The following is a 72,089-nucleotide window of genomic DNA, read 5'->3' on the forward strand; positions in this document are numbered from 1 at the left end:
CACTATGAGACAACTCAGCATAAAGTTCATCTTTGAGAACATCATTTGCAGGTATGGCTATCCAATCGAGTTGGTCAGCACACACTTCATGAATGATGTGTTCCAAACTAGGTCTAATAGTATAAAAAATCAAGAGTACTAAATTCCTAAATTAAAATAAATATCCAACAATTTTATTTTATAAAACATTGCATCCAACATAGAAAAACACAAAAAGTTCTCTAGTATAACATGCAAAAGTATTCACAGGTACAAAATTATACCAAAATAGTACATTTGATACCTAACAAAAAAAAATAGTATTTGAGACACTCTATTGTGCTTAGAACCAACCCTGATGACCAAGTTCATGGTGATTCACCAAGTTGAAAGACGATCAGTATCCCTAGTGAAATGGTCAAGCCAAGTCCACCACTAATAAAATTCTCAAGTCATTTTGTAGAGTTGTCCTAGTTAGGAGTCTAGAAGACCACAATCACAGAGGATCTTCTTGACTCTTGCAGAGCCAGTTAGAATCCTTGTTGGATATCACTAGATTTAATTTGACAAACAGTTTCTCCTTCAGGGTGTTAAAGCTACCACCCATCCCTTTGGATAGATCATTCTAGTGCCAAGCAATGTGCAATATGATAGATTCTTTGAGGAGAAGGGCTACTCTATATCTCGAGAGTACCTCATCAACAAAACCCTATATCTCAACATCTAACCCTTTTCCAAATTTTCTTTCGAGTATATTGAGCTAAATAAGAGTGCAAGTAATACTCCCAAGAATAGGTTTCCAAGTTAGTATTAGCTTATGAATATAAAGTTCCAATTGATTGGCTTTCTTTCTTCCAAAAGAACTCAAGCAGCAACTCCAAGAAATCAGTAGGTAGCAAGGGCCAAGTGCATTGCAAGCTCAATAGGCATCTGTACATAGACGGGAGAGGTACCTTCTCTAGGTGTTGGTGGCCTTGGAAGATTGGCTTGGGTCCTCTTTTCTCTCTTTGATGGACTAACCTAGGTCATCGGGTCTAGCTTTAGAGAACAAACCTACTAACTAAGCCTCTCTCCAAGTCGATAAAATTCATTTTCAAGTCCTTGTCATCAACATCTACACCTCTCCTCATCCATAGAATCTAGACTCGTTACCTCCTCTAAAGACTCTAGCTTGCCCAAAGCCTTAGAAACTCATGGCCCCTCCTCCTACTAAAGAAAGCTCCACCATTCCTTTTCCTCTAGCCAAAGAAATGGTGCATGAGGACACTACACAATAACCTCACATTCATGTTGGAGATTATCCCAAGTGATGAGGATCCTAATGATGAAAGGACATGCAGGCATGGTTGAGAAAAAGGAAGTGGAAAAGGCAGTAGCAAAATTCTTGGCCTAGTAGTACAGGGATGTAGAAGACCCCAACAAGAAAGGGATAGTAATTGGGAAAAGGGGTAACAAAGAAGTTTGAGAAGGTTGCTAAAGATTAGCTAGTCATGACAACACACAGATCCCTAAGGCAAAAATGTAGACATAGAGGAGTTTGGTGCTAGGGACTCCAAGAAGGTAGTGGTGGATGAATAGTTGCCATTGACGACTGTGCTTGACCTAAAATGAAAAAAGATTGTTATTGATCTACCAATCCCAGTACATGGGTTGTACTCAAACAACCTTACGAGGCTATAGAGCTTGGTACCCAAGAAGTTGAGACCACTCTAAGTAGCCAAAAATTTTTGAGGGCTATTGTTACCCCAATCCACCCAAAGATGTGATCCTATTATCAACATCTCAGAGAGTCACAATGGGTGAAGGCATCAATCAATTGTTTTGATTCGATGATGATGGTGCCAGATTAGAGATGAATCCCTAACCGCCCGCTACTTGCACTCTACATCATGTGGGCAAACATTGGGTACCTCCTCAAGCTCTCACACACAACAAGTGGAATTTGACCAGCAGCTTGAAGATTTTTATGATTTGATACTTCTGGAGCAATGGCTCTGAGTATCCCATTGTGGAGAGGCAAAGGTGGGACGAGTGGATTAGGATCGGTAGGATCAATCTATTACAAGGCATTGTAGTAGATAGGAAACTGGTCACATCCAGATACATGGCACAAATCATTAAGTACTAGAACAATGACGGGAATGATGTCCTATCCATTCAAAATGGGCTCAGCTTTAAAAGCCCACTATGGCAAAGTTTGAGTAGCCACCTCAAAAAGTTGTTCTACTAGAAGAGACACCTGGACACCCATCTCAACAAACTATTGAGTATGAGTCTCCACTTTAGCTCGTGACTCGATTGTACGTGGGCCCGAAGGGTCAAGGTATAGCTTGAAGGGTCTGAGTCCCCACTTCAGGTCATGACTTAGTTGTACCTTGGCCCAAAGTGTTGCCATGTCATTGGCTTGGCTTGATCCTCTATCGAGTCATCATCGTTAGGCTCCTTTTTCCTAGGTAGATTTGTAATTTTTTCCAAAGTATAAGGGAAGTAATTAATATTCTCCTCCTTGTTCGTGGCACCATTAATATGACAAACTTGAAAGAACTCTTAAGATGGCTATAAGGATCTTCATCATCTGCACCCTTGAAATCCTGGAACCTCACTTTAATAGGTTGTTCATTACCTCGGGACTCTTTGTCACATTGGAGCTCACCTCACTCCAACCCTAGGACCAATAAGTATAGGAGTTTTAGTTGTGGTCATCCTCTTCTAGCTTGGGGTTTGACACGACTTTTTGGTCATGGCCATCTTTTTCTAAAGCTCGAGTAGGAATCACTATTTGGGTGTCCACTTAGACCATGTTGGAAACTCTGACTATGAACTTGGGTGTCCACTTACACCATGTTGGAAACTATGACTATGAACATGCCAAAAAGCCGAAAAGTCACAAGTGGTTTCTTGGTCTCCAATAATCTTCAAATGGACTCGTCGTCCACCAACTAGTGCTAGTCTCTCAATGCACCTAGCCTGGGTCACACATTTCCATCTGTGGGCTTCATTCATGCTCTACTTGTGTTGCACTCGTCGCCTTCCACCAACTGATGCTAGTCTCATCTATGCTTCTAGCCCTATTGGCACATTCCATCCATGGATTTGTTCCTACTCTACCTCTATTGCACAAGTAGGTATTCTTTATCATAGTTTTGGCTCCAAGGCTTGCGTGCACTTAAGACTTGATGCATGGTCCATAGGATGACTCTTGCACTCATGGCTAGGTTGATGGACTAACTCATCGGGTGACTCAAAATCCTAGCTTTTTTTAATGAATGCTTAGAATTCCCATGTGACCATATCAAGGACACTCCTATGAGAATCCCTTTGAAACATCTCAAGAAAGATTAGGGATTGGATCGCTCCTAATGTCAGTGCGGTATTTAGATGCCACCTTGCTGTGTACATGGCTAGGCCTTCTCCATCCTCAACTCCTCCACTACTGGGTGTGTGTTATGTGAGAGGGGGGAGAAGAGTGAGAAAGAGGGGGATTTGGGGCACGGGGGGTGGACTATAGAGGAGGGAAGGGGTTGGTGGAATGAAGGGGGAAGAAAGGGAGAGTGGCAATGAGGGGGGAGGGGATTAGACAAAGAAGAGCAAGGAGAGTGGAGTGGGAACTGCCAAGATAGGGGAGTGGAGTGGAGAAAGAGGAGGAGGGGACTGGACTCCAGAGGAGGAAAGAGGCTGGTGGATCCTCAATAGATTGAAGATGGATGAGAGGGGGAGTGGAAATGAGAGTGGAGCAGAGTATAGAAAGAAGGGAGGGGAGTAGAGAAAGAAGGGGGAGGGGATTGGAGTGGGCACTATTGAGAAGAGGGGGGAGGGAAATGACAAAAATAGAGATAGAAGGGGAGGGGGGATGGTGGGCGAAAAAGGGGAGGGGGGATGGTGGGCGAAAAAGGGAAGTGGGAAGAGGAACTAGAAGAGGGTTTAAGATGTTATGGGATAGGTAGAAAAAAGAGAAGGGGAGGTAGGAAAAATGAAAGGGCAAGGAGTTAGGGTGAGAAGAGTGATTTTACAAAATATGGACAATTGATAATATTATTTTTAATGTCAATATCATTCAATTTTCTCTAACTATGGTGCATATGTGGCCACCATTAATTTCTTCTAACTTGTGGTACATACATGGGAATGCCATGTAGTTTTTTTAAAAAAGAGAAGTATTTTATCCTCTTCCACATTGTTTTTTAATCCTTTGTTTGAAATATGATTTGGAGCAAGATCATGGTGGAACTTATATTCTAATAAGGTTTCTATTAAGATAATCATGCATGCTAAAATTGGAAGTATTAATGTTCTTCTTTCCCTTGGGTAATTTCTTTATGGTGATTATTTGAGGTTTCTTCCTGTCACACAAGCTTATGTAGACCCGCTTTTTCTTGAGTTGGTGCTCATGTCCTCGATAGCCCTACCAAAATATATTCACTTTTTCTATTGTTTCCAAGTTTTGAGGGCTTAATCACCTACAATTATGGTTAGTTTGTCATCGTAGCAGAGTAACCACAGTTGTAGCATAATGCATCAACGTGCAAGGGTGGGAGAGAAGGATTTTAAAAGTAGAATGAGGTTTGGAGTTAAGGAAAGAGTAGATCTAAAGAGGGAGAGAAGTGAGAGAGAGTGCGAGAGTGAAAGGATGGAAAGGAAGATGGGGGGAGGATGGGAGATTTCAAGGTTAGAGCGTGCTATTACACATTGATAGTGTTGAGGAAGCATGGACACACAAAGATCCAACACGTGAACACAAAAGTGAAATGAACTCTAAAGTTAGGAGATTCTTTGCATTAAAAGATATTTATACATGTTATTGAGTTTTAGTATGTGCACACAAACTGTATGATGTCTCTTCACAAAGTCTTAGTCACTACACAAAGTTTATGTTGAAGGTCTCCACATAAAGTGTATGACACTTCAAAAAGTATAGGATTTTGATATTTCTATCACTATTTTGTCCTTTCTCTCTCTATTTCATGGTTTAAATTTTTTCTAGAGAGTATTTTATATATTCCTATCCTATTAGACCCATCAAACCCACCTATAAGCTCAAGCTATTACAAGTGGAGCTATGTCACTACTCCACATACACAGTGATCTCATATTGGCTGCATTTGACTGTGTTTTTACACTTGGTGCCACAAAAGGTTAATGTATGTTTACTCTTGGAGCTCCATAACTCCTCAAATAGTCGTTTCATTTATCTTTATAAAAATTACTATTACAACAGCATCAACCAATGGGGTTTGAGTAACAGGCGCATGAAAGGATTACATATTTATGTAATCGTGCAAATTTTTGCATGATTTACTATCATAAATAACCCTTTCATGAAATCATGCATGCAATGATGAAAAACCTTTTCATGTAACAAATGATAAACCATCTTTTTGCCACTGGTACTTTGCCTCTTACCGCCGTTGGTACATTCTCAATATACTACCGGTAAGCTGCTGATTTGTCGCCAGCAATAGAACTGGTACTATCGATAAAAATTAGAGTGCCAATAATATTTTAGGCATGATTTTCCCCAGTGGTATGAGACTTGATACCACTAGTATCATGCCTAGTACCACAGGAAAATGTACATTTACCATCATAGTATGCCTTTTACCAATGGTAATTTTCTATTTAGTATTGACGATAGAAGTACCTCTATGAAAATATAAGATGCCATTGGTTCATTTCAAATTCTTTTGATTTTAGAGGTAATTTTCCTCTCCTATCTTAAGCCCCATACAAGGGCTTGGCCTTGAGAGTAGTCCCTAGCCCATATGCTTCCAAGGCACAAGAACTAGATGTGACCTCTTCAAGTGCGGGTGCCTAGGCTCTCTCCAAGAGGGAGGTAGTTTTTTATAGGTTTTTTATTTGTAGAGAGAGTTTCATTTTTTCTTTGCATGTTTCCAATTATAAAAAGAAAACACACATAAAATATTGATCATATTGCATGCTTGATTGCAATCAATGTGCATGATGCATTGTGTATCATGTGGCATGCAATCTGTATCATGTTGTATGCATGCATTCAACATCATGTCGCATGCATTGGTTGTTACATTTATATGTGTTAAAATTTTCTTGTATCTTATGCAAATTTGAAGAATTACATGTGTTAACATTTGCTTGAATTTATGCATGCTGAATATCTTATGCACATGCATCCTTTCCTTGAACCCTCACATAGCACCATTAGAGATGTATGGAGATGCATGATGCATCGTGTATCATATGGCATGCAATCCGTATCAAGTTGCATGCATGCATTTAACATCATGTCACATGCATTGCATGCTACATTTGTATGTGTTAAAATTTGCTTGTGTCTTATGCAAATTTGTAGAATTGTATGTATTAAAATTTGCTTGAATTTATGAATGTTGAGTACCTCAAAATACCTTGTGCACACACATTGTTTTCTTTAACCTTCACACAATACCATTAGAGATGAGCCACCACATGATGATAAACCAAAAGAGAAAGAAAGAGACCTTTAATATGAGACAAGTGTGGCCGTACAATCCATGCACGTTATGAGCAAATACAAATAATTACCACTACACCTCTTTAATTCTTGCCTAACATTATGCAGTAAACCTAATAGTGAACAGTCCTAGGGTTCACAGTGGAATGATATCAAAAGCTTGGTGGTTTCACTTCAAAGAATCTTAGTGTAGCACTTGCATTTAAAAGAAGAGGCTTTTTATATAACTTCAAGAAAAATTTAATAGAATTACAATAATAGGAAGTTTTTCATTGAACTTTACAAAAAATCTATTAGTTTATAAGTAAAGAGGGGTGGTTCTATTGAGAAGATAATTTTAAGTAAGGGTTTTTTTAATACCCCTTGAATACACATGATACATAGGGTTTCTTAGTAGTGCACCCCAAGGTCGAAAGATCAGTGTTATAGAGGATGTATCAAGCATGTGGCAATAGAGGCAGAGGCGGCGGTAGAGGCAGATCACTCTCAAGGTAAGGGAAGCCAAAGAAGGTGAAGGTGCCTAACCTCTAATGCTTGTCTATTGAGCGACATGGCAAATGGAAAATCAATGACTACAAGCACCTAAATATCAAAGAACAAGCACAATATTTACATCGACATGTATCCAAAAAGCCTTATCATAGGGATGTCCCTCTATACTTTTCAAGATGTTATTTTGACACTTTCCGAAACAAATCCTCATAGATTTCACACAAATGCCACAATAACACAAGATATGATCTCAGATACATTGATCAGAGTGAGAAATGTGTAAGGCCTTGCATGGATGTCACAATAACACAAGAGATGCTCTCTTTTTTCACTTTGTGAAAGAAATCCTCATATATTTCTCTTCAAATAGCAACAAATGTGTAAGTCCTTGCCCAGATGTCACAACACCACAAGAGATTCTCTCGAATGCATTAGTCAGATGAAAGACAATGTAGTAGTAGTTGCATGAAAATGAACTGCAGGAATGACAGATGAAGTGGCACAAAACTTGGTCACGGATCAAGTTGCATAGTTCGTGAGCTTAATCGAATTAAACACATGGTTAAGGCAAGATGCATGGGCTAAAGAGCCACATTGCAAGGGACCCAACCATATGATACAAATTAGACAATATATCACCATGATGGCACCAAACTTGTTCACGGACCAAGTTGCATAGTTTGTGAGCTTAATCGAATTAAACACATGGTTAAGGCAAGAATATATGGGCTAAAGAGCCACATTGCAAGGGGCACAACCACATGACACAGATAAGATAATATGTCACCACCCTACAAACTAACCATGCCAGATGTAGTGGCTTCCCAAAGGTAGCACCTTTAGTTCAGTTTGTTAGGCAATTTTTTATGCATCTACCAGATTCGATGTCACGCCTTGAGGGCATAGATTTCATCTTACCTTCTTATTATGATCCATGTGGTGATTTCTCAGCTTCTTTGTATATGGATTTTGGGATTGTCAATTTCATGCCCCCACAATAGCTTTAAGATCTTGTAAATTGCTTGGCATTTTCTTCCGTTACCCTTGACATTTGCTTCAACAACCTGACTGAGTTTCTGTGACAGTCTTGAACACTTGAAATCTGTCAAGTAGAACAGTCCCCTCTCTCAACACAAAACAAGGTTCATCTTGAAGACAACAAGAAAGAATTTAGCAAAGGTTTGGATTTGTCATCTCAGCCATAAGATGACCTTTGTAGCTTAAGCCTGTATTCCATAGATACAAAATAATGCATTTTGCAGTGTCAACATCACTATAGAGAGGCCTTTCCATCCATGCAGATAGAACGTGATAATATCTTTACATTTCTTCTATGATAACAATTTAATACCCCTTTCATCAGACTGTTGCCGAAAATAAGGATAACCAGGTGATGGCACCTTCACTCCTATGGGGAGAATAATCTACAAGGCTGTGCCTGATTAACTCCAACCTTCTCCCTATTAGAAAGGATGCATCCTAAAAATCAAAGGTAAAGCAATTAGTTTACTTCCACTCATTGACTCAAAAGACGGCACATGGAACAGCCTAAGCAAAACTCTTCACCATTGGGTGCATGGTACACACTTAAAGGGCATGATTGAGGTCCCCTACATTGCCGAGGGACAAAATCTGGATTCACATCTGGTCTTGTCAAATGGCAGCCACTGCAGAAGTGGATTCGACCAAAGCAAAAATAAGTCGCCACGGAACAACAATATCTGCACTTGAATTCAACATACTGTTTGCCATGACCTTTACTACAAGTCCTGAGATCACCCATAGCAGCACTGCAACCCCCACAAACTAACTCAAGGGGATTATGTGAAATTCTGTCACCATCTGCTTGCAATCTGTCCAGAAAGTTAAACCCCTTAGTGACAATGTGCAAGAATACACTATCATTAAAACACAGAGGCTAACAAAAACCTACCCCAAATCTGCAGCACAATCACGATTTCCACCAAAATAGGGATTCTGGCACTTGCAACATGTGTAATACTGATACTTGCGCAACGCAAAAGCTTCAAGCTCTCCATGTTCCATGGATGACTGTATCTTTTCCATCCTCAGCCTTTTTAATGCTTTTAGTTTTACCTGACTCCAAAAGTTGTATGAAACATAGGATTCACATTCATATAAAAATATTATGCAACTTCACAGAACGAAATTTTTCATAATTCACAAAACATTTACCAAGTTCAGTAACTCCAATGGTTTCCGCAAATCGTGCATCAAGCTTTCATGTTCCATGCGTACAGTACACTCTGGGCAATTAAGGTAACCGAAACTTATCTCTGGACCAGGAAAACCTTCCTTTATCTTCTTCTTTGCACAGTCAAAATGGACAATATGCCCACACCTGAGTTGTATTGATGGTGCACTGCGGAGAGGCTCAACCATACAAATCGAGCACCAATCGTCTGCAGATGGAAGCGAGTGTCCCTTTTGTAACAAGACATTTTCATGACAACCTTCCTGGAGAATAAAACATATTTTACAACTGACATTTTACACAAAAATCAAATCATCAAAACAAACATCAAATATCTGATAGTTCACTCTAGTCTGATTTATGTACACTTATATGCATATATGGGTTAGTATGTGTGTGATATGCTCTCTCTCTCTCTCTCTCTCATGACCTCCCTTCTAGAGGCCTCCAGTATCTGCTGCTATAGCAGAAAAGACTTGGCATTGGATTTGATGTGATATCATGAGGATGATGTATGTATTACTGATCATTTTACGACTATGTAGCATTTAGCATCTAGCATGGGTGATGATACTCATTTAATCGGTCTTCCACAAGACTTTAATAAACTCTCTCTCTCTCTCTCTCTCACGTCTCTCCCGTCTCTCCCATCAGCCTCGGTCTTCAGCTGCTTCTTACTTTTTCACCACCCCAGGCTGAGCTGAGCCCTTGGCTCAGCCCTGGGGGTTAGTATTAGCAAAGGGCCTTAAACTCATCAAGGCCATGGAAACCCTGAAGAGGCTTTCTTATTCTGATGTAGCAGCCTCAGCATCGACACCCAACCCCTATGCATTGCACTATAAGAGGAGGATTGCCTCTGACCCCCAGGAACAGATATATTTCTTACACCAGGAAGTCAGGGAGCTCCGACTAATGGTCGTAGCTCTAACTACTAAAGTGAAGGAGCTGGAGTGAAATGGGAAACAAGACATCATTTCAGAAGTCATACAAAAATGCAGCACATCTCCACCTGCACCTGCACTTGTCTCCACGGTCAAAGAGATGATCACCAGTGAAGTTAGCTCAGCCAAGAAGGAAATTATCACTATGGCTAGCACCAAGCTCGACAAAGCAGATTCTTATGCTAAGGTAAAAGAACAGGAAGCTATAGTGAGCAATAGGAAAACACTACGCATTGGGGGTTTGCCAGAGGACTGCCTTGGCTGCCTCGAAGAAGAGGAATACTTTTTTTAAGAAGAAGAGGGCATCACTTGTCTCAAAAAAGCTATACCACAAGTTGAATGGAATACCAAAGACATCAATGGTGTCACTCGCAAGGGAAAACAGCTTCAAGTACATTTTAATGAGAGGGCAGGACAAACAAAGATTCTCCGACAGACAAATAAGCTGAAGGGTACCCGAGTTTGGATATCAGAGAAGCTTGCTTCAGCTCAGCTCAGCTCAAGCAACGAAACACAGAACTAGCTAGAGTGAAAGATGCACACAAAGCTGGAAAATGGGCTGTCTACCGAGATGGAGTAGCATTAATCAGGGATTTTAAAACCAAACCTAAAGACCCTCAGTCTTAAACTGATGTAATGAAGGCCACTTTTCTATAGTTTTTCTAAGAAAAATCTAGGAATAGGCTGCTATAATAACTTAGAGCTGAGTTGCCATGGGCACTCCTCTAATTTCTGGTCATATCCAGATATTGTAAGCTCCCTTTTGGATGTCAGTTTGGTCGCATAGCCCCGCGAGGGCTTCTGTCGATGTTAATATCTCTCTCTCTCTCTCTCTCTCTCTCTCTCTCTCTAACACACACACACAAACACAATGTGCAACCACATAGCAAGATTATAAACCTTTATGGACCACAAGCAGCGCATTTCAAGCATCTCACCAAAACATTTGAAGGCCTGTAAACCTCAAGAATGCATTTTTTCATGACCCTTCGGTGCAGATCCAACGGACGGTCATCCACTCCACAAAGACTGTGTGTGTGCGCATGCGCGTGCGTGAGTGTGTGTACACACACACACACACACATTTATTTATTTATGTATACATATATACATGTGTATGCACATGTACGTGTACGTGTGTATGAACATGTACATGTATGTGAGTGTGTTGGTCAGGACGCCCACCAGATGTAGGTAACAGTATGCTTTTGGAGAGCATACACTGGAGTAAGCTCTTCACTATGCCTCTTAAAATAAGAGCCCAGAAAGTCATATTTTCTTGCCTGTAAAGGTGTCAAATATCTGCAGGACGTGATCAGAAATGATGGTACTGTCATGGCTTTTCCACTGGCAAATCTAAGATATGCTTTGGGAATGCACTCTCGGCCGATTTGGCATCAGATAAGGGATTTACTTCAGCCTTTCATACCACTTCCTCGACTTCAAGAGGAAAACCACCTAGCGGATTGGGAGCTAACAAGGCCAGAAACAGGTTGCAAGAATCTCCCTATGATGAATTTGACTGCTGCGATTTCTGCTCCCCTCTCCTTGGATACAAAATCATACATGCCAGCTCTGGAGGTTGAATAAACCTTATCAAGGGTGGCAATAAATGCATGCGTAACATATGGAGGAAAGGACTTCCCATCAAGCGAAGAGTTTTTCTATGGAGATGTTTGGTTAGAGTGCTACCGATGGGGACAAGCCTTGTCAAATGATGTATTGCTCCTGCACATTGCTTGCGTTGTTCCTGTCCTCAAGAGACAATTTCACATCTTCTGTGGACCTGCTCAGCTACTCGGACACTCATCGAGACGCTCTCGGCAAGCTTGCGTCTCCAATTTCCCTCACATAGATTTGCAAAGTATTTCTGGCTTTTTGGGACTTACCACAAGTCACATGTTGACTATGGTGTTTTCTTCTCATGGATCAGATTTACTGCATACTGGACCATTTGGCATGAAGGAACACTTGATCGTCCTCTCATGCCCATTTGGATTCATATGCCTTCTTTAGGCATTCGCTGCATACCAATCTATATGATGCCTATCATATAGGTGACATCTCTCAGCATATTTTAGAGGTGTTTTCACTGCTTTTAGCTCCCGCATTATTGTTGGTAGTGATTGTACATAGTATTATTTAAATCAGTGATTTCACCAAAAAAATTGTGTACACACACGCACACGCGTGTATATATGCATACATATGTATGTACGTACATATGTATGCATGTATGTGTATAGACAAAGTTGATGCAAGGATCGAAAACACACACAACGACAAGAATCACTTACGATACCAACAAAGTCTACATACATGCTTACATACATATGTATTGATCTATGTAAGCATGTATGTAAGCATATGCATGTGTACATACACACACACACACACACACACACACACATATATATACACCTTTCTAAGACTATAATATATCCAATCGTACAAATTTAGATTCTTTGTTGTTCTAGAGTTCAAAATCTACAAAGGGGGCAGACTCCACTTGCCCTAGGTGCTTGTCTACAGGAGTCGGTTCATCATTGCTTATGGAATTGCAGACATGCGAGAGTCATTTGGATGAGGGTTGATCGGATTCTCATCACTTTTATTCCCTCTCCTTTCTTCATGACTTGGGAATCAACGGCTTGGCTCTCTTTGTCAGGACCTCAGATTTTCTATGAATAGCAGGATGCTTCCTGGGCCATCTCCATTCGTCGACACCTAGTTGAGTCTTCCTCTCTATAGGATGTGCCTATCTCCCGGTATAGACCATTACATGCTGATGTGGATTCTTCCTAGGAAATACTGGCTAGTATTACTGCTTGACAAATCTGGAGGGCCAGATGCACAAAGGCCGAGGCCTTAGATGGATCACAGGTCCACCCTTCTCGGGCTGATACTATTCATACTATGGTGGCTAGTTGGGCGAGCATGCTCGGGTCCTCCCAGGCAGCCTCTGCCAAAAGGGTTATATTCCTTACGGAATGGAGGGACTACATCAAGGTTGAGGTAGCATTTTCAGCCTCAACCTTGGTTTCTCTCCAGCTCATTTGAGTTTTTATTTCCTCTCTAGAGTGGTTTTATTTTTTCATACTTAATAGAAGTCTCTTTTATGGAAAGAGAAAATCTACAAAGACAATAAAAGAGAAAATGAAAGAGAAGGCAAAAGAGGTAACAAATTTTTTTAAAAAACAAAAGGAAGACATACTTAGCAAGCAAAGCAACACTTATGTCATCATCAATGCCCAAGCATAAGCAAGCTATATTGGGCATCTAAAGATCCGTAGAGTCTCTTGGGCAAACCTAGTGCTTACTAAAATACGTTAAATAAACAAAAGAGAAAGAAAACAAGAGATAAAGAAGAAATGAAGAAGGTGACTAAGCAAAAATAAACAAACAAAAACAGGAACAAAATCGCCCAAAAAACAGCATGGATGCACCACCCGAGATGATCCCACGAGATGAGATCGACCGTATCAGACGGTTGGACCTCCTCCAGCTCCATACGTCTAGGGCTTGGGGGGGAGAGGAGTTCTCCACCAAGATCCAGTTCTACCATGATACCTTCCTAGGGTCTCAGAGCATGGTCTCATCACCAGACCTCAGTACCTTGAGGATAGGAGTCTCGTATGCATTGAGAATCGCCATCGAGCAGCTGCGAGTCTTGTCACATCAGCTGAGGATTGAGGTAGGGAGAGCTTTAGGCATACCCAAAGAGCAGAGGATCTGCACACTATGCCGGATGGAGGAGGTCGAGACAGAGGAGCACTTTCTATGTGTCTACCCAATCTATTATGAGATCCGAGGGTGATATCACTGCCTCTTTCAGGAGGGGCATGGCTTTGGCCCACTTACACGGCTGATCCATTTTTTCGATCAGGTTTGTGTTGGGCTTTATCTGATTGAGATGTGACAACAGAGAGATATACTGATGCATTAGGCTAGAGAGTAGCAAGGGTCGATGCCACAAGCCATCGAGATCTACAAAGCACAGACAAGTGCCTCGCTCTTAGATGGACTCATTTCTCCCTTCATTTCTAGAGGAAAACTCCCTATCAAGAGGTTCTTGAAGGAGAGATGAAGGTAATTCTAAGCGTGGATTATCGTACTCAAGATGTATGTAACTCTCATCTAAATTATCCTCTTCAGGAGGAGGTGATGGTGTTCTCTCCCTATCTCCTTTTGGTAGTGAAGGAAAAAGGACAAGTTCATTATAAATCAGCTCTTCTTCCTTCTCTTTTGGCTCTGAAAACAAATGTGAAGAACCGAACTTCTCGAGAATGCAAATGTGTGCAATGCATGCAGAATTTGATGCCAATTGGCCTCCAATGGGGGAAGAGCGCCCTCATGAGAGTATTTGTTTCTCTTTTCGACCTACATGCAAGGTGTAAGAGAGATGGCGGATGAATGCAAAATGAATAGAGGATGCTATGTGAGATTCACAATGAAGAGTGATACCCTTTCATTAATGTACCTTGAGATCACTCAAGGTCCATCTTCCCATTTACACCTACCCTTAGCCTATGACCCATGCATCTACCGTTCAATGCACCTTACTGCACCATTCCCTTTCTATTGCCCCTAGGACCTATACACATGTGTGAACATTAATAGAATAAGTGTCACATGTCCAAATTCGATGCTATTTGAAGCAGTGGCTCCAGCTCAACTAAATCCTATCTACTCAGATGATCCACCACCATAACAATTCAGTCGGTGTTCATCATAAATATGTGACCTCCACTCAAGAGATAGGCCCTCTGACATTCTATCCGTGGCTGCCACTCCTTTTGAGGCTCTGGCCTTCTCTCAAATCTCCCGATCAGCTTGTGCAGCATGATGCTTTTTCCCCTTTAGCTAATTATGGAGACGGATTTTGTTCCTTCCTTCATTGCATCCCCTTGTTATGCAATATTGGAAAGAGGGTCTCCTTCTCCTTCTGTCCCTTCCAAGAAAGAGACGACCCCATTTCAAGAAAGGATTCTGTTTTCAGTCACACTCCCCTTCCTAAGATGAAGATCCAGAACAACTGTGTGGTTACAATGATTGAGAGAGTCGCAATGGGAGTGGAGGCTCTTATTTTAAAAACAAAGACACACAAAAATTTATTACAAATCATTTTGGGGGACATTCCGGGCAGAGGACCCAACTCAAACACACACAAAAATATGGAAATGTAGATCTCTCAGAATAAGAGATGCTCCCCATACTGTTATTCGATACATGTGCTCATTCATGCTTTCCTAGCGATTTGTCATGAAGCTCTCGGCATGAATGACACGTCCCAGCACTCCTGAAACCTCTGTTCTGCAAGCAACACAAGAACACACACAACGTGAGAAACTGAGCAGGCTGCTCACCATCCAACCGTGACATCTACGGGATGTAATCCCGAATCAGAAGATGTCCCCTCCGAGCCACGAGCTGAGCTACTGGCACGAACTCCCAACCATATCCTAACCAGCCTGGTGTCCCATACCACCAGGTGGCGTTGTGAAGCCTGGGATCTGCTACTGGGCCTTGGGCTATGCTATGATGCAGGCGCGCGTCCGCGACTCAATCCAAGATCAGACCTAGCACCTGGGAACGAAACTTGCTCCCATCGGCTCTCTAAGAACTGAACCTCTGGGCCCCTTTTATAGACTCGGGCCCCAAGCGCTAAAAATAGCGAAGACCTCTAACTGGTTCGTACCCTTGCCACTCAACCCGAGAATCAAGCCTGCCTAACTGTAAGCCTCCCCAGGCTACCTGAGCTAGTCTTGTATACACAATACACGTCAAGATACCAATCCGTGCACATGACATACTTCCCCTCCTCTAAGAACTCACTCCTGAGTTCGCTAAAAAACTCGGGAATGTCCACTGGAGGTTCTGTAATGTCTCCCATGTTGCATCCTCCTCAACACGATCCTTCCACTTGATCTTGTATTCCGTGATAGTTCTATTATGAATCTGTCTTTCACGAAATTCAAGAATACACTCAGGTTCGTGTGGAATAAAAGTCAAATCTGTAACTTCTATTATTTCGTGAGGAGAAACAAGTTGATCGTCCGCACCCAATACTTCTTTCAGTCTACTGACATGAAAGACTGGATCTACTTTAACATCAGGAGGCAATTCTAGTCGATATGCAACTGGTCCAATTCTTTTAATAACCTTGAATGGACCGCAGTATCTGGGCGATAATTTCGGAACCAAACCAGTACTTAGGCTCTTGGATTCCTTGGAAATTCGCAAATATACCATCGTTCCTTCAGAGAACTCTCTAGGTGAACGATGTCTATTAGCATAAAATCTGTCCCGATCTTGGGCACTTCTAATAGACTCCTTGGCAAACTGCAACATTTCTTGCATGTCTTGCAAGAAGGTCTTTGCAGCATCATTTTGGATTCCCTTTAACCCAACCATAACTGGTGACTTAGGTTGAAATCCATACATAAGCATAAAAGGACTGTAACTAGTACTCGAATGCTTTGCACTGTTATAAGCAAATTCTATCATAGGTAGATATTCTTCCCATGAAGACTGTCTCTTAGAAACATATGCCCGAAGCATATCTTCAACCAATTGGTTGACCTTCTCTGTACTACCATCTAATTATGCATGATCTGAGGAACTCATACTTAGAGTAGTTTCTAACTTCTCAAAAACAAGTGTCCAAAAGTTCCTTGTAAACTTTGAGTCCCTATCACTGACTATGTCAGATGGCAAACCATACAGCTTAAACAAGTGGTCCACAAACTCGTGAGCCAACTGAACAGCTGAAATAGTTGTTCTAGTAGGTAAGAATCTAGCCATTTTTGTCAGACGGTCGATTATGACCCAAATGGAGTAATGACCCTTGCGCGTTCGAGGCAAACCAGTAATAAAATCCATGGAAATACTTTCCCATTTAGTACCTGGAATTTGCAATGGCTGTAATAAACCCGCGCTTCTAAGGCGTTCTGCCTTAGTGACCTGACAAACCCGGCAACCTACTACATAGTTTTCAATAAATGCACGCATCTTAGGCCAATAAAAGGTATGCTTCACAAGAGACAAAGTCCGATGTATACCCGGATGTCCAGCACTAGGAGTATCATGACACTTCCAGAGAATCTTGGATCTAAGTTCCAGAACATCTGGCACACAAATCTTTCCATTCCGAAATAGCAAGCCGTTCCTAATCATCCACTGACCTCCCGCCGCCTGTACCGTTGGTGGCACAATCCCTGAGTCCTGGTCAACCATGGAGCTCCCATCCTGGACTCTCTGCTAATAAGAACTAAAATGACTATCAGTTGCGCAAAGCTCCCTCAGGGATTGAAATAGGTCTGAGGATATTTCCGTAAATGACATAGCATTTACAAACTTCACTCGACTTAAGGCATCCGCCACACTATTTAACGAGCCCTTTCGATAACGTATTTCAAAATCAAAATCTTGCATTAATTCTGCCCATCTAGCTTTCCATCCCCTCAATTTAGACCCATCACACACATACTTAATTGACTAATGATCAGTCAATACAAGAAACTTCGAACCATACAAGTAGTGTCTCCAAACCTTAAGGGCATACACTACAGCATAGAGTTCCTTTTCTAGTGTGGGCCAATAAATTTGGGTGTCATCTAGCTTCTTACTCTCGAAAGCTACAGGTCTGCCCTCATGGAATAGAGCTGCCCCAATCGCAAAATCACTCGCATCGGCCTCTAAAACATAAGGCCGAGTAGGATCAGGTAATGCAAGAATGGGTGCTTCCTTGATAGAAAACTTCAAGGTTTCAAAAGCCTTGTTCAATGCATCATTCCAAGAGATCGGGTGGGTAGACTTGCGTCCACGACCTTTCAATATGTTTGTCAAGGGTGTTGTGATGTGTGAATAATCACGCACAGACTTCCGTAGAAATACCGTAAATCCTAGGAAAGAACGAAGTTGTTTCACAATCTGAGGGATAGGCCATTCTAAAATCTTATGGATACGATCCAGATCAATGCTAATACCTTTAGAAGAAATCTTGTGTCCTAAGTAAATGATCTCCTTCATAAAGAAGTCACATTTACTCATCTTGGCATAGAGCTTATGCTGTCTTAGAATAACTAAGACAATCCGGAGGTGTCCTAAGATGTCATCTAAGAACACTACAACGAATTTGCCCAGAAAATCTCGGAACAAATCGCTCATCATTTGCTGGAAGGTGGCAAGAGCATTGGTCAAACCAAAAGGTAATACAAGAAACTCGTAGTGGCCATACCTAGTTTGGAATGCGGTTCTATCTATGTGTTTAGCATAGATACGGATTTGGTGATAACCCGTACGCAAATCAATCTTAGTGAAATACTTCGCTCCGCCGGCCAAACGGTCTATCAGATCATCGGAACGAGGTAGAGGGTATCGATTCTTAATTGTTACTTTATTCAATCGTCTATAATCTATACACATCGGCCAAACGGTCTATCAGATCATCGGAACGAGGTAGAGGGTATCGATTCTTAATTGTTACTTTATTCAATCGTCTATAATCTATACACATTCTCCATGTAGAATCTTTCTTCTTCCTTAAGAGGATAGGTGCTCCCCAAGGTGATTTGCTTGGGCGAATATAGTCCATATTCAAGTAATCCTGTAGCTGTGAAGCTAACTCATCCTCCTCAAGCTGGCTCATCCTATAAGGTGGAACACTAATAGGTTGAGCCCCAAGTACTAAGTCTATGGGATGATCTACTGCCCGTTCTGGAGGTAAACCTTCCGGCAGTTGAGCAGGGAATACATCCTTGAAACCATCTAACAACGTTCTCAATTCACGGTGTTCAAACACACTTAAATCATTCTTGTTATTTACAGAGACAACAAATGAAGAAAGCGGAATCAAAACACACTGATAGACAACATCATAATGAGAAGTGTTTAATATATTCCGAAGCTGCATCGCAGATACAATAGGTCCCTGAGAAGAGGGAATATTATCACACTGAATACAAAATTGGGTGTCCTTATCCAAAAAAGAAAGAGTATGTTCCTTCCATCCAATCCGAATATCATGGGTTTTAAACCACTCTATTCCGATTAACAAGTCCACATGCTCCAAGTGCATGACATAGCACGTAAGAGCCGCTGTGTATTCTTGAATCCGGATAGAAAGTGCTTCAATCTTGCGATCCCAAAGCTGCTTCCCAGCTAGAAGCTGCACCTCATAGGTGTGATCGCTAGGCATCGTGAACAGCCCCATCTTCTGCACAAGTTTGTAATTGACAAAGTTGTGAGAGCTGCCCGGGTCAAAGAGAATGTGAACTCTTTGGTCCCTAACTTCTCCATAAACTCGGAAAAGATCATGGGAACCAATAACGAAGTATTAAAAGTGCAATTACAAGAAAGTGGGCAGGTAATAACATTTACAGAAATACCTGTCATCGAAACTTGGTTCGCGCCCTTGGCTTTGGTATCCGGACCCACCTGGAGCTTCAGTCCCAGCGCTTGCTTTTGGTTCTTGCGCTTAGGACAATCATTCTTAGTGTGACCCCGCTCCTCGCAAAAGAAGCAACATCCTTCCTTCTTTAGCTTCAAGGTACGAAGGAAACGGGCACGACCATTCTTCGTCTGAGTCAAGTGTTTCTTGGAGGCATTGTCTATAGACTTCGTCTCCCCGGTACCAATGGTAGACTAGAAGAACTTCCGTTTGTTCTTCCTACTCATGTCCGAAACTGTGGTTCCCTTTGCACTGGCCATGGTATCATCATAAATACATGCGTAATTCATGGCCTCTTGCAACGTGGTACGCTTGTTGTTCTTAATCTGCAACTTGTAGGAGTCAGGAAAACCATCCACAAAGAAACCTAACAAGGTCACTGGATCCATCTTTGTAGCTCTGGTCTGCAAATCCTGAAACCTCTGAAGGTAAACCTCAAAAGTCAAGTTCAGCTTGGACATATCGAGGGCTTTGAGCTTGCCTACGATATCATAATCTTCCTCCTTCTTCATAAACTCTTTCCTGAAGACCCCTTCGAAATTCTATCCATGTTGCAGGCTTGGGTTGGAGTTCCTTCCACCACAACAAAGCCTTTCCTGCAGCTGCAAGCTGTATTTTCTTGTCATCTGGGTACAGGTGAAACTAGAAGTGTACTTGCCACTTGTGCAACCAAGTGTCAACAACCTCCTTGGTACGAGACTTCTGATCTCTAGGAAAAGGATCTGGAGTGATGTTCGGACCTAACACTGAAGCCATGGCATCCAGCCTAAACAGTGCTAGTCAGAAGTGTGAGGGTAGTCTGAATCCCTTGGAGTTGCTGTGTCAACCCCGTTTGATTCACATTAAATTGCTCAAACTTTCCATCAAGAGCAGTGGTGAATTCACGGAAGGCTTTCTTCGTAATCAGATCGTCGTAGAGACCCTGGTCATCCTCCGCAGGGTAGTCCAAATCTTGGTCACCCATCGCAAACTCAGGATTTACAGAATCAGCCATGTCTGAAATCTGATCTGAAAAGAGTAGTGAACTGAGAGAAGTGACAGGTGGAATCGAAGCTTGAAGGAGAGTGGAGCAGAGGAAAAAACCGTCCCAAGAGGAGGTGACGAAAGAAGAGAAGCTGTCCGAAAAGAAGGTACTGTAAGTTGACGATCAGCTTGAGTGGATTCCCCCTGCTGGTTCCGTTGCAAGCTGTACTGTACGGAAATCTGCTGCAGCTGTAGCCGTACCTAGGTGACGAAATTCTGATAGGGGTGTGGAGGGGTCTTCTTGCGCACACTAGCATAAGCTGTGGCTGAGCTTATGATCTCGCCAGGCTATAAAGGAGACGGTGCAGCTATTTTAGAAAGCTATGCTTTCTAAAAAAGCCCACCCTCCCAACTTGGAGGGTCAATGCTTTTTTTAGCATGCCTACCCTCCCAAACTTGGAGGGTTGGTGCTTTTCTCGCATCGGCCTCCCCGAACAGCAGCCTGGCCGCATCCTGCTCCAGCCTATAGCGCACCCCCCTGCTTGGCCGAATCGCGCTCCAGCCTATGGCGCACCACTCAGCCTCACCTACCTGCGTCACCTAACCTCTGCGCAGCCTTGACCCAAACACGGGATCCCTTCGCCTACCAAACAGCCCCTCTCACGCCTCTCCTCCAATCCTCTCCACTCTCTCCTAGCTACACCTCATACCCTCTCTCACCTAACCCTTCAGCAATCTCGAATTCCTCCTCCTCTCTTCTTCCTACCTTTTCCCTAAATCTTGACCACTTCCCTAAACCGATGAACCAAACAAAAACTTGCAGCACAAATTTCGAAATTAGGGCATACCTGGAGGAACAAATCGTCCAAAATTTTCGCATCAGAAGTTCCTACCTCAGGAGCTGGCTCTGATACCAACTGACACGTCCCAGCACTCCTGAAACCTCTGTTCTGCAAGCAACACAAGAACACACACAACGTGAGAAACTGAGCAGGCTGCTCACCACCCAACCATGACATCTACTGGATGTAATCCCGAATCAGAAGATGTCCCCTCCGAGCCACGAGCTGAGCTACTGGCACGAACTCCCAACCAGATCCTAACCAGCCTAGTGTCCCATACCACCAGGTGGCGCTATAAAGCCTGGGATTTGCTACTGGGCCTTGGGCTACGCTATGATGCAGGCACGTGTCCGCGACTCAATCCAGGATCAGACCTAGCACCTGGGAACGAAACTTGCTCCCATCGGCTCTCTGAGAACTGAACCTTTGGGCCCCTTTTATAGACTCGGGCCCCAAGCGCCAAAAATAGCGAAGACCTCTAACTGGTTCGTATCCTTGCCACTCAACCCGAGAATCAAGCCTGCCTAACTGTAAGCCTCCCCAGGCTACCTGAGCTAGTCTTGTGTACACAGTACACGTCAGATACCAATCCGTGCACATGACAATGAATGCCCCTAAAAATGATGTCGTTGTGGCCCATGGGAATACTTGCTACGATCATTTAGCCCTGGTCAGGTCAACTGACTCGAACTGGTCAGCAACATATGCTGACCAAGGGCAGCCCAGATGGCCCTTGATTGGGCTGCTAGAAGGTCCTCAAAAGGCACTGGATCTTGCCCAAGCACTCTGAGATATGCTGGGAATACCTCATAGTGCAGCTACATGTCACTGCCACCTGTGCCTAGCATTGGTGCATGTGATAGCGGGTAGGTCAGCTATGAAGGATTTCCACGCTGCTGAACCTTTCTGCCACGAGCATGCACCCATTGAATACGCCTAAGCATTGCTACCTAATCGACAGATACAAATTTGGGGATTTTTAAAAATCTCGATCCAGCTACATTTATCCTTCTTGGCTAATGTGAATCCAGACGTCCTGTTGATTGTGAATGTCTTGCTGGACGACCATGTCCAGATCATAGATCTGCTGTTGTACCTTCCTTTCGAGTTGATACTCTTACTGTGAGCATACTTTGCTTAGTAGCTCGATTGCATATGTAGCAAAATTAAAGCTAGCAACAAGCCAGAGATTGGGGTTTTTCTAAAATCAAGAAAAATCCATTGATTTGAAAATCTTACATTAACCCAAGTTTGGGGCTTTTTTAATTTCACACAAATTTGACAAACATTGAAGCTCCTATCATCACATTGAAGCTAGAAACTGGGGTTTTTTAACCCAATTTGAACTTTCTTAAGGACTTCTCACGGTTTTGAGAGTCAAGTCGAGTCGGTTGACCCAACCTGCAGGTCAGTCAACCAGTTGGCCATTTCCAGGCCTATAAAAGGGGCCTTTGCTGCCCCTTATTTCCCATTCGATTCCAGCCCTCCCAGCCTCAACTCCAGCCCATGGTGCCGCACCAGTCCAGGTCTACAGGAAGCCATACAGCAGCCTCCAATAGATCATGATTGAAGGGGGCCATCTCCACGCATCATCTCAGCAGGGTTTGGAAAGCATCAAGGTTGACGTTTGGGCAGACTGTTGCAGCAGCATAGCTCATTCTCCTCCAGTCATAGTTAGGGGAGTTTTCAGCTCAGTTTTGTATGCCATTTGGCACTCATGTACAGACAGTAGTTAGGGAATTTATGCCAGCATCATAAATAAAGCAGTGTGCACTAGTTAGGCAGATCTCTTGTGTCTTTTATGCTCGAGTTCTCGTTCTTCACTCACCTATTTCTGCACAGCAAGTCCCCGCATGTTACACCCACTTTGTGTGAGTAAAAGATGGGTCAACGAGGTATTGTGTGGATGGAGGTATTGACAAAGAGGAGGCACCATCTAGCAAAAACAATAGCGGCAGCAGCTGATCATGGTGGCATGTTCAAAAGAAGGAAGGCGGCACTTTCTCACAAAAGAGGCAGCAGACGCGGGCACATAGGCTGGACCTCCACAAATCAAACAAGAGATTTGCAGAGCTTGCATGGAAGGCGAGCCACACCGAGCACCATTCTCGACGGAGGCCACAGATCGGGCCACAGAGCCACTGGAGGTTGCTCATTCAGATATCTATGGGCCCATTGCCTACAAGATCAGCATGTTCAGAAGAAGAAAGGCAGCGCTTTCTCACGAAAGAAGCAGCGACGGACACATCGGATGGACCTCCACAACCGTCAGACGAGATTTGCAGAGCTTGCATGGAAGGCAAGCCACACCAGGCACCATTCTCGACGGAGGCCCACAGAGCCACTGGAGTTGGTTCATTCAGATATCTATGGGCCCATGCCTACAAGATCACTTTCAGGGTCAGAGTACCTTTATTACAATAGAATGACTTGGACTTGGACGGGCCCTTGAGAATTCAAGGAAAGGAAGGCAAGGTAGAGAAAGAAACATGAAAGAGATTCAAAACTTTCAGAACGGATCAAGTGGGAGAATTCAATTCAGATGAATTTAATCCTTACTGGAAAAAGAATGGCATCAAACGGCAGTTGACACATCTTACCAAAACGGGATGGCTGAGCAGACGAATCAAGCAACAGTAGAGATCAGTTTGAGCATGCTGAGACGCAAGAAAGAAAAGGTGTTAGAACTTTCTCCGGTTCGAAAAGGGGAAGTGATCATCTCCGGTTCGAAAAGGGGAAGTGATCACGAATAAGATGATGAAGCTAGGCTTTGCAGGCAGGAAGAAACAGGAAGCGGTTCCCTTGCCGATGGAGGATTCATGAAGGCCACCGGCTCCGCTGTGCCCCATAGGACGAGAACTATCCTTGCTGTACAGACTGCTACTGTTAGAAATGAGGAGGGAATGAATCACTCAATCCTCCACCCAAGATCTCTCCAACTCTTACACACTCAACTTAGATAGATGATCACAGATGCAACAAACACACGCTCAGAAATAACAGCAAGTATAGACGGAGAGAGAGAGAGTATATTCATCCACTGGATGGTGTGCAGAAAATGGCTCCAAGGGAGCAATACAAATCACAGCAGGGTGCTGGAGAAAACTGATGAACTCTCTCTCACAAAACTGTCCCAGATCTGAGTGCTGAACACTGCCTTGGAGAAGGGCTTTCTGTAATGCACTGGATGCTGGGCTGAATGCAGAAGTGGGCCTTTTGTAGGCTCTGCCCAGGCCCCTTCAAATGACCGACCAGCAGGGTCGGTTACCCTGTCTCGTGGCCGAACATAGGGCCCCATAAACCGACCAGGGTTGGCCCTGGTCGGTGGCCCTGGTTGGGCCGACTTGGCCAGTCACAGGCCCCTATATAAGGGTGCCCTGGGCGGCCAGTCTGTGCTGCTGCTGGTGCCTCCATGTGAGGCCTAGAGCCCCCTTAAACCTGCTGTTGCAGACTGCAACCAGCCCTCTGATGCCTGCCTAGGTCTCTCCCCGACCCTACTACCTCTCACTGCCCCTTGTCCCCTCAAATCGGGGGCTCACAGGTGGGCACAGTGAGATTCTAACACCCCCCTTCAATGTCACAACTGTGGACCAATCCCCATACGTCTGATGAGGTGCTCCATCTGTTCTTGAGGGAGTGCCTTTGTGAAGAGGTCGGACAAGTTGTCCGCAGTCGGGCAGTACATGAGCTCGATCACGTCGTCGATGATGAGCTCTCGAACAAAGTGGTAATGAACTTCAATGTGCTTGGTCCGTGCATGGAACACTAGATTCTTGGCAATGGCTATGCAACTCTAATTGTCGCACATCAGCACTGTTGCGACGTCCTGACTCACGAGTCACGTCCATGTCCTCCAGAATCCACCTCAACCACAGTGTCTCACAAGCTGCTGTACATGCGGCTTTGTACTCTGCCTCGGTAGATGAAAGGGCCACTGTGGGTTGCTTCTTACTCAGCCAAGAGATGGCACCAGATGCAAGTAAGAAGCAATACCCTGTTGTTGATCTTCTAGTGTCAGCATCACCCGCCCAATCACTGTCAAAAAACCCGCCTAGTTCGATGCCTTTGGTGTAGGTGATCCAATAGGTGCAAGTACCCTTTAGATACCTTAGCACCCGTAAACCTGCATCCCAATGACTCTTCCTGGGAGAAGCGGAGAATTGGCATAATAGCCCAACTGCATATCAAATATCAGGTCGAGTATTGCTAAGGTAAAGCAAGCTTCCTACCAATCGTCGGTACAAAGGAGTATCGACCGGCTAAGATGTGTCGTGAACACTTAGCTTGAGTCCGACCTCCATGGGAGTTACTGCTGTCCTGCAATCCTCCATCTGAAATCTCTTCAGAAGTTCTCTGTAGTATTTCTCCTGTGAAATGAAGATCCTATCTTTGGCCTGCTTCAATTTTATCCCAAGAAAGTAGTGTAATAACCCAAGGTCAGTCATCTCAAACTCAGTCATGAGTAGCTCCTTGACCTGGGAAATCTTCTTGACATGGTCACCTGTCAAGATAAGATCATCAACATAGAGGATGAGTACCAATCGCAACCCCTTCTCAATGAACAAGTAGAGGTTTGCCTCATAAGGGCTCCGACTTCGCCCTATCTTCTGAAAGAATACATCTATCCTTTGGTACCAAGCTCTGGGTCTTGTTTCAGCCCGTATAACGCCTTCTTCAACCTGCAAACCTTTAATGGGGACCCTGGATCTTGAAAGCCATGTGGCTGCTCTACGTACACCTCCTCCTCCAGGGTTCCATTAAGGAATGCGGACTTCACGTCCATTTGAAAAATAGGCCAATGGAATTGGGCAGTAAGGGCAATCACTGTCCGGATAGTAACCATGTGAGCTGTGGAGCAAAAGTTTCATCAAAATCCATGCCTTCAGTCTGAGCAAAACCTTTGACTACTAATCTTGCTTTGTACTTATCCAAGCTGCCGTCCGATTTGAATTTAAGTTTGTATACCCACTTAGTGCCGATGACTTTCTAACTTTCCGTCGCACGGGCCTGGCCACTAAGTCCCAGGTATTGTTCTTCAGGATAGCATCCATCTCTGCCTGCATGGCAGCCTGCCATTCTGGATTGTCCTTCGCCTCCTCCAAGGACCTTGGCTCTTCAAGCTGAGCCACCAACGCAAAGTTCACAGATGGGGTCTTAAGACGTTGGGACCGACGCAATCCAAAACTATCGGTGACCCGAGAGTCTTCCAATGTTCTTAGGTACCATTGGGACAACCTCTTCTGCTTCTCAGTGGGAGGAGGAACTGGAACTGCTTCTGGAACATCCTGCTCTTCCTCAGTACCTTGTGGAATATCAGCTTTCAATTTCGCCACCTCTTGGATGGTCAACCTGGGGCGGGGTGGGTTTGGGGATTGAACAATCTCCTCCTCCTCAACCTGAGGCTCCTCCTGGGGTTCAGATTCCTTTTCCTCGAAGATGACATCCCGACTGATAAGGATCTGCTTCTTTAATGGGTCGAAGAGTCAATAGGCCTTTGATTTTTCGCTATATCCAACAAAGATACATTTTCTACTCCGGGAATCAAGCTTGGTCCTCTCTTCCATGTGCACATGCACCCATGCATTAGAACCAAAAATGCGAAGATGAGTGATAAAGGGCTTCTTACCATAAAATGCCTCATATGGAGTCTTGTCCTTGACGGCCTTCGTCTTGGTCTTGTTGAGGATGTGTACTGCTGTATTAACAGCTTCACTCCAATAGGCTTTAGAAAGGTTCCTCCCTCGTACCATAGCAAGCCCTGTCTCCATGGTGGTTCTGTGCTTCCTCTCGGCTACCCCGTTCTGCTGAGATGCACGTGCTGTGGTGAGTTGTCGCTTGATCCCATACTTGCGACAAAATGTGTTGAACTCATCGGAGGTGAATTCTCCCCCCTCTTTGTACGGAACATCTTGACATTCTCCCCTGTCTCCTTTTCAACTCTGGCCTTCCAGTCCTTGAATTTCTCGAAAGCCTGTGACTTTTTAGCCAAGCAATACACCCAGGTCATTCTACTGAAATCATCCACAAAGAGAAGTGAGTACTTGGATCCTGCCCATGATGCTGTAGACATTGGGCCACAGATGTCGGCATGAACCAACTCAAGTGGTTTGCTGGCCCGAAACGAGGCCTCTTGTGAGAACTTGTCCCTGTGCTGCTTGCCTTCTAGACAAGCCCTACAAACACCATCATTGCCTCTAATGGGTGGAAGTCCATCCACCATCTTCGACTTTGACATTTCAGCCAAGGTTCCATAGCTGACATGACCGAAGCGCTCATGCCAAAGTTTGGACTTTACGTTGTCTCCATGAACCAACATTGCACTGAGGCGGTACAATCCGTTTTCTTCGACTCCTTGGGCCACCATCTGTCCATTTTCTTTGGATGTCACGGTGACCTTGCCATCCTCAAAGATAACTGACAAGTTGTTCTTGTCCATCTGAACAGTAAGTTTTTGCAAAGGTTGGATACATAAAGTACTCTAGAGATATCCTTCTCCTCTCCCGCGGTCGTAATGAAAGAAATGCTACCAATGCCCTTCACAGGACATGTCCAGCTATCCCCCACAGAAACTTTGGAATCCGGGTGTGTACTTTCCATGGTTTTGAATTAAGTCTTTCTGTTAGACATGTGCTTTGAAGCTCCACTGTCAACATACCAACCCTCTTTTCCTTCACTGACTGTATATGCTGAACAATGTTCACTGATTAAAAACAACTGTCCTGTCGTCACATTGGCAGAATCAGTCTTAGGCTCTTCTTTGATCCTCGCTTCTCTCTTCCGCTTCTGATCCGCCTTCTTCTTTTGGCATTCTTTGGCGGAATGGCCAAGCTTTTCACAGTAAAAGCACTTCATTTTCTTCTTTCGGTCTGCGTCCTCTGACTTCTTGAATTCCTTTGACTTGCCTTTTCTAGGCTTGTCTTTGGCCACTAATGCCTTTTCGTCGGTTTGCGTAAAGAGTTTCTCTCGAGCCTCCTCCTGAAACAGTAGTGGGCCAAGCTCCTCAAAGGTGAGTGGCTTAGTCCGTTGACCCGCAGTGACCGTAGTCACAAAACTTTTGAAACTCCGTGGCAACTTGTGGAGTGTGAGCAATGCCAATTGACTCGAGTCCACCTTCTGACCAACCACTGCGAGCTGGTCCCGCACGACTTTCACCTTTGTCAGATGTTCATGCACAGTATCACCCTCGTTCATATCAAGATTATTAAGTTGATGCTGAAGAGTAATGATACGGGCTGTATCGTCGGTTTCATACAGCTCCTTCAGTATGGCCCACGCCTCTAAAGATGTCTCTGCCAACTGGATATGAGCCGATTAGCATTGCCAAGGCTTGAGCATCCCTCTCCTCCCATGCATTGAGTTCATCCGCATCTGCTTCAAATAGAACATCAACTCTTTTGTCCACAATGTCCTCCAGCTTCACCTCGGTCCCAATCACTATCTTCCACAGCTTCCGTGCCACCAGATGGCTTCGGATCTTGACTTTCCAGATTGGATAGTTCGTCCCATCGAGCTTTCCAGCTTCATCAAAATTGGGAATGAATGAAGAAGGAAGATGACTGGAGGAGGAGGAAGGACGAGCAGTGGGTGTAGAGGCTTCTGAACGCTGATCCATCTCGGTGAATAGTAAACTCAAAAACTGAAGCAAAAAAAATGTACTGACCTCCCATGCTAGCCTGAGCTGAAAACGGAATCGCCTTTCTGCCAAGGGACTCCTTCCTTCAGAGAGTGCTTTGATGAAGAAGAGTTGAGAGCCTATGGCTCTGATACCATGTTAGAAATGAGGTGGGAATGAATCACTCAATCCTCCACCCAAGATCTCTCCAACTCTTACACACTCAACTTAGATAGATGATCACAGATGCAACAAACACACACTCAGAAATAACAGCAAGTATAGACGGAGAGAGTATATATTCATCCACCGGATGGTGGGCAGAAAATGGCTCCAACGGAGCAATACAAATCACAGCAGGGTGCTGGAGAAAACTGATGAACTCTCTCTCACAAAACTGTCCCAGATCTGAATGCTTAACACTGCCTTGGAGAAGGGCTTTCTGTAATGCACTGGATGCTGGGCTGAATGCAGAAGTGGGCCTTTTATAGGCTCTGCCCAGGCCCCTTCATATGACCGACCAGCAGGGTCGGTTACCCTGTCTGGTGGCCGACCATAGGGCCCCATAAACCGACCAGGGTTGGCCCTGGTCAGTGGCCCTGGTTGGGCCGACTTGGCGAGCCACAGGCCCCTATATAAGGGTGCCCTGGGCGGCCAGTCTGTGCTGCTGCTGGTGCCTCCATGTGAGGCCTAGAGCCCCCTTATACCTGCTGTTGCAGGCTGTGACCAGCCCTCTGATGCCTGCCTAGGTCTCTCCCCAGCCCTACTACCTCTCACTGCCCCTTGTCCCCTCAAATCGGGGGCTCACAGGTGGGCACAGTGAGATTCTAACAGCTACGTGGAGGTCTGGCAGAGCACAGAAGGCTGCAGCAGTGTCTGCAGGCTGGAAGATAGTAGTAAGCCCCGTGCTGCAGCAGCAGACGCCTACTATTCATAGGCCTGGAGCAACAACAGTAGGGGCAGAAAACAGGTCGACAGACCTGCTGCTGGTTCAGGGTCGACACAGATCAGGTCAGCCTGATCTGGTCGGTGGATTCCACTGACCAGATCAGCCTGGTAAGGGCAGATGAATGCCTATATAAAGGGGACATTGCAGAGCCCTTATTTTCCATCCCACTGAAGCCCTTTTCACAAGGCACGGAGGAGCAGAATAGGGTTCCCTTCCCTCTACATCTATACCTCTGTTTTGCACAGTCTCCTCTGACTGTATTTTGCCCAGCACCCTCCTGGATGCATGTAGCTTGACTCTGAAGCATATACCTAGATGAATCCAGGAACATTCCCAAACTCATCCTCTAAAAACACAACATAGTGCAGTTTCAATCTCACGATAGTCACTCATAAGATTGAAAACCATAAATGCATAGCAGGGACTAGCTACTATGACATCCCCACTGACTTCATCAGCGCCCAAACAGTGGGTGTAGACCATCGTATAAAAATATGCTCACACACATACAAATCCACACTCCCACACATACTTGAGCATCCATTTATACAAAGTCTTCGTACTGAGTTTCTGTCAGCACTCTGGAGGTGAAGGGCAGACTCAGCCATGACGAAGGCTAGCACTAAAGGAGAAGGCTAATAAAAAAGTAGTCCAATATCTCTTCATTCAAGCTACAACTGCTTGTGAAGTCTAAACGATTTCATTTTAGTCTCTCCCAAACGAGCATCTAAATCTAGCTGATAGGGCAACGCACCATTTAATATAGAAAGAATTATTGACTCTGAAGCAGTTCAGTCACTTTTGTGGTGACCTAAACTACATCTATTTTGCAAGTTCCTTTGCTGCTCTATTTCACTGTTTCATTTACAGTCTGTGGGTTCAGTTTGCTGTTGTGTATCAGAAGAGAATTGTCTACATTTTTCCCTGTGCACAGGTTTATACTTCAGCACCGGAAATTCTGACAGAATAATGAAAGGACATCAAGTACACTCATATCGCCCAAGCAACCAGGATGAAAAAAGGGTTTGCTGGAAAGGTTACTTTCAGCAGTCAACTAGAGTATGCTCACATGGTTCTCAACAAGCATTCACAGTGAAGGTTAGGTTTAGGACTTGGGAGACAGAATTCAAGATCTTTATTCGCAACTTCTTAACAAGTGTAATCATCGGCCAACTAACCCATGACGTAAATATAGAATCTACATAGCATCTGAAAAAATTCATCAAATCCACGTCTGAATTTATAAGCATTACGCAACACTATGCATAGCCTTGCAGGGGATACTAACTGAATTTATTGTTCATATAAACCTGGGGCTGACACATTGCCATACTTTGATTCTACAATATTTCTACTTGGGTCAGACATGCTCCTGGTATATGCAAGGGCAAACTTTAGCATTGTGAGCCGCGTTTGTGAAAGGAAGCCCTTGGTCTTGAATCAATTCGAGAAAAAAGGCCCTACAAGAAAAGCCATTATTTCATCTCAAGAAAGCATAGGGATCTCTATTAGAGGACAATTTGTGGTTGTTTGCCCACATGGCAAAACACAAGTCTCGTTTCTTCTTTAATGAGACGACGTACCTGTAAACATGGTAAGCATACTCGTTCACCTCTCAACCCACCACAGCGATGTCCGCATTCTAAACTCCGTGTACATGCCTTACTGAGCCGTCTTCTACAATCCTTAGCGTCACAGACATTTGAAGCCAATCGGCGTACGCTTACAAGCTCCCTTTTCTCAACACACCATGATGCATCAACACCCTCTCTGTCCAGGTGTCTCTGCAAGTCCTTGACAGTTAAAGAACGGAACTGATTGTCGATCAATTCCTTCCTCCAAATTGGAGCTTCACAATATATGCACCGTGTCGCGTTCTTGAAATCCTCGTAGTCTTCACAGGTGTAGCCTAGATGGTAGGGACTTGTCATGCAGAGGCCGCAAAAACCTGCTTTGCATAAAGCGCAACGAAAAAAGTTACTGAACTTGTGGAAGAGGGCTGCACGAGACATGGGCTTCCCATCGTCATCATGTTCTGTAAAAGGCACTGTCCTATCGAATTCAGGGACTCCTGAAGGAGCGACCCCAGCCGGAATATCGCCTGTGACCTTCTCAATCATCACATTGCATCCTGGACAACGGACGAAATCAGCAGTCTTGAAAAGGACTTCATTGGCTTCTTCCTGCCATTTTTGGTAGGCCTCGGGAGCAAGCAATTGTGCGGCAGGCAAGGATATGGCTGCAGCGCATGAACAGGATGGGCAGCTCAATGTGTCGGCCAACTTTCTGAAGGACTGACGTTTACGAAAAGCCCCTGCATCACCACCTTCGCTTTCCTGACAGGCCCCCGAAAGGCATAATTCAACGTGCTCTCGTAAACAAGGCGCGCAGCACATGCAGCTGCATTTCAAATCAGGCCCAAGCATTTCTAACGGAACAGAGAGAGCACAAACCCTGCAGACGAACGAAGCCTCTTCGTCATCCTGAAGCTGCCGTTTTCTGCTAGAGTTAGAATGATTATGGCGATCAGACGATGAGCTGCTGCTGCCTCCGCTCTCTCTATTGAACTCAGCATACTGCTGCGGGACAGGGTCGGCCACAATAAACGCAGTGGCCCAATCTCCATCCTCATCCTCGAATTCCCCTTCGACGTGATTGAGCAGGAACGCTGCTCGCTGCTCAACGTTTTTGCACATATATGGAAGATGCTCCACAACAAAGTTGCTCTCCATGGATTTACGCAACTCCCAAAGGCCACCAAACTCGAGCCCCATTTCCCAGAGCTCAGATGGCAAGCTTCATCAATCTGGAATAAATCCTCAGAGTCTTGCGCAACATGGAATTGTGAACCTGAAGAATATGATCACGAACTCCTGCAACCTTTCCGCGAAAAGCACTCTGGGAGACGACAACCCTACCCGTCCGTGTACTGCAAGGTCCCGACTGGTGATCGAAATCGAACACAAACGAGTGGATTGCAGAAGCGTAACAATGGACTTAGTCTCTCCCGCAGGCGATGACGGCCAAATCTTCTGGAGCTGATTCTAGCTTTGTCAAAGAGCGATTTCGCAACGATCAAAAGGGCAAAAGAGATCAAAAACCAGAAGGAAGGGGATTGAAGAAGCTACCAAAATGAGAAGCTCGCGATGACAAATGAAGCTCCAGAGATTTTCGCGATGAAATTCACACGACAAAGGATGAAGATGAAGATGATGCTCAAAAGCAAAGAAACGAAAAGAAAAGAAAAGGCGAAGATGACAGCATGCTAACTTTTTGCTCCTCCACGTTTACCTCAGGTTAACTTCTATTGTTAAGTTATGGTTAAGTTGAACACTGTGTGTGTTTGTGTGTCTCTCTATGGTTAAGTTGAACACTGTGTGTGTCTGTGTGTCTCTCTACACACACTTCACACGTTAAGAAAATGCCTTTGTCGTGTTTCAGTGTGGGAGCTTTCGTTATCTGCTTGCACGAGTTTGATTCCTATTGTCGCCAGCATTCACTCTGGCTATGGGATGGCTGCCCATTATTTATTGGGTGGTCAGTGTCTAATACCGTCCTCATTCTCTCCTGTGGTGCAAGGCTTGGTCATTCTTCGGACTCGAGTTTTGATGACTCTTTCGATTCGGGATTCTGCATGGTGTACTGGTGTCTATTGTCTCTTCTCTTCCACATGTGACGTATCGCTCACCTCCGTAGTCTCTCTCTTAAGAGTTGGGAAGGTACCTAAACACCACAGACATCAAACCAAACTCCTAGAGCTAACACACAAGCTAGCTAAGCAAGTACTCACAACACAACAAGCTTTGTAAAAGATCACGATTAGTTAATAGTCCCATAGATCCAACTTTTATACAATCACTCATCTCTCTCTCTCTCTCTCTCTCTCTCACACACACACACACACACAGAGTCAACCTCGGGAAGTTGGATTGATGGTGTGTCTTCCTATGGGATTGACCTAGAGGTCGGCCATTTTGGGGGACCCATGAGAGAGTGAGAGAGAGAGAGAGAGAGAGAGTGCATGTGTGTGTGCACATGTGGACATGTGTGTGTGTGTGTGTTTTTGAGAGAGAGAGAGAGAGAGAGAGAGATGATTACCATAATCTCTTTTTTAAAACCCTTATTGCCATGGACCATCAAAGCTTTGAATCAGCTATAGCAACTCATTAGATTTATGTTATGGAAGATAGCAGTCAATAAGTCAGGGTAGACATGGATTTCTTGGGAACATGTTACTAGTCCAAAGAGGAGCAAGGGAGTGGCTCTATTAGATGTTTGATTACATATGTCCCAAGGTGATGTTTTTTGGCCTGCCGTCCGTGGGTAGGCCTTAGTGAAGGTTCGTTTTGGGGCGATGGGCAATAATCATAATTTTTATACTTTTTGTGTGGAAATACTTTATTCATGCACATGTCCTCGTATGCAAGTGGCAGTGGCAATTCGTGTGCATGGCTTCAGCGTCGGTAGCACGTGGAGTGATCGTATGATTCACTTAGGTGTCTTCTGCTTCGTGTGCATGGCTTTAGCGTCGATGGCTTACTGTGGAGAGGATCACGGAACCTGCACTTGAATATCGATGGAGGTGGCATTCTGCTCTTCTTTGCCTTGCTGACCACAACCTCAATTTTGGGTGGTGCATATGGAGGTCCTCTTTGCGGTCGAATTAGATCGAAGATGGGCTGTTGTATTGTTGTGTTACACCTTGGCGATTTTGTTCTCCGTAGAGTTCTCTATAAAGCTCGTCACGAACTTTGGGAAGGTACAAATTCCACTTCTTTTTCGAGCACTTTAGCTTCATGCATGGCAGATCATGAAACTGTGAACTGTGAGGTTGTGGACGATTCTGAAAAAGAACATTCTCCAGCATCGATGGATACTTGGAGCATGAACACATTCCATAGGGGTGTGCTTTCTTATTTTGTTTTCTAATTCCTTCTTCCATTCTTGTTTCTTATTTCGTATTCAAGCGATGAGCGAGTGAAAGTGATCGGTGATGGAATTTTACGATGACTGATCGACAGTGATGGGCAAGCGATGAGCGAATGAAAGTGGAGAAATTTGGTTTATGTTTCATCCTATAGCAGTAATGTTCTTGGGAGAGCTTGCATGCATCTCTGTGTTACATAGACGCAATCTATGTAGACGATGCTCTGTTCTATTGCATGGAGACGCGATGCTCCGATAGCGATTTTATTTGCATTTTTTTTAGTGATTTACATTGAGTGTGTACATGCAGAGATGGTCAAGCGCGTCGCCGGCAAAGGTGTGATGGAATTTGAGGAAGACACGATGTCAGTTATATCAAAGGTTTTGTCGTCAATCTTCTCCTCGTCGTTTTGCTTATTTGATTTGTTAACGTTAATCAAACAAAGTGATCTTTTATGTGGCGCAGAATCAGGCGATCACAACAACGATAGAGTGAGACGATCCGCGTCCATTTTTGGCACTCCTGTAGTGGAAGCAAACCTCCCAAACAATCCGACCTGCTAAAACATTATGTGATCAGTAAGGAGACCAAGCGCTCACTTCGACAGGCATTTCAAATAGCAGCCAAAGAAGCGTGTGTGGAAGGTATAAGTCATCCGATGTTTCTTTTTCAACAGGATATATATCCATGTCCAGTACACACTAATGACTTTTTTTGTTTGGGAGCTTCACCTCTAAAAATCAGTAACCTAGATTCGTCTCTCAGCTTCTCACGACTAATGAACGATCGTATAAACCCAAGACTGTGTAGATTACAGAAGACATAGATTGCCATTTTGTGTGAGGATTGTGTCCTACGTAATGCATCTCCTACTCTACATGCTTGCAAATCCCCTCTGAATATAGCGGTACCTCCACCTACGCCACCCACTACTTGGCCTGTTGAAGAGTAGCATTAGAAGCACAATCCACAACTATAGTTGTCCGCGATTGCGCACGTCTACTCGGCAATCTTGCAAGTTTTTTACTTGCTTACAATTTGGAGGAATTCTCTGCATCCAGTGGAGTTTTTAACTTACTTAGAATTTCAAGGAATTCTATGTGTTTTTTTGCGTTCAGTTGTGAAGGTTGGTCTTTTAGTTTGTTCGTTTCATTTCAGTTTGTCAATTGCATAACATTTTGGAAAATGTTCTCTGTTTTGTACTTTCATTTTCGTAGCTTAATATTTGGAGTGTAAAAAATAAAATTAAACAATGAAAACATTAGTTTGTTAATTGCTTAAAGTTCCAAAAAATCTTCTCTGATTTCTACTCTGGGTTTTGAAGTTTAGTATTTGTAGTGTGGAAAACAATATTAGACAATTAGAACATCGTGTTTTTTTTTTTTGGAAATCTGAATGTAATAAATAATAATCTAATTTAGGGGTAACTACAATCAAAATTTCAACTAAGCTAAGATTTTTTTAAACATATTCGCGAACGAACAAAACAATCCAGCAAGCAAGGTAGTATCTTTGCAAAATATAGAAGGGAATGAGCTCCAACAACCTTTTGGTGCGAATGAAGCAATCTCCATCAAACATCCTGAGATCTCACCAAGCCAAAACACCCTAGCCCTAGCTACTAGTACAATGTTCATAGGAGGCGGCAATAGCCTTCCTTTGCTTAGTATTAGCCAAATCACAGATGCCATCACACACCGTTTTGCATTCGAGGGCAAGCTCCTTGTGAAGTACGGAGCTTTCAAGGACAAGAAAGCTACATATGCCACTCAACTATGCGCTGATTTCACAGATCGCCACAATTGTGAGACTGTCACCTTGGTTGTTCCTCATGCCTTTGTCCATCAATACAATAACACCCTTACGTTGGACTCATTCTACAGAATTGAGGGGGTTGTGCCACAGAAGAGGGGGCTAGGCAAGGGTGGTAGTTGCTATTTCTGTTTGTATGCTGATGCGACAACCTTGGTGATAAAAGTCGAGCCATTTGACGGTGCCATAACATTTGTTTCCGAAAATGCATCATGGACTTTGCTCCTCTCGTGTCGTGGATGATACGCAATAAGGAAGGCACAATATCTACTGTGGTGGCAACTATCAGCGTGGTGGTGATAAAAGTTGATAGTTAGCAAGAGCGGAGCAGTGGACCAAGTCGTGGTGGTTGATGGCACGCGTGATGAGGATTGTGAGTTCGTGCTCTTAAATTCTTTTGGATTGCCTCGGCTGGTGCACCCTTTCGTGACTAACTGAGAAAAGATTTTGCAGCTTGCTTTTGTTTCAAAGCGCAAGAGTGTCCTCACGTGGCTTGTACAAGAATTCAATGAAGATGGGATCATGATGTACACTGTGAAAAATATCTCGTACATGACAAACAAGAATGCAATTGGATTTTATGATTTCAACATTCTTGCAGAGATTCCGGATGGGCAAAAGAAAAGCGAGCTCCAAGAAGTTTTCATGGCTCAAGTTTCCAAGCTCGGATATGGCCAAACGGTAAGTTGATTCACCTTGCGTAAGCCACAACTATCCTTGTGATTGTTACAACTTTTTCTTTTTTTGGTTCTGCAGGTTACTGGCATATTGCACTTCACGAACCTCAATGCACAACTGTTGGAATACCAATGTGGCAACTGTGGAGGAGCACGAGTCAGCCGTGATCCATCTCATCCATACTGCTACATGTGTGCAAGCTTGTAGTACATTGCGAAGGTTCCCCTACTAAAGGGCCGTATATCTCTGCATGATAGTCCAGATGTAGCTATTACGATCCGTGGAGTTCACGTCGACACACTACTTGGCACCACCACACCTTTTGTTGAGCTGTGTGGTCAAAACATTCTAAGTGTTCCCTCGATGCTCATGAACATAAAGCCAAGTAGTAGCTTCACAATCAGTAGCTCAGGCCATTTGGTTGCCTTTGAGCCGAACATGTTATATCTCTTTTCTCCACCACGAACTTAACAATAACATTTGCTTCTCATTTGTGTTTCGCTTCTTCCCGTGCAATATAGAAAAGAAACAACATGGCCAATCAAGTAGATCTAAATGACTAGGTACCCGAATAACTACGACTTGATTATATGCTTGCTCGATTTCCTGTCTTTGCAAACTTACAACCAACTTGTACAAACTTTTCTTACTTCAATGACCTGTACTCTTGTGCTTTGTCACCATGGAGGGAGTTATTAGTAGCCCATAGCATTGATTCATGCACAACACTCTTCGATTATGTCAAGTCAAAAGTGAAGAGCATTGCAAACTCACGTTCACTGTGCACGATTGTCTGTCACTGTTTTCTACCTCCATATGTTGTTCTTTTCTTGTCCTTTGCTGAGATAGCTCCGGCATGCACCCACTGTTTGTAGTACCGCTTGACAACGCACCAGCGTACACTCTACTTTTGGACGAGACGATTTGCCCTGTAGAATTAGCCCCACTCCATGTCAAGCAACGTAAACGACCTTAGTCTATCTAGGGTGCAGAGGATGTAGACGTATACTTGCATTGGTTTGTGCCATGCCACGTTCAACAGCGAAAGAGATTGCAACCAGGCCTTTGGACATGCACCCTCCTTTCAGGCAGTTATCAAGCGCATATACATACAGTCTTCGCCTCATGGTCGAAGCTACCGACAACAATAACTCCACCGAACAAGCGCCGCATACACAAACTCCAAGAGACAAGAGCCCATCAAACACGCATCAAAGAACCAACCATCGCGTGCCCCGTTCAGCTAGCGAGAAGGCCACCATTGCGCAGTACTTGCTTGCCATACAAGACAAACTTTCCCACCCATGTGCGAGTTGTGGGACGCTCAAGTTCAAGATCGAGATGTGTCACAATTGCGTCTTTGCTACAAATTTTATGGAGCAAAACATGATTGCCGCGGATTATCAATCAACGCTCTTTGCAAACTTTGCCACTCAAAACATTCGAAAATAGCAAGTGCCTAGGTTTGCATCTACGAATATGCCTTTGAATCCACATACAACACACACAAAAAAATTAAACTCATTGGAGCTACGCTTGATCGCTATCAGAATACCTTTCGCTCAAATCCACGAGCTAACTTACAAGGGACAATATGGCTTGCATGTGCAATTGTGAACGTGGTGCTGATGTAGACAGGGCCCAAAGTGTTTTGCCAAGGTTTTTGAGCGATAGCTCAATTGTAATGGTTGACCTGAAATGCAAGCTAGAGTACACACATAGCTACATGAGCGGCCTCGTGCGGCCTACACTGACCCTCTGTGCATTGGATGAGCTGTTGTGGACACCTTTGTATAAGCCCACAATGTAAGCTTAAACCGCCTATGGGCTGAGCACATTGCGACAATATCGTGCAAGGACAACGACAAGATGCACTTTCAGGAACTTCACGCTGATCTCGATGAAGATATTGTGCTTGACACTCTAAAGAATGAAGGTGTTTCCAAGCTCCTAAAGTGAAATGGACATCAAAAGCAGGCAATGGTTGCCTGTACAAGTCAATATGGAGTCTCTGTCATCGAACGGAACAGGGAAAAGTTAAAAAAATGACTTTCTTTGAAAACACTTAACAGGCTCTCAAAACCACTACAAAACCAAAGTGACTTTTCCAAAGATTCCTTCAAGATCTCTATGCACTCAGATGTAAGTAAAGTCACCCACAAAGCTTCCCACAAAGCTTCTTCTTCTTCCCACAGAGCTGCAGAGCTTCTAGGCATTCACGCACGCTCAGCTAGATCACATGAGCTCTGATACCAGTTGAGAGTGCTGTCAACGAAAGTAGAACGGAAGAGGGAGAGAGAGAAACAAAGAGCCACACAAGATTTTGGTGGGTGTGGAACACCCTAATCTTCTTTTTCATTCATTTATATATGTGTTTGAGTATTGTACATAACCGGGGTAAAGGCACAATGACCTTTAGCCCTTACATATAAACAAATTAATCACTCATTAATGATTTACGATAAATCTTGTATGTTGCGAGGTTGGTAGAGTATCCAAGGAAACACTTAGGTTGACTCAAAAAATATGGTAATGTTCTATTCATGATGCAAACCAATAAGGTGTTCATGTGGCTCGATGAACTCCTATGTCCTACCTATAATGTTCTATGTCCAACCATTGAATTTAGCTAGTCGTTAAATATATCAAAGAAGAGACAACTATAAACTATTATTGTATGCTCATGTCAACCTAGAAAGTAAACCTAGTAATGTGATATTTAGGTTAGTCCAATCATCAAAGCTACTTGAATGCTAGACCTCTCACACCAACAAATATGTAAGATAGCATGTGCAATCATCAGAATGGGATCATTAAGTTAGATAATTCATATAGCTTTTATAAAAAATTTCTTATAGAAGTGATTTTGATATGGGATTTTAGGGTGGAAACAAGATCGAAACAGGTTTATACAATTAGAAGCATACTTATAATATTTTACAAAATTATACTTATAAAAGTGATTTTAAAATGGGATTTTAGAAGGGAAAAAATTTATGAAGGATTAGGATAAAATACCTAAGTTTGATAAGGCCATTTATATCTGTACTATATGTGGTTTTTACATAGTGATTCCCTCAAGACTAAAATATACATTTTAGCTTTAGTACATCACATCATGCAACTTTCCTTATGATGTTCTACATCACATAGCAACACATATGAAAAGAAACTATGTTACGCAACCTTTATAAAAATTGTAAAGTTGATTGAGTGTTTACAAATCAAATAGTCATGTTGACCTAGCAAGTAGAGTGATGACTAAATCTTCATTTGGAGACCTAGGTTCAATATCACAAAATCTAAATTGGTATTTAAATTACTCTCTAACTCTCTCACGTAAGATAGGGTTGCTAATTTCTCCTTACACATGAGCAAGTGCTAAAAGTGTTTGTAAATGGAACTGTTGTTTGCAATACCTATTAAAGTTTACATGCTTGAAGATGGTGACTATACAATGGAATGTAACGAGTAGGTTTTTTCAAATACTATATTTGCATACCTTACCTCTAGATATATTAATTGTAATTATTTCACTACATACAATTTTGTAACTAAAGAATTATAAATATCAATTTAGATTGCATTACAAATACATAAAATTTTCAAAGGATATAATTAATTTCTAACTGGTTGTAATTGTTTCAACACATACAATTTCATTATTCAAGATTATTTTGAATGAACAAAGTTGCATAAGATATCTAGGATATGTGATTATATCTATAGTCTTGATCTATTAGTTCAAGCTACCTTTGCGATGTCTCCTCCTTAGAAAAATCAATATTAAAAAAATGAATGACTTGATTTTCATGCAAGAAGATTTTTATTAAAAGAATTGCACATGCAAACATGATTGTAGAAGCACACATGTAGCTTCCACTAGAATTTAATAAATTCTTGCCTACACCATTGTGTTAGATGATTGTGTCATATTGGAACCTAATAAATCTTGAACATTCTTTCCATTGTTGGACAACCATTAGTTACATAACAACTCACAAAAGGACAATTGTTCAAAATAACATTATGAGCATAAATCCAAGTTTGATTAAAGTTCTTGAGCTACATGTAGCTAATTTCTTGGAAAACAACATTCACCCACCCAAATATGTTATTCCACTTCTCAAACAACAAAGAGTATATAGGTCTCGTTGATTGGATACTTCTTACAAGCACTACCAATCCATTAGTAGAGCCTTGTTTTGATTTAAAAAATAGCCTAATGAGGTAGCTAACTTGGCTAATAATGATGCAATGCAAAGCCTCTTACGAAAAAGATGTTGGATATCTCTAGAGGTTGAACATTTGTTAACACATTGCTTATATTTTTTTATAGTATGTAGTTTAATGTCAAGAAAAATAACTTTGTTCATGGAAACCCTTGTAGAAAAATTATGAGCATGTCTATTGGAAACCCATGTAGAAAAATCACAAGCATTTCTATTGGAGTAAGAAAGGTGATTTAACAATGCAAGAACTACACCAATTGTTGTTATCATAGGATACATAAAGAAAATACCTAGACATACACCTAGTCCTACTCTCAAAACAACCAGTGTAACTTCAATTAATTGTTAGAATAGCTAATGTAACTTCAATTAGTTGTTAGATGATTTTACAAACCATACTCATTGTTAATAATTGCCTATATGTAACTCAATAACTTGCACTAAAGTATTTCTTCAATCAAATAACATTGAAAAATGTAGTTTCTTTAGATTCATTGTGGTTGTTTTCTCTCTCTTTTTAATTGTTATTATTATTATTCACTAACACATTCTTGTGTGCAGGTGCCAAAATTTAATTAACAATAGAATAGTGCATTCTCAAGGAAGCTATAGGAGAAAAAAATTCTTCAAAAAATAATGAGTGGATGAAAATAACCAAACTAACACTCAACTTATAGATCTTATTTCAACAAGCACAAAGGAATTGTGAAGCATATAACTCATTCTAATTCCAATCAAATAAGTCAAACAATATATCCAAGAGGTTAAACCATCAACCTATAAAATTGTTCGAGCTAATTTAACAAATATTCTTGGACTTGTGATAACAACTCTATAACTAGATACAGCTTTGATACCATTACATGAAAATTTCACAAAAAAGGGAATAAAAAACATACATTAAAAAGGATTCACGTATCCACATTGATGAGTTTCAAGTAACAAAAAGAAGGGGATATCATTTTTTTGGAAAGAATATGAAGAAGATAAAGATGAATCAATAAAGGAATTTACCTCATTGAATGTTTAACTACATACATTACAAAACATAGTATATTTCCTTAACTACACAAGTTAATAATATACTAGTTAGATAACTAAAATTTGCATCTTCTTTTCTCTTTATCTTTCCTTAGTTTACTTGTTTAACAATTAACGTTTAGAAGGATATTGCTGGAGAGCAAATATTTTTTTGTAAAGTTTTGTAGAGCTTTCCCATCGAATTGGGTGTCCTGTAAGGCTAGGTAGGCACACCAATAATCATAGTGTTTTGGACATCATCATTTTGGTACAAAGTTCACCAAGGCTGAGCACTAGAGCACACAACCCTCAAGTAGCAATTAGAAGAGGTCCTAGTCCAAACATTTTTTGCAGTCTTCATTTCAGAGTGTATTGTTACCTAGAAAAGAAATCAGGACAAGAGGCTAGACACTAAGCATGGCGACGCTCAAGGGCCATAGAGGAAAGGAGAACGTGAGGGTGAAACGTTATCATGGGAGGGGAAAAGGGATTAGAAGGGGAGGGAATGAAGAGGGAGACTATGGCACAAGGGGAAAGGGAGAGGGGGAAGAGAAGCATGTACATGATGGGAGGAGGAATGTAAAGATGGAGACATCAAGGGAAGAGGGCCATGCTTTATTCGAAAGGAAGGGAAGGGGGAAATCAAAGTACTAGCTAGGTGGCTTTACAAGAATGAGCGTGTCTCATCAAAGAATAGCCCCCTCCTTTTATAGCCAAGAAAGAGTGTCTCTCCCAATAAATGCATCCTCCCACATGCATGGTGTGTGTGGAAGAGTCTCCCATGTGGGCTAGGTGAATCGCACTCTCAATTGTGTGCGATAACGCTTGGCCACATTTTTCCACATATATCAACTCCCATATCCCAAGTCTATGATACTCCCTTAGTCTCTTCCCGATTTTATAATGCGTTCAAACATCTAGGAGGACAAGTGGAGGGTTGGCTCAAGGAATCTTGCCATCTCATCCTACTTTCCCCATTATTTAACTTGCTCTCTTGGACCTTCTATACCTCCTCCACATGGGCCTATCCTACATGGAGGGAATAACCCAATATAATATCCATCTCCACCTATTTTATATTACTTCTCCCACGGACTTTGGGCCATATCTCACTAAATGCAGGCATGGGAGCCTAGGTGGAGGGGTGGCACATGGAGGAACCATGTCACCTTACATTTTATAATATTACTACCATGGATTATGTACAACACACCTTATGGGTCCTCTTACGTGGAAGGGTGGCACATGGTCATGCCCTGCCACCTTAACCCTGGGCCCTATGCACTCCATATTTTATTATACTATTGCCACACATACAAACACACACATAGATTAATGCCTTTTTTCTTAGACAAATTTATCCATAACAGTTCCCCCCCCCAGGCAGGGAATGCACAGCATTTCCATGCCTGGGTCCATCATGCACAAAGAAGGGCTTGAGGTAACACTTGTTGATCACCTTCTTGCCATATGGCTCAAGCAGCTCCCGAACTTGTACAGACCCATTGCTACGTTCCTTGATGACTTTGTATGGACCGGTCCACAATGGAAGGAACTTCTTATCCATTTGGTGGTCCAATCTGTTATCAAAGCATAGCACAACATCCCCCTCAGCAAATTATCTTTCCCATCCCTTGTGAATCTTAGCATCCAAGTGGGCCTTTTGTCGATTCTTTTGAATCTCTGTTTGATGTAGGGCTAGGTGTCGGGTTTCATCTAGCTTCTCAAGTTGCACCACCAACTGGGCCTCTACATGTTCATCTTTTGTCATCCTCTGTTCTTGTGCCAATCTCAAAGCCAGAATCTCTATCTCTAGTGGTAAAACGGCCTCAGTACCGTACACCAACTCAAAAGGAGTGTGACCTATAGATGTTTTATGAGTGATGTTGGCTTTTGTGACCTTCTGATCCCACTGGCTCTTGTTCCCTATAGCCATTTTTCCCATGGTTTTGCAAAGGAGGCCATTCGCTCTGTTTGACCCATGGATGCTAGATAATAGATGCTAGAAGTGCGATGATCAATACTTATGCGATCCATGAGCAATTCCACTACTTCATTTAAGAATGGACTCCCCTGGTCAGATACTATTTCCATGGGTGTCCCAAACCTTGTGCAAATACGTTCAAATATGAAATTTGAAACTGCTTGACCATTTGCAGCGGGGAGGGCGATAGCTTCAGCCCACTTAGTGACATACTGAGTGGCTACCAAAAGATACTTCTTTTTGCGGGTAGTCATGGGCAAGGGCCCGACAAAATCTATTCCCCACTTATGAAACGGATGGATGGACATCATTGGGTGATGTTGCCTAGGACACAAATCCTTCCTACCAAAGAATTGGCATGGTTCACAGGTTTTGCAATACAAAGTGACATCCTTGAACAAAGTCGGCTAGTAGTATCCAGCATGTAAAATCTTCTTAGCTGTATAGTCATTGGCATAGTGGCCTCCACAAAATCCATCATGATAATGTTTCAATACCTTAGGCACTTCATCTGCATCAATGGCCCGTCTTAGTACCCCATCCATGCCTTGACGGTACAAGACCCCATTAAAGAGAGTGTAGTGCCTACTATCTCTTCGGATCTTCTTTCTCTCATAGCTAGTACTTTTCAGAGGAAAGGAGAAAGCAGTCAGAAACCTGTAGATTCCACCATACCATGGATCCCCAACTTCTATGGCTGCTACAAGGGTTACATCGAGGCACTCCTTTAAATCAATCAAAGCATTATTCAAGTTGGAACAACCCCCTTTTACAATTTTAAAAGAAAAATCATATTCTTGTAAAACTGCCAACCATTTGGCCAACCGGCCCATGGGATTTGGTGATTGAAGAACCTTCTTTGCAAGACCACTGCTAGAGATTATAATGAAGGACTTTCCAGCCACATAATGCTTGAATTTCTCAATGCAGAACACGAAAGACAAGGCATGCTTGTCAGCCTCTGAGTAGCGTTATTCGGTGTCTAGCAATTGCCGAGAAGCAAATCGAATGGGATACATGAACCGATCCTCCCCTTGCTGGAGAAGAATACCTGCCAAAGCGTGCTCACCAAACCTAGGATTGATATAGAAAGTCTTTGACCAATCTAGATTGCATAGAATGGGTTCTGAAGCCAGAGCACTCTTGATTTGTACAAACCCATGATCACAATCCTCATCCCAAGAGAAATCAACTCCATCTTTTAGTAGCATAATCATGGGTCGCGTCAAAGTAGCATATTGATATATGAAGCGGTGATAGTATCCTGCTAGATTGACAAATGAGCATACCTGACGTTTGGTTGTTAGGAGGGAGAGCTTGAGGATAGCTTCTACCTTCTTGGGGTTAGGTTGACGCCCTCAGATGAGGTAATATGTCCCGATAACCTCCCTTGAGTGGCTCCAATGGTGCATTTCTCAAGGTTGAGACTGCCATTCGCATCATTGTCCCTTTGAAAGGCCAATCTAGCCTTCATGTCATGCTCCTTACAGATGAGAATATACAAAAATCATCTAAAAACACCTCCAAGAAATCCCCCAAATAAGGAGCAAACACCGTTTGCATAAATCTTTGAAAGGTAGCAGGAGCATTGGTGAGGCCAAATGGCATTACTTTGAATGCAAATGTCCCCCAGGGTCTGGCAAATATGGTTTTAAGCACATCTTCTTCAGCAATTCTGATTTGATAAAACCCGGAGTAACCATCACAGAAAGTATACATCTCATGACCACTTACCTTCTCAAGAATGAGGTCTTGAAAGGGAAGAGGATGATGGTCCCTCTTGGTGGCTGCATTGAGTTTGTTATAGTCGATGTAGACCCGCCACTTGTTGTTTTTCTTTGGGGTGACTACCACTGGTGAAACCCATTCAGTATTGTGAATCGGAACAATGAACCCAGGTTCTACAAGTTTCTGCAACTTTGAGCGCAAAGCATCGGTCTGTAGGGTCCCTAATCTCTGATACTTCTGAGCCACAGGCTTCGCATCAGGCTTCAGCTCTATCTTGTGCTCTATGGTAGTCACATGGCAAAGGTGGCGGTAGCTAGTTGCGAAGAGGTCAGGGAAATCTTTGAACATTTCTAGGAACTCGTCTTTCTCACTTGGAGTGAGGTCTGGGGAAAGCATAGATTCAAGCTGTTGAGGACTAGCTATTACCTTTTTTGTAGGAGGCGGGGTCGGAGACACCTCCATCATGTAAACTTTCTCCTCTGAGAACTTCTCCCCCCCGTCTGATTCTTCCATTGATTCAGACACTGAGGATGAGAGAGTATCACTGTCTTGCTCCTCTTCTTCTTCTAGTTCCGTGGCACTTGGTTGCACCGGGATCTTGTCCTTAGATGCACCAAAAGACATGTGTCCTGTCTTCCAATAGCTGACTGCATCACTCTTTCTCAACCATGGTCTCCGGAGTATGGCTGGGTAACTCCTACCTGTATCTTCAATGTCCACTACATAGAAATTGACGGTGGTGGTCAACCCATTGACAGTGATGGGCAAATCCTCAATGACTCCCAAGGTGGCGAGTCATCGACCATCTGCTACCTTGATTCGAGTGGAGGAACACCTTGTACATTTCAAATTCAATTTCCTCATGATTCGGGGCACCATGATATTACATGCGGCTCCCCCATCAACACACACACTTTTGACACGGCAATTATCTATGATGACATCTACTGTATGTGGGTGCCGATCAATTTCTTCAGAGATAGAAGAGACCTCTCGTACCTTTCCCTTTTTCTTGCTCCTCCTTGTTGAGAGCCCTTGCTGCAGCTCACGTCTCACCTTAGGGCTTAATGCTATTAGTTGAGGGAGCGTGATGCTCAAAGACTGATGAGCAAGGTCTTGAATGACCGAATAGTCCTCTTGCCCCAAGCCAATGGGAAAATCCGAGGGCGACCACTTACTCATGCGAGATCTTTTAGTCTTCTCTATTGGTGGGTATGCCATCTCAGCATCTAAGGGCTCTAAGAAGGAGACCTTCTTCCTGGGGCGGCTTGGTCTATGGTTTGGAGAGGGGTCCGAGATGGTACGACTTCTTTTCTTGAGGTCAAGGATCTTTACGTCAGAATCCTCAGAGCCTAATTCACTTAGAAGATTCACCCTTGGAATATTGGGACATTCGGTGCGATAATGACCCTTCTGGTGGCACTCGTAGCATACAACATTGGCACGTTCTCTTGGAGGGCGATTGGCTTGATTTTTGATGCCCACCATCTCAAGCCGAAGATCATTCAGGGCCTTGGCTAGAGGGCCTTGGCTAGGTCATTGACTTCGGGTTCTTTTATAGGAGGGGCCTCTTTAGCTGGAGGGGCCGAGGGAGTAGAAAGGAGGGGGGCTCGTGGGTGAGGCTGGGGAAATCTTCGAGGCGGAGGGTGAGAATATACACCTTGTTGAGGGTAAGCATCTAAGGGAGGACCATACATTTGAGGTGGAGGCGGTGGATACATCCCTGATGGGGGGTGGGAGTATGCCCCTGGGGTGGACCCCCAGGTTGTTGTTGCCAGAGCGGAGGGGGTTAAGGGACAATCATCTTCTTTGAAGCAGGGTCAGCAGACTGAACTTTATCAAACCTTTGAGAAATCTCATGTGCTAGCACCATAGTTTCTGGATTCTCCCATTTAAGCTTGAGGCGGAATTCGTCACTTGCTCCTGCTACAAGGTAGCCCAACATGTGCTGAGTCATTCCAGCTTAAAATCCGGCATTGTCCTCCTGCGTGGCAATTAAATGGTCCAAGAGCACGGCTGCTCAATCCACATATCGATGCTCCATCTCACCTTCTGACTGCTTCAAGTTTGCCACCTGCAAGTACACATTCTCCGGCTCCTCTTCTTTGCCAAAATACTCAATCATCACTATTGTCAACCTTGGCCAGCTTTGGCGAATGTCTTCGGCCTGCTTCTCATACCACACTTGAGCCAAACCATCTAGAAATGTGGGAAGAACCAACAGCCATCTATCTTCAGTAAGAAAGTTGAGAGAAACACAACGGTGCTTGAAGGCCACAAGATACTCATTTGTATTTTCTTCAACCCATCCGCAGAACACGAGAATGTCAGCCATGCTTGAAGAATGGAAAAGAGAGAGTCGAAATGAGGCTTATCTGTTGGCAAACAATGGAAAGAGGTAGCTTGAACTAAAAATTAGGTGAAGATACATCCATAAAGCACACATAGGCTGGGTAGGGTGTGACTGGTGTATTGTGGAATACTATACGGGAAGAATATTCAACATAGAATAGCTCATAGACAATCTTAAAAGGACCAACCCTCATGATATTGCATCCATATTTACAAGCGAGGGTTACAGATGCGGCGCTGCATGAGGTTGTTCATCAAGGCAAACAAGAATGCCATGACAAATGTCAATAGTTGGAGAGCTTGCACATCACCTTCAGCTTCTTCCAATTATTGTAATCGCCATGCTATTTCTTCAAGGGGTGTGTGGTCTCACATCCTTCTCTTGAGCAATGTCCTTTAGGACCTTCCTGATGATCTTTCGAAGTGGGTAAACTCATATCAAATATGCCCAACACTTAGTTTCATGATGACCACAACCTTTGCATTCCTTACAAATGATCACCCTCCTTCGTGGCTTGTGGCTTTGTTGAGGTGGTGCTTCCACTCGCGTCATGCGTGATTGAAGTACAAGCTTTATGTGCCAAGAAATCAGCAACTATATCTTGAGCTCGAGGGATATGCTGAATTTTAACCTCTTCAAATTGTTGGCATAGTTCCAATACTTGTTGATGTCGTGGAACCAAGCCTTCACTCTACACCTTCCACCTTCCACTAACTTGTTCACACACGAGTTGAGAATCTCCTTGCACCTCAAGTTGCTTGATGCGATATTCTTGTGCCTTTTGTAGCCCAAAAATGAGTGCCGAGTACTCAGCTTGGTTGCAAGTACTTGCTGGTGCAAACTTACTATAACAATACACCTCACCCCCTCGTGAAGTGAGCTTCACACCCCTCCATCAAATTGAAGGATCCAAGATGTCATCACACCAAGACTAAACTCCAAACATCCCAAGTTTCTCGGTAGTCCAAGATAGGTAGAAGGAGAGGGTGGGGAGAATTCAATACTTGGGCCAAACATTTAGGACCAAATAAACTTGCAATCCTTTGTTGATAGTTTATATTTAGACCAAAAAGAATTACAACTTGAAGCTCAAAATGAGGCACAAAGGGTTGATTAGGTACAAAGGGATTCCTTGGTCGAAACATTACCAACCATAGCTGAGGCCTAGAAACCTTTGTAGTGAGATTGAGAATAAGCCATTCAAGACGAGCTTATCCATAGGAATTTACAAGCAGATGCACCAAATCCCCCCCAAGCTTAGGGAGCATCCCACCCTCTAAAGAAGGACACCCTTTTTATTACCTCCGAAGTAGCAAGTAGCTCGATTACTGCACAATGAGTAGAATTGAAATCAAAGTCCTCCCAACGTATCACTAGTTCTTCATCTTGAATCATTCCACGGTGTATCATCCCACCCGTCTTCTCCTTGAGCAATGCACTATACAATCAGTTGTCGATGATTGACATGAAGATCAAGAAAGAGATCTCCCCATTGGTAGCTGTAAGGCACAGAGGACCAGGCACCAAATCCTTAAACTCGTCAAGAAGTGACATAAATATCCATCCTCCTCGTGTGGCGTGCATCCCTGAAGTGAACTTGGAAAAGTTCAGAATCTACGATCTAGTAGGAGGTATGAGTAGAGCACATGAAGTGAAGTACTTTTACTTTTTACAGCATGTGAAAGTTCCCCACTGTTAGAGAGTTACAATTCATGGGATTTCAATATATAAGCAATATCAGTACATTTTCATCACTTCTTATCTGCTGGCCCAATGATAAGTCTCCCTTTTGTGAAGGGGAAGGTCTTGGGGTCAAATCCCACTCTTTAATAAAAGGAGAGGAGAGGAGAGGAGAAGGAGAAGATAAAGAGAAAGAGAAGAAGAGAAGAGAGGGGGGGCGCAGGATCTGTTACAATTTTGCAGAAGCCTAGAAAAATTGTCCGCGACCAAAAGACGCAGGAGCCCAGAAAACTATCGTGATCTATCTACGATGCATGCGGGTGTACACAGTAGATGCACAAATGCGCACGCAGGAACTCAGAGGGAGCACAGATGTTTTGCAGAAGCAGGGAGGTTTTGCAGTCGTAGAGCTAGGGAAGGCATGCAATTTGGAGGTGCAAAAGTAGAGAATTGCACATGGAAGAGGCCGCAGAGCCGCACCCAGTCCTAGGAGTAACAGATTTTACACCACTAGCCATGGAGATTTCGATCCAAGCAGCCACACCATTTCTGTAAGCTAGAAAAGAAATTAGGACAAGATGCTAAACACTAAGCATGGCGACACTCAAGGGCCTTAGAGGAAAGGAGAACATGAGGGCGAAACATTATCATGGGAAGGGAAAAGGGATTAGAAGGGGAGGGAATGAAGAGGGAGACTATGGCACAAGGGAAAAGGGAGAGGGGGAAGAGAAGCATGTACATGATGGGAGGAGGAATGTAAAGATGGAGACATCAAGGGAACAGGGCCATGCTTTATTTGCAAGGAAGGGAAGGGGGAAATCAAAGTACTAGCTAGGTGGCTTTACAAGAATGAGCGTGTCTCATCAAGGAATAGCCCCCTCCTTTTATAGCCAAGAGAGGGGGTCTCTCCCAATAAATGCATCCTCCCACATGCATGGTGTGTGTGGAAGAGTCTCCCATGTGGGCTAGGCAGTTACACACTCTCAATTGTGTGTGATAATGCTTGGCCACATTTTTCCACATATATTAACTCCCATATCCCAAGTCTATGATACTCCCTTGGTCTCTTCTCGATTTTATAATACATTCAAACATCTAGAAGGACAAGTGGAGGGTTGGCACAAGGAATCTTGCCACCTCATCCTACTTTCCCCATTATTTAACTTGCTCTCTTGGACCTTCTATACCTCCCCCACATGGGCCTATCCTACATGGAGGAAATAACCCAATATAATATCCATCTCCACCTATTTTATATTACTTCTCCCATGGACTTTGGGCCATATCTCACTAAATGTAGGCATGGAACTGTTGGAAGCTGAAAGGAAAGCAAAGAGTGGACACAAACTCAGAATACTTGCATTACTTGCTTGTAGAATGAAGAAGAGTGACGTCCTTAAGTAGGCACCTCATACATGCTCACTGACATCACTGATGACTTCAAAGCTCCACAATCATCTCCTCAATCTGCTCCTAGATTCTCTCAATCATCCTATGTGGCTCTCCACCACCTAACTGTGCTTATGGGCACCTAACTGTGCCTCTAGCACTCACACATAGAAACATAAGGTGTGCCTGAGGCATACACCTTGAGATATCCCATCAAACCCCCCCTCAAGGGAATGCCTCAGGCTATGTCAAGGATAGATCTAGTCTCATAGTTTCTCATGCCATCTCATGGTGGTCAAGGATAAATCTATGGCTAGGTTCTCATGCTAGCAAGAGTTCCCTTGGGTGTAAGGTAAACAAAAGGGATACAAAAAGACCTTCCAATGGTTATCTCCCGTGCATGTACATGCACACAATATCTGCAGGAGGTACCATGGAGCAAAACATACACATGGCCTACATCATAAGGTGACCAGAGGTGTTTACAAAACACACAAAACACAATAGTTTATTTCATTCATTTTGGAGGACTATCCAGGCTGAGTACCTTGACATAAAGAGAGAGATATGGAGCATACATAGAGATGTTTTAAAATGCATAATCTTCAAAGGATGCCTCATCTTGTGGAGGCTCATCAACTGAAAGTAGATTTGCATTTTCTGTCTTTGCTTTGGCTCTGCGAAACTTCTCATTATGGTTGTTCTTGCCACAGTGCTTGCATGGATTAATTTTGAAGCAGGTGATTTGTCTTTCCACAGTGATTGCAAGGGGTATACTTGCCCTTCTGGACTTTTACAGCATAAACAGTGTCATTGCCTTTCCTGAGCTCCATATGCCTTTCTTCTTCTTGGAGAGCAGAGATAATACCTTCAAGATTAGGATTAGGAAGATTTTTCAAAGTGCTAACTATGTGATCATAATCTTCAGGCATACTCTTAAGTAACACTGCCATAGCATCATCTGGAGTAATAGGAGAGTTGATAGAAGCTAATTGAGTCATAAGACTTCGCATATAGTTGACATGAGCTGCTAAAGTAGTACCACTAGCCATCTTCAATTCAAAGAAAGAGATTTTAAGTGATAGTTTAGAGATGTGAGAGCTAGCACCAAAAATCATGTCAAGCTTCTGAAGGAGACTCCAAGTCAGAGATATGGTGAATATAATCATCTCCTAAAGCAAGAGCAATGATACCATATGCTTTTTCTTCTGTAGCTGGATCCCTTGCCGGTCGTGTCGGAGTTGAGGATTCTCCAGCATTGGAGGCCGTAGAAGAAGCGGTAGGAGTAGGTTTGACAAGTCCCCATAAGTTCTCCCTCATCAATGCAAATTTCACCTTCATCTGCCATGTGTGGAAGCCCTTTCCATTGAACTTCTCTAGATTCAATAGGGTAGCCATGAGAGGGTCTAACCCAGATATTGGGCAGTGTCTATCTCTCTTACAAGGCAAAAAATAACTGAAAGACTTCCAAAATATGAGCACTTGATGTAACAAAGACTAGTGACCAATATTCAAACAATGATGCTTCTTTTTACATGCTTCATAGAAGTGGCTAAAATGAATACTTTCCAATCAAAACCAGGTCTAGCAATTCAAAACAAAACTGAAGCCACACTTGTACTGAAGTTATTGAAAGTTTCAAAAAACCAGAAACGCTAGAGTAGCATTTTATGTAGCATCATCTTCAAAAACTTGTCCAAAACTGTCAAAACTACAAGGCTGAAGTTGGAGGGCTTGTAGCTCACTCTTCAAATCAAGGAAAAGAGGGCTTTCTGAAGCAAAAGAAAGCTCATATACCAGAGAGGGTCCAGCACAGAGGTTGGACGAAATGGTGCGCACTTTTGCCCGGGAGAGTTGCTACAGTCTGAACCTAAGTTTTGACGAATTCTCCCTCATTACTAAACCAAATGAGCTGAAAAATGGCTCAAAATCTTCGTCTTGAGGTCGCCCATCTACTCCTAAGAGGGCTTAGGCAATGGCAGAGCAAGCAGGGAGTATTGAGCAGTAGGAGAAATGGCAAAAAATGGGCTATTTGGGGAATGGCAGCCACCACAGACGTTTTTTCTTCAATTGCTTGCAGGTGGAAGTTCGCCCATACTAGAGGAGTTTCCAGCTCAGAGGGTTTGGGCAATGGTCGTTTGTAGGCGGAGAACCAAGCTCTCAAAGATTTTGGGAAGAAGGAGGAAAATGGAGAAGAAGAAGATGAAGAAGAAGAAGATGATGTGGCAGAAATGGGCTCAAGGGGGATCAAAGGGCTCTGATACCATGTTGGTAAGCTGAATGGAAAGCAAAGAGTGGACAAAAACTCAGAATACTTGCATTACTTGCTTGTAGAATGAAGAAGAGTGAGGTCCTTAAGTAGGCACCTCATACATGCTCACTGACATCACTGATGACTTCAGAGCTCCACAATCATCTCCTCAATTTGCTCCTAGATTCTCTCAATCATCCTATGTGGCTCTCCACCACCTAACTGTGCTTATGGGCACCTAACTGTGCCTCTAGCACTCACACATAGAACCATAGGCATACACCTTGAGATATCCCATCAGGAACTACCTAGGTGGAGGGGTGGCACATGGAGGAACCATGCCACCTTACATTTTATAATATTACTACCATGGATTATGTACAACACACCTTATGGATCCTGTTATGTGGAAGGGTGGCACATGGTCATGCCCTGCCACCTCAACCCTGGGCCCTATGCACTCCATATTTTATTATACTATTGCCACACATACAAACACACACCCATATTAATGCCTTTTTCCTTTGACACATTTATCCATAACAGTGTGCATACCAGTTTTGATTGGTAGCTAAAATAGTCAAAGGTAGGCAATCATGGTTTCAATCAGCCTCTCCACCTTTCAACTTCTTCACTATAGTTTTTGGAGGTCCATTTTACCCTCCCACCATTGTTGCTAATTTCCATCTTTTGTTGTGGTTTAGTAGTGTGTTGGCATAGATAATAGCTTTTAACATATTCATAGGCATTTGTCTAAAGTGTTGGCCACCAGTATCCTACGAGGAAGACTTTTCTTGCTGTTTCTTCCCCTTGGAAATGTCCACCTACAATGCCTTCATGGGCTTCACTAAAGATTGGCATGATCTCATGTGGCATTACATATATCCTTAAAACCTAGTCCTTGCCCATCTTGTATAGTTTCCCAACAATGAGTTGATAGGGTGCATCTTTTAGAATTACTTTTCTGGCATCCATTTCTTTCATTTAAATAGGTAATCTTCCTACCATTAAGTACCCAATGATGTCTACACACTAGTAAGGGGCACAATGTCTATTTGAAATAATGCGACATCTGGTAGGTAATCTTCTATTCCTTCTGGCTCTTCTTCTGTCCTCAATCATGACATGTGATTGGCAATGAAATGTTGAGATACTTTTCTTATCATGATTTTGAAATTGAATTCTTGTAGCAGTAGAAGCCATCGAGTGACACATGTGGTACATGGCTGATTCACAAGATATAATAAGGCTTGATGATCTGTGTAGAAGATAAAGTCAGTAGCCAATAGATAGTGTCAAAATTTCTTCATGTTGTAGACCATCGACAAAGCTTCTCTTTCTATTGTGGTGTAATTCATCTCCACATCATTTAGCTGCTTGCTTGCAAAGTATACCGGGTAGTCTTTGTTGTGTTTTCCAGGTTGACATAACACACTCCCTACTGCATAATTGGAGCCATCATTATGTTCATGAAATTCTATGTACCAATTTGGTGCCATTAGAATAGGGCCTATGATCCATCTCCACTTGAGGGTTTTGAATGCTTGTTCACATTGTCTGTCCAAATAAAGTTGACTAGGAGCTTATATAGGGGTCTTGCATGTGAAGAGAGTGGGACGGAAGTAAGGAGTCTCACTTGCAGCTTTCTCACATACACAATGGGGGAATACACACAAAGGTGGAGGCTGGAAACAGTTTTCCTCTTCTTAGTTGCGAAAAGCCAAAAGAACTCTCTCTCCAAGTACAAAAGGAAAAGGTGAACCCTATATGTGGGTCTCAAACAAAACTCAGCTAACTAAGGTCGCATACTAATTGAGCCACTAACTAGAGTACATAAGGATAGCTATCATCCAGCTATTATTTATGGGCGGTGTACCAACCGCATCTGCAACTAACAAGTCGGTGACATAAATGCACAACGGTCACCTTGGCATATCACGAGTGGAGCTCGATATCTCAACACTTCCCCTCGAGCTCAAACCCAATTCCTACACACCAAGCAGGTCTCTGAACTTGCGCAACTTCTCTGCACCCAATGCCTTTGTGAATATGTCAGCTACTTGATCCTCCGTGCTCACATAAACTAGATCAATAAAACCTACTAGAACCTTCTCCCGCACATAGTGATAATGTACCTCAATGTGCTTTGTTCTAGCATGATAGACTGGGTTATTTGCCAAGTGTATACCACTCATGTTGTCACAATAAATGGCAATTGGCCCATCTGATGCATATCATAAAGTAGCATACACAACCAAGCTACCTCACATGTAGCCATTGCTGCACCCCTGTACTCAGCCTCTGTGCTCAACAAGGCAACTGTAGGTTATTTCTTGCTGCTCCAAGTGACTGTAGCACTCCCAAAAGAGAACACATATCCACTTGTAGATCATCTATCAGAAATACTACCAGCCCAATCAGCATCAATGTATCCATGCAACTGTATCTGAACCCCAGTCTCATAAAATAGTTCATACTGCAATGTGGACTTCACATACCTTAGTATGTGTCTAGCCGCATCCAAATGCGGTTTCCTTGGAGCCTGCACAAACTTACTTACCAACCCAATAGTATAGCTTAAATCTGGCCTGGTAATAGTCATATAAATTAAACTTCCCACTATGCCTCTGTACATAGTAGGGTCTTCTAGAAGCTCACCTGCATCTACGCTCAACTTCACATTCTGCTCCAAAGGGACTGAAATAGGCTTACGGCCTGTCATCCCATATTTGGATAGCATGTCCAATCCATACTGCCTCTGCAAGAGCCATATCCCACTTGTGGATCTAATTACCTCAATGCCCAAGAAGTAATGTAGCTCTCCCAAATCCTTCATCTCAAACTTCTGCTTCAATAGCATTTTCAGATGAAGGATATCTTCATCACTATCACCTGTGATGATCAAATCATCAACATAAATGACAAGAAGCATAATGCCTTTCTCTATTTTTCTCACATAAAGTGAGAAATCTGCCTTGGAAATCTGAAAGCAAACAGTGACAAAATACTATCCTATCTTGTCAGACCATGCTCTGGGTGCTTGCTTCAAGCCATACAAGGCTTTCTTCAACCTGCAAACAAACTCAGGATGAATAGCATGAACATAACCTGGTGGCTTCACCATATAGGCCTCTTCTTGCAAATCAACATGCAAGAAAGCATTCTTTACATCCATCTGATGTAAAGACTATCCCTTTGATGCAGTCATAGCAATGAATACTCTTACGGTTGCCATCCTTGCAACCGGACTGAATGTTTCTTCATAACCATGCCATATGTCTGCGCATACCCCTTGACAACTAATCTTGCCTTGTATCTATTCACAAAACCATCTGCATTGTGCTTCAAAAAGAATAGGTGAACCCTATATGTGGGTCTCAAACCAAACTCAGCTAACTAAGGTCGCATACTAACTGAGCCACTAACTAGAGTACATAAAGATAGCTATCATCCAGCTATTATTCATGGGCGGTGTACCAACCGCATCTGCAGCTAACAAGTTGGTGACATAAATGCACAACGGTCACCCTGGCATATCATGAGTGGAACTCGATATCTCAACACTCCCCCTTGAGCTCAATCCCAATTCTTGCACACCAAGCAGGTCTCTAAACTTCACAGCTTCTCTGCACCTAATGCCTTCATGAATATGTCAGCTACCTGATCCTTTGTGCTGACATAAACTAGATCAATAAAACCTACTAGAACCTTCTCCCACACATAGTGATAATGCACCTCAATGTGCTTTGTTCTAGCATGATAGACTGGGTTATTTGCTAAGTGTATTGCTAAGTGTATACTGCTTTATGTTGTGACAATAAATGACAACTGGCCTGATGCATATCATAGAGTAGCTTATGCGACTAAGCTACCTCACATGCAACCATTGCTGCACCCCTATACTAAGCCTCTATGCTCGACAAGGCAATTGTAGGCTATTTCTTGCTACTCCAAGTGAGTGTAGCACTCCCAAAAGAGAATATATATCCACTTGTAGATCATCTATCAGAAATACTACCAGCCCAATCAGCATCAATGTATCCATGCCACTGTATCTAAATCCCAGTCTCATAAAATAGTCCATACTGCAATGTAGACTTGACATACCTCAGTATGCGTCTAGCCGCATCCAAATGCGGTTTCCTTGGAGCATGCATAAGTTGACTTACCAACCCAACATCATAGCTCAAATCTGGCTTGGTAATAGTCATATAAATCAAACTTGCTACTATGCATCTGTACATAGTAGGGTCTTCCAGAAGCTCACCTGCATCTACGCTCAACTTCACATTCTACTCTAGAGGAACTGAAATAGGCTTAAAACTTGTCATCCCATATTTGGATAGCATGTCCAATCCATACTGCCTCTGCAAGAGCCATATCCCACTTGTGGATCTAATCACCTCAATGCCCAAGAAGTAACGCAGCTCTCCCAAATCCTTCATCTCAAACTTCTACTTCAATAGCATTTTCACATGAAGGATATCTTCATCACTCTCACCTATGATGATCAAATCATCAACATAAATGACAAGCAGCATAATGCCTTTCTCTTTTTTTCTCACATAAAGTGAGAAATCTGCCTTGGAAATCTGAAAGCAAATAGTGACAAGATATTGTCCTATCTTGTTAGACCATGCTGTAGGTGCTTGCTTTAAGCCATACAAGGCTTTCTTCAACTTGCAAACAAACTCAAGATGAACAACATGAACATAACTGTAAACAAAGAGGGAGAGAGATAGGAGACTCAAGTTCAGCTTTCTTCACAACACACAAAAGAGAGAGGACACAAGGTTGGAGGGTGAAGCTTTTCTTCACTTTTGCACACACCAACAATACAATAGAAGAGGGAAATACCCTATATGTCAAAACCTAGAATACGTGGTTCATATGTGAACCCAAACCAAAAACATACGTGGTAGTCTAACTACACCACGAGTACAACTAACATAGACGGTGACATAAATGATAGTCATCCAGGAGATATGTCGGGGATAGAGCTTGATATCTCAACACTCCCCCTCAAGCTCAAATCCATCTCACGTACACCAAGCAAGCTCCTAAATCTGCGAAGCTTCTCGGTACCCAATGCCTTTGTAAAGATATCAGCCACCTGCTCCTCAGTGCTGACATAGACAAGATCAATCTCACCAGCTAGAACCTTCTCTCTCACAAAGTGATAATGCACCTCAATGTGCTTCGTTCTAGCATGATAAACTGGGTTATTAGCAAGCATGATGCTGCTAATGTTGTCACAATGAATGACAACTGCTACATGAACTGACTGTCCCATATCTGCAAGTAGCTTCCGTAACCAAGCTACCTCACATGCAGCCATTGCTGCACCCCTGTACTCTGCCTCTGTGCTCGACAAGGCAACTGTTGGCTGCTTCTTGCTGCTCCAACTGATGGCACCACTCCCAAGGGAAAACATAAAACCACTAGTAGATCTCCTGTCTGAGACACTACCAGCCCAGTCAGCATCTGTGTATCCATGTACCTGTACTGCACACCCAGCTTCATAAAACAGTCCATAATGCAATGTGGACTTCACATACCGCAGTATGCGCCTAGCCGCATCCAAATGTGGCTTCCTCGGTGCCTGCATAAACTGACTCACCAGCCCCACAGCATAGCTCAAATCTGGTCTGGTTATAGTCATGTAAATCAAGCTACCTACTATGCGCCTGTACATAGTAATATCTTCAAGAAGCTCACCTGACTCTGCATTGAGCTTCACATTCTGCTCCAATGGAACAGAGATAGGCTTACAGCCTGTCATCCCATATTTGGACAGCATGTCCAAACCGTATTGCCTTTGCAACAGCCATATCCCACTCGGGGATCTAATAACCTCAATGCCCAAGAAGTAACGCAGCTCTCCCAAATCCTTCATCTCAAATTTCTGCTTCAACAGCAGCTTCACTTCATTAATGTCTGCATCACTATCACCTGTAATAATCAAGTCATCAACATAGATGACTATAAGCACAATCCCTCTGTTTGTCCTTTTCACATAAAGTGAAAAATCTGAATTGGAAATCTGAAATCCAATAGTGACAAGATATTGCCCTATCTTGTCTGACCATGCCCTTGGCGCCTGTTTTAAGCCATACAAGGCTTTGCGCAACCTGCATACAAAATCGGGGTGTGCTTTATCCTCATAACCTTCTGGCTGCATCATATAAACCTCTTCCTGCAAGTCACCATGCAAGAAGGCATTTTTCACATCCATCTGATGCAAAGACCATCCCTTTGCAGCAGCCATAGCAATTACTGCTCTCACGGTTGCCATCCTTGCAACTGGGCTGAAAGTTTCCTCATAGTCAATTCCATATGTCTGCGCAAAACCTTTGGCAACCAATCTTGCCTTGTACCTGTTAACAGACCCATCAGCATTGTGCTTTACTTTGTAAACCCACTTGCAGCCAATAGCCTTCTTATCATGAGGCAAAGGCATCAAATCCCAAGTGTGGTTTGCATCCAAGGCAGCCATCTCTTCATCCATAGCTGCTTCCCAATTTTTATGCCCTGCTGCATCCTCAAAACATGTGGGCTCTGGCTCCTCTAGAACCTTGACCATATAAGCATAGTGATGTGCTGTATACCCATCATATCTCAGCCTGTCAACTGGATACTTAATACGAGTGGACCTCCGTACAACTGGATCAGTTGCAGGAGTCTTTAAATCATGCCTGCTTTTCCTTGCACCAGGTGTAACAACAGAAGGAATCCCAAGTTCCTCATCAAGGCTCATTTCAGAGCCACTTGACTCTCCATCAACATGAGAGCTACCAGCAGACACATCAAACACTGGAGCATGGTCCACTTTTTCTTTTCCCTTATGTGATACCTGCACAACACTATTAGGACTGCCATGTGACGATTCACTAGATCTCAATCTCCCTGTCCATGCATTAGATCCACTAGTAGAGGACTCTCTGGGTCCACTCAAGGCTTGAGATTGCTGCTCTGCATTTATTGCAGCATTCCCATTTCTTGCATCTGCATCTCCTACCATAACAGTTGGTGCATACCAGCTGCTCATTTCATCAAAAACAACATCTCTGCTCACTTGCATTTTGCGGGTGGAAGGGTTATAATAGCGATACCCTTTCTGGTGCTGAGCATATCCAATAAAGATGCATTTTTCTGCCTTTGGATCCAGCTTTGTTCTCTTCTCATCAGGAACATGAACATAAGCTATGCAACCAAATACCTTCAAGTGAGAAATATCTGGTTTTTGGCCTGTATACATTTCTTCAGGCGTCATGCCATGGACAGCTGCAGTGGGGGTTCTGTTCATAATATAAACAGCAGTTGCTACTGCTTCAGCCCAAAAATAATCAGGCATGTTTTTCTCATTTAGGATCGCCCGTCCTACTTCTGCAATATGCCTGTTCTTCCTTTCTGCAACCCCATTCTGCTGAGGGGTAGACCTGCATGAGTACTTCCTTTGAATTCCCTGTTCTTTCAGATATTCACAAAATTCTTCTGAAAAGTACTCTCCCCCTCCATCAGATCTTAGCACTTTAATATGCACACCTTTCTCTTTTTCAACCATGGCCTTAAAAGCCTTGAAATGGCTGAACACTTCACTTTTGTGCTTCATAAAATAAATCCACACCTTCCTAGTGTAGTCATCAATAAACGTCACATAATAATGGCATCCACCAATAGAAGCAGCTTTGGTTGTCCAAACATCCGAATGGATCACTTCCAAAGGTCTTCTGCTCACCTTAGCATTTTTGGGAAATGCATGTCTGGCCTGCTTACCCATTTGGCATGCTTCACATACCTTTTGCATTCCCTCAACTCTGAACTTAGGCAAACCTGCAACAATGTTTTTCGTTTGCATAGATTTCAGCCTTTGTATATTCACGTGCCCAATGCGCTTGTGCCATATCTCAATATCTGCAACGACACCTCTCCCATGCGCAAACATAGCAGCTTTCACCTCAGGCATATCAACATCCAAGGTGAACATTCTTCCATTTTTGTTGCCTTTCGCAACCAAGCGGCATTTATTTTTCAAGTCCTCAACAAAGCATCCATCAGGATTAAATCTAACCTGCAGACCTTGCTCAACCATCTGGCCAACTGAAACCAGGTTCTTAGTGATTTTTGGAACATGAAGTACATCTGCCAAGTACTTCGTTTTGCCATCCTGCATAGCCAATGGCACTTTACCAACCTGCGTAATTGGGTGCGCAGTATCATCACCTGTTTCAACATAACCTGGCTTATCCAAATTTCTAACATCATGAAACCACTCACCATGACTGGTCATGTGGTTAGAGCCACCTGAATCAACATACCAAACATCATTGCAAGCTGCAGCATCTCCTGACATGGAGTTAACCATATGCTGCATCACAAAAAGGTGCTCATTTCTGTCGTCACCATGCCCACTTGATGATGCATAGTTGCTTTGCTGCAACTTCCCACTTTTGATGTCATTCTGTTTTTTATAGCATGTATTCTCCTTGTGTCCAGGCTTTCCACAATAATAGCATTCTGTGCTGCTATTTACTTGCTGGTTCCTTTGCCATGAACCACGGCCTCTTTGGCTCCCCCTGCCTCTAGAACTACCACGTCCTCCTCCATAGGACTGGTTTTCCTGTTGTTGCTGTTGATTCTGATTTCCTGCACGGCCACCAGAACGGCCTCTTCCTCTACCCCTGCCTCTACCTGTATTCAAGTAGAAAGCAGTCTCTTGAGAAGTTGAGGTGGCTGAACCACCATTCCTTTGCTCTTCACTCAACAAGAGAGCAATAAGTTCCTGAAAATCAGGAAATGTTTCACGGACTCCAATGGATGTCCGAAATTGTGCATAATCTTTCCCAAGACCATTCAAGGTCACGGACACTAAGTCCTCATCATCAACAGGTGCTCCAATGGAGGCAAGAGAATCTGCAAGGCCTTTCACCTTCAAGGAATACTCATTTATATTCAGATTTTTCCTTTGCACATTGTGCAACTCCTGCTTTAGCTGCATCTTTCGTGCTTTGGTATTTGTGCTATACAGCTTCACCAATGTATCCCATGCCTCCTTAGGCGTCTCTAGATCCTGTATATGCACAATCATAGAATCTGAAATGCTAACAGATAGCCAATACAAGCATTTTCTGGCTTTTTCATGCCATTCCTTAAAGGCCTTCAATTCAGCAGGAGTGGGAGCAGTACCCAAAACTGGTTCTGCAGTTTCACCACTGACGTAATCCCAAACTCCCTTTCCCATAAGGAAGTTTGTCATCCTGAACTTCCATGCTTGGAAGTTGTTCTTGTCAAGCTTCTCACTGACAATGGTAGACAGATTCTCAGACATTTTACAAATCACGAATTGCAACAGCAACCTGTAAACACAGCAAATGCCTCACAAGGGCAAATAGCAAAACTTCTGCGAAAAGCCTCACAGGGGCAGATCTGCAACACTGACGAAAGTGGTATTTCACCACACAGTCACTTCCTCGTGACGATTTTGCATCAACAGGCAACAGGCATGAATCTGCAACTCCCAATATCTCTGCACATAGGCATACGATGCAATTTCTGTGGCACCTTTCCACCGACTAGCCGCGCGGTGGTCGCACAGCAAAAACAGGGCCTTTTTCTGAGTGCCTGCGAAGAACTTCCGCCTTCAAAACGGGCCCCGAAACGGCCTCAAATCAGAAAAATAAAGTCACCGAGGGCTTCGCCCTCGCCCGCAACATATACTGCGCTCTCGTCGCACTACGAAGGGCCTCTCAATCTGAAGCAGTGCACTCCTGCACTTTTGGCTGTGCTACCTGCAGAGATTTGCTCCCAAACTCGAAATAGGAAAGCTACACTGGTCCTCTTACCAGGACACCAGAAATTTGGCTAGCTTTCTTGAGCTCCTTACCACGAACAAGGCTCTGATACCATGTAAAGAAAGAGGGAGAGAGATAGGAGACTCAAGTTCAGCTTTCTTCACAACACACAAAAGAGAGAGGACACAAGGTTGGAGGGTGAAGCTTTTCTTCACTTTTGCACACACCAACAATACAATAGAAGAGGGAAATACCCTATATGTCAAAACCTAGAATACGTGGTTCATATGTGAACCCAAACCAAAAACATACGTGGTAGTCTAACTACACCACGAGTACAACTAACATAGACGGTGACATAAATGATAGTCATCCAGGAGATATGTCGGGGATAGAGCTTGATATCTCAACAATAACCTGGTGGCTGCTCCATATAGACCTCTTCTTGCAAATCACCATCCAAGAAAGCATTCTTTACATCCATCTGATGTAAAGACCATCCCTTTGATGCAGCTAGAGCAATGACTACTCTTACGGTTGCTAGCCTTGCAACCAGACTGAATGTTTTTTCATAATCAATGCCATATGTCTGTGCATACCCCTTGACAACTAATCTTGCCTTGTATCTATTCACAAAACCATCTGCATTGTGCTTCACCTTATAAACCCACTTGCAGCCAATTGGATTCTTGTCTTTAGGCAAAGGTACCAATTCCCATGTAGCGTTTGCTTCCAAGGCATCCATTTCTTCATCCATGGCTTTCTCCCATTTTTCTTTTCCCATGGCTTGCTCAAAAGAAGTGGGTTTTGGTCCATGTCTCACTTTGACCATATAGGCATAGTGAATGGCTATAAATCCATCATATTTCAGCCTATCCATAGGATACCTAACTCTGGTAGACCTATGCAAAATAGTCTCACTACTAGCTGCTCTCAAAACATCCCTTGTCTTCCTTACTCGAGGTGTAACAATAGAAGGAATACCCAACTCATCATCAAGGCTCTGTTCTGAGCCACTAGATTCACCATCCACATAAGAGTGACTTGCATTCACATCAACGATGGGCTGATCTACTTTCTCTTTTCCTTTTCATGATACTTGCATACCACTAGGGTACATTGCTTTGAGGAGATGCTCTTGATCTCAATCTGCCTGCTGTCCATGGCAAAGTATGTGAACCACTGCTAGAGGACACTACAGGTCCACTAATATTTTGTGATTACTGCTGTGAATTCTGTGCAACTTTCCCATTTTGTGCATCTACATCATCAATCACATTTATTGGTTTATACCACCTATAAATCTCATAAAAAACAACATCTCTGCTCACTATAAACTTACGAGTAGAAGGGTTATAGCATCTATATGCTTTCTCTTGTAGAGAATAACCAATAAAGATGCACTTCTCAACTTTTGGATCCAACTTGGATCTCAACTCATCTGGCACATGAACATAGGCAATGCAACCAAAAACTTTCAAATGAGAAATATCTGGTTTCCTACCAGTATACATCTCCTTTGGCATCATGTCATGTGTTGCTACAGTGGGAGTCCTGTACATTATGTAGACTGTTGTAGCTACGGCTTCAGCCCAATAATAATTTGATAGGTCTTTTTCGTTGAGCATGGCATGAGATAGCTCTCATATATGCCTGTTTTTCCTTTCTGCAAGTGCATTTTGCTGTGGGGTATGACTGCATGAATATTGCTGCTTTATGCCATGCTCCTGCAGGAACCTTGCAAACCGATTTGAGAGGTACTCTCCCCCTCCATCTGACCTTAGGCATTTTATTTGCAGGCCTGTTTCTTTCTCAACCATAGATTTAAAAGCTTTGATATGCCCAAACACTTCACTTTTCTTTTTCATAAAATACACCCAAACTTTTCTATTGTAGTCATCAATAAAAGTGACATAATAATGACAACCTCCAATAGATGCAGCTTTAGTAGTCCACAAATAAGAGTGGATTAATTCCAATGGCCTCTTACTCTCTTAAGCATGTCTAGGAAATGGTTTCCTTGCCTGTTTTCCAAATTGATAGGCTTCACATACCTTATGCATTTCTGGAACCTTGAAATTAGGCAATCCTGCAACAATATTTTGGGCATGCATTAATTTAAGTCACTGTACATTAACATGACCAATGCGTTTATGCCAGATATCAATATCTACTACACCGGTCCCATGTGCAAACATTGCTGCACTCAATTCAGGCATGTCCACATCCAACGTAAACATCCTGCCCTTCTTCTTCCCTTTTGCTATCAAGCGACCTTTATTTTTCATATCCTCAACAAAACATCCATGAGGATTAAATCTGACCTCCAAGCCTGCTCAACCATTTGGCCAATAGAAACTAGGTTCTTGGTGATATTCGGGACATGAAATACATCAGACAGGTATTTCTTTTTTGCATCTTGCTTAGACAAAGGAATTTTATCAATTTGCACGATAGGATGTGTAGTATCATCACCACTCTCCACAAATCCTAGTCTTTCCATTTTCCTTGCATCCTGCATCCATTCTGCATGACCTGTCATGTGGTTTAATGCACCTGAGTCAACATACCACACATCATTGCTTTCTTCTGCACTTGTCACAGAACTGGTCATGTGTTGCACCATAAATAGGTGCTCATTTTTGTCATCACCCTGTCTACTAGAGGATGCATAATTGCCTTGGCGCAATTTTCCAGTCATGATGTCATTCTGCTTTTTATAGGAGTCTTTAACCATATGACCCATTTTACCATAGTAGTAGCATTCAACATTGCTGTTTGCATTTTGTCATCTCTGCCATCCACCATGACCTCTTTGGCTCCCCTTGCCTCTAAAGTTACCACGTCCTCGTCCATAGGACTAGTTTTCTTGAATTTGATGCATATTTTGATTTTGGCCATAGTTTCCAGATCGGCTTGCTCTACCTCTCCCTCTACCTCTTCTAGCATTTGAGTAGTATATAGTTTTTTTTGAAGTTCCTCCTGAAGAAGATGCGCCACCATTTCTCTGCTCTTCAAAAATTAGAAGAGGAATCAACTCTCCAAAATTAGGAAAATTCTCACGGACAGCAATGGATGTCCAGAACTGTGCATAATCCTTTCCTAGACCATTCAAGGTTACAGAAACTAAATCATCATCTTCCACTGGCGACCCAATAGAAGCAAGTTCATTTGCAATCTTCTTGACCTTCATGTGGTAGTCATTGATGCTCATATTTTCTCTCTGCACATTATGCAACTCCTGCTTTGAGCTGCATTTTCTCGGCTTGCGTATTTGTGCTATATATTTTTGTCAAAGTATTCCATGCCTCCTTCGGTGTGCTTGCATCATGAATATGCACAATCATAGAATCTAAAATACTGATAGACATCCAGTACATAACTTTTCTAGATCTCTCATGCCAGCCTTTAAATGCATGCAACTCTTGTTGATTGGGAACATTAGGAATAATTGGTTCTTGTTCAGCTCCAGTAATGAACTCCCAATAGCCTTTTTCCTTAAGGAAATTCGTCATTCTAAACTTCCATGCTTGGAAGTTGTTCTTGTCAAGCTTTTCAGTGACAATCTATGAAAGAGCATCAGTGTTGGCTCTTTCCTACTGCTTTCGTAGGAAGAGCTGGTTCTACTATGTTTGCAGGTTCCGAGGCTTTTTGTCACCTACAGATATATTGGGATTGTCGGTTGTAGTATATGTGTAGCTTAGGACCTCGAGTCGTGTTCCGATGAGAGACATAGGCTTAAGTGTGATAAGCAAACAAAGTGCATGCATGTGTAAAAGGAACGTAAATCATCCTTGTTGAAGTAATGAAGGCTTTCGCCTTCGTTGGAGGTTGTAGGGTTTAGGAGGAGTTTAAGGGTTAGAAGGAGGTTCCTGGGTTAGAAGGACGTTCCAGGTTTTAGAAGGAGTTTCCAGGGTTCAGAAGGAGGTTCCAGGGTTCAGAAGGAGGTTCCAATATTCAGAAAGAGGTTCCAGGGTTAGAAGGAGGTTCCAGGGTTTAGAAGGAGGTTCCAGGGTTCAGGGTAGAGTACATGGTGGAGAACTCGTCTCCCTCATAGATCATGGAGTTTTAAGGGTTGAGGAACAAAGGGTTTAGGGGAGCATAGGAGTGGGGGAGGAAGAAGGTGTAAGAGCATGGGTGAAAGAAGAGAGAGGAGGGAGGAGGAGGAGGGAGGAGGAGGTGAGAGGAGGAGGAGGAGGAGGGAGGAGGAGGAGGAGGAGAAGGAGGAAGGAGGAGGAGGGAGGAGGAGAGGGAGAGGGTGGGTTGCAGGGTTGGAGGAGAGGGGAGAACGGTTGCAAGGTTAGGACATGCTTTTGGACGTGTAGTGCAAGGAAGCATGGACACTTTAGACAAATGCTTGGAATACCAAAGTAGACTCAACACAATGCCCCAAAGAGTGTGGGCTTCATTCCATTATGGGGTATTTATACAAGTTGGAGAGCTTCTCTCTCTGCATGTAACACAAAGTCGTATCACAAAGTTGTAACACAAAGTTGTATCACAAAGTTGTAACACAAAGTTGTAACACATTCTCTCTCTACATGTAGAAGTTGTAACACAAAGTTGTGTCACAACGTCGTAACACATTCTCTCTCTACATGTAGAAGTTGTAACACAAAGTTGTCACACAAAGTCGTAACACAAAGTTGTGTCACAAAGTCGTAACACATTCTCTCTCTACATGTAGAAGTTGTAACACAAAGTTGTTACACAAAGTCGTAACACAAAGTTGTGTCTAGAAGTTGTAACACAAAGTCGTAACACAAAGTTGTATCACAAAGTTGTAACACCTTCTCTTTCTTCATAAGTTCATGTTGGCACAGAGTCAACATACTCCCGGATCCATTTTATTACCCGTCCTCGGGTTAGGGCTTATTGCGATCACGTACCTGGGTTGCAATGTTTTTAGTCCAGTGGCTGTGGAACTTGTGTCATGCCAGTCGATCCTGCTGTAGAGCCTTAGCACCATACAATTTTTGCGTAGTTTCCAGGTAGCCTTTTCCAGGTAGCCTGTATCTACCATTTGCTCGAACAGAGATATGTGGCGTGCCTCCAAGAAGATCACTCTTTGATAGAGTCGGCTTGTAATCTGAGCATCAATCCTTTCATTACGATTAAAGCTGAGTGGAGGCAAATGGGAATCAAGGTAACATGGGACCTCCAGAATGAATTCTAATGTTTTACAGAATATGGCACTTTGGCGAAGGAAGCGATCAATGTTGCCGCGCATTGTTTGTTCATGCTGCTAAAGTGCTCGGATCATGGTGCCTTGGATATTCCATTCTACACCAGAGTAGGGTTCGATCATTGGCCAATTAATGACTCGATCTTCAACCAAAGTGTGTATGTTGGCTTCCCATTTTTTACGCCGTGGAACTGCATAGAACTTGGGATGGGTTCTGAGACATGGAGGTGCCCGTAAGTACTCCTTTAAGAAGATTACATCAAAGAGCTTGGGACGGCGCCAATCAGGTTGTGGATCCAATTTGCTAATCCAACCTTCACTTATTTGATGCTGACGAAGGTTGGTAGGAAAGTTATCCAGGGTCCATCCACCGTGAGTTTTCATATCATGATATTTGCTCCAAAATTCCTTGATGGGGTTACTGGGAAGTGGTATCTCATCAAAATCATACCCATCATTAAAACTTGGCATGGGCGTACGAATTGGATTATTCGGATCCTGATATTCAAAATCAAATACTGCGTCATTTTCTGCTGATGGAAGCACCAGAAGTGTCGGAGGTGATGACGGGGCTGGGAGAGAATCAGGGGACATTGGGGAGAAATATGGCTGAGTGATAGTGGCGGAAGGGGGAGCAGAGGGGAGGGGGGGAAGAATTGGGCAAATGGTTTGAGCAGCTTGGTAATCCTCAAGGGTAGGATTAGCAAGGGAGGGGAAAAAGCTAGGTGTGAGGGGCTCGTAAGTTTGTGACTGTTGGGTAAGTTAAAAATGGTGAGAGGCATGAGCAAAGAGACTATGGAGGGAATAGATGTTAGGATGGAGCTCGGGGAAGGTTAAGAGGGTGGTAGCAGCAAGGGGAAGTGAGGTTATGATGTTGGCAGAAAGAGTGGTTAGATATGGGAAGTTGGATGTGAGATAGGCCTTGTCATCTTCCGACACTTCTTTTTGCTGGTGCGATGGGATGATCAGCTGCATGGGTTGGATGTCGGTTATGTCGTGCCGTGCAAATAATAGGGATGGCCTTTGTAGCAATGGCAACAAACCTGCAATAACCTTGAGGGGAGGACTACCCATGAGGTAGACATATGCAATAAAAGCATCCATCCTGAGTGTTATAAACCCGGCATGCGTAGACAGGCAGAAGATATTCTTCTCATCTTCAGACAAGTCTTGGCAAATTATGCACAGGGTTTTAGTCCCGATTGATCGTTCCCAGTTGATTGTTGGATGAGCAGATATGATCCTGATTTGGAGTTGCTTCCATTGGATAAGCACGCGTGCGTTGAGGTGATCTTCCACTTGTAGAGCAGCCACAAGCTCTTCATACACCACGGTTGTGCATTGTAGTGGGGTGTCATTAGTGTTGTCTTCCAATGCCTCATTGTTGTGCACTAGCAATTGGAGTTCAATCTTGGAGATGGCTATTTTTTGGGAGTGCATCTCATTCATTTTTTCTTTGTACTGATGGTAGATGGTTGTGTATGCCTCCTTAAGCTTTTTCATTTGCAAGGTGACCTTTGCCTGTTGAGGAATGTCTTCAGTGGTATTGGACCATTGGTCCAAGACTTGGGCTTGTGAAGTGCTGGCCTCTTGAACAGTAGCAAGTTGGTCTTTTAAGAGTCGGCATTCCCTTGTAAGCTCATCAATGCTAAAGGCACATACTGCCAAAGATTTTTTCATGTTTTCAAGCTTGTCTTTGCAATCCTGGAGCTCTTCTTCTTTGTCAATGAGAGTGAGTCGAGCTTGTGCCACTACCTCCGTTTGTTGCGCATGTGCAGATGTCAAGGAGTTATAGTAGGTCTGTAGGATTGCCGTTGCTTCTACTGCCTCAGTCAGCTGTGTTTGACTTTGGTGGAGGTTGGAGGTCACATCCCTTACTGCCTTCTCTTGAGCTTGGAGAGCCTGGTTCATGCACACTTCTTCTACCTCCTTCTCATCTATCTGTGCCCGGAGTGCCTTGACCTCTATGGCGATTGCCTGAAATTGGTCTTCGATTTTTGATGCAGTCTGCCTTTCCAATTCTCTTGCATATGCTTCCTTGGCCAAGCTAGTGAATAGTTCTGACATTTGGATCATTTGGCTAGCTTGATGTTGGAGAATGACAGACGGTGATGAGGTCTGGCGATATTGCTGATACAAGTGGTGCCCATGTAGCCATCCCGATGATTCTGTAGTACTTGGGGGAGGTTGTTCCAATGGCATTTCAGTCCCTTGTGTACAATAGTCATACTGCTGATCTGGCATGAGCTCTCCTCGGGGCTCATCGACTGGCATGGCGTCGATGGGCGGTTCGAGTGCTGATGTGGTCTCAAGCTCTTGGTGCTGATCTTTCCTCAGGTTCGGGTGCCGACCTTGTCTCGAGCTCAGGTTGGTGCTGTTGGTGGAGACTTAGTGGTTGCAGTTGTGCACCAAGCTGTAGCATTTCCTGGGGCAATTCCGCAATCCCACTTTCCAGAATAGGTACTTCTGTTAAGGCATCTGCACTTATCAATGTGATAGCTAGAGAAGTTGGTGACGACTCCCATACTGGTGAGAAGGGTATGTCCAACTCCTCAATTGGCTTTGGTGACTGGGGCAGAGTCATTGCTCTTTCTTGTAGTTCTTTTTTGATGATTATAGCCAATAAGTGTGGAATTTTACATTTCTGGCCTGAAGAACCATCGAGTTTTTTGGTAAAGAAAATGACGAAGTGCTAGACCCAGTCTTGTTTTAGCTTCCTACTCAGCAAAACAAATGTGCGAAGTGGAAGGGAGCGTTCCTTGCCGTACTTTATTCCCAAGATTGTGGATAGAAATTGTGCTGCTTCCTTGAGGCGATGGTCAAGGATTGTGCGAAGCAATATGCCATCTCTATGGATCAGGGTACCCTTGGTGAGGAGAGACTGTACTTCGATAAACTTTGCATCAGTAGACCGTTTAGGGTATTTGCCACCTTGTTTTGGCAGTGAGAAAGCCGTTTGAATGACTGTACTGTCGAGGATAATGTTCAGGGGGCTCTGCTGTACAGTGATTGTACCATACTTGCCATCCTTTGCATTGCTGGAGTAGTAAGAATGGAGAAAGTCCTTGATGTAGGTGGTCAGGATAGGACTGTCCTCCAAGGATTTGAGGCTCTCAATGCAAACTGCCTAGACCCCGTTGCTCTAAGTA

General features: G+C 43.3%; 1 protein-coding gene across 5 annotated transcripts; it reads right to left on the bottom strand.

Moving 5' to 3' along the window:
- Positions 1-7,934: 7,934 nt before the first annotated feature.
- Positions 7,935-33,123, bottom strand: LOC147903642 (uncharacterized). Of its 5 annotated transcripts, none has more exons than XM_087400404.1 (5): positions 33,039-33,123; positions 31,494-32,948; positions 9,134-9,415; positions 8,871-9,034; positions 7,935-8,790 (listed from the first exon to the last, which is right to left on the bottom strand). In XM_087400404.1, the coding sequence occupies exons 2-5, from the start codon at positions 32,682-32,684 to the stop codon at positions 8,454-8,456; spliced, it is 1,974 nt and encodes a 657-aa protein (XP_087256530.1). In that variant the 5' UTR covers positions 32,685-32,948; positions 33,039-33,123; the 3' UTR covers positions 7,935-8,453. The 5 variants fall into 5 exon arrangements, with proteins under 5 accessions (XP_087256530.1, XP_087256521.1, XP_087256538.1 ...); XM_087400395.1 differs by having other exon boundaries at positions 31,494-32,954; XM_087400412.1 differs by having other exon boundaries at positions 31,494-32,958.
- Between the last annotated feature and the right edge of the window lie 38,966 nt (positions 33,124-72,089).

Source organism: Dipteris shenzhenensis, chromosome 3 (assembly GCF_047967505.1).
Source record: "Dipteris shenzhenensis isolate YYH24624 ecotype China chromosome 3, Dip_SZ_1.0, whole genome shotgun sequence".
Classification (NCBI taxonomy): domain Eukaryota; kingdom Viridiplantae; phylum Streptophyta; class Polypodiopsida; order Gleicheniales; family Dipteridaceae; genus Dipteris; species Dipteris shenzhenensis.

Excerpts from the sequence above, each read along its gene's own strand:
- LOC147903642 (XM_087400404.1), bottom strand. The coding sequence starts at position 32,684 with ATGGGGCTCGAGTTTGGTGGCCTTTGGGAGTTGCGTAAATCCATGGAG. Across the intron at positions 9,416-31,493 it reads TATGCTTACCATGTTTACAG|GAAGGTTGTCATGAAAATGT; the intron begins GTACGTCGTCTC and ends TTTATTCTCCAG. Across the intron at positions 8,791-8,870 it reads GATTGTGCTGCAGATTTGGG|ATTGCAAGCAGATGGTGACA; the intron begins GTAGGTTTTTGT and ends CTTTCTGGACAG.